A 60,948-nucleotide genomic window follows, 5' to 3' on the forward strand; every position below is an offset into this window, starting at 1 on the left:
GCTCTCAACACAGCCGAACGTCAACAACAACTGGGTGGGACAAGGCAGAAATGGAGCAGGACGCCGTAAATACACACACACACACACACACACACACAGTGACTTGAGATCAGTCAGATACTTTCTATGTACACAGACCATAATAAAAGTTGGGCTACATTCCTCTGTTCCACTGTCCTGTTTTACAAAATAGGCCTAAAGTCAAAGATTGATCGTTTGTTACATTTCCTAGTTAATCTTGTTCAAATCTAAAAAGCTTTTAAAAGCTTCATTCCGTCTCAAGTCGACCTAGTTCTCATTAAAATATAATTCTCAGGATGAATATGTTTAGGCAGTATGTGTGCATGAGTGTACATGCATGTGAACGCAAACACAAGCACATGAGATAAAATCAACTCGAACTGCAAGTGGGTTGATATTTAAGGTGCCCGTGGCTGAGTAGCGCTAGGGGTTATTTTTACAGAAAGCTATAGGTAACTCATCTGGCACGACAAGGCAACAGACCCTCAGGAGGGTTGTGTCTGTGTGTCTGAGGGGGAGACATGGAGGTGGGTTACAAGAGGGTGTAGACACAGGTTAAACTCACACACCTGGCCTTTTTATGGAAACCAAAATAAGGGACAGAAGACAGGGGCACTTTTGTGCTGAAGGGGGCTGTGAAAAGCCATCAACTAGTCTACACTTTAAATACCCCTAGTATAGTTGTCTGGGGGTTTGCTATGGCTGGCCAAGTCTCAAGTCATACGTTATTAAGCACCTTTTTTTCCATTTTCGACTAAGATGTCATACCCAAATCTAACTGCATGTCGCTCAGGCCCTGAAGCAGGGATACGCATATTCTTGGTACCATTTGAAAGGAACCACTTTCAAGCTTGTTGAAATGTGAAAGGAATGTAGGAGAATATAACACAATAGATCTGGTAAAAGATAATACAAAGAAAAAAACAACAATTTGTATTTTTTTGTACCATCATCTTTGAAATGCAAGAGAAAGGCCATAATGTATTATTCCAGCTCATATGCTATTTAAATTTTGGCCACTGGATGGCAGCATTGTATATGCAACGTTTTAGACTGATCCAATGAACCATTGCATTGCAATTCAAAATTTTGACTCAATACTGCCCAAATGTGCTTAATTTGTTTATAAATAACGTTCAAAATGCACTCTCCTCAAACAATAGCATGGTATTATTTCACTGTAATAACTACTGTAAATAGGACAGTGCAGTTAGATTAACAAGAATGTAAGCTTTCTGACAATATCAGATATGTCTAGGTCATGGGAAATTTTCTTGTTACTTACAACCTCTTGATAATCGCATTAGCCTACATTAGCTCAACTGTCTCGTGGAAGGGACACCGATCCCGAAGAAGTTGACTGGCCTCAGACTGCGCTACTTCAACTTCCTGGATTGAAAATCTTTGATTAGAAGAGATCTGTGTACTGTCACAATATTAAAGCAAAGAAGGATGAGGGGCTCCAGACAATAACAACTTGGCATGCATCACTCTGAATAAGGCTAGTCTAAATACCAGGGTCTTATTCACTAGGCATGAAATGGAAGCAAACAGGCCAAAACTGGGAAGACCCTGGAGTGTAGCACAGGAAAGAGTGAGCCTAGCTTCCTGATGAAGACATCATAGCAGACACAGATGGACTCCAGGTTTCATACCACTGTGTGTTGCTACCAAGTGGAGTCCACATATTGTACTATAAGCTATAGCCAGTAGTTCCAGGAAGAGAGTTCACAACTAATAACAGCCCGTCTGGAACCCCCCTCCCTGAAAATAGGCTTCAAACCTTTTGTAACTCTTGGGACCAACCAAAACATACACTGGAAAATGGAATTGAAAAGATCAGGAAAACTAATCTGATTGTTTGTAGAGCTAAGGACCGCTTGAGAATATGTCAGTAAGTGACACCATTTCATGGGGTCTGTGTTTCCATGAAATATGTTTTTGGCTGAGTTTCTGCTCCTAGAACTTAATAGAATGGGCTGAGTCCAGCAATCCAAATAAACCGATCACTGTCAATGTCTCCTCCAAGGCACGTACTTCACTCAACCTCCCCATATGGACACCAAGGCCAGACCACCCGACACATGACACACCAGTAGAAATGTTGGCACAACGCTTAGGAAATGTTACTGTTTGGGGCCCAAATGCACAACCGCCACTAGGGAGATCGATCTGGAGCGTAATCCAACCTGTGTTGCACATGGGGACCAAGAAAGCTATGTGATGACAAGGCACGATGTGAAGGAAAACCGTTCAGCGTTTCTGTTTTCTCCATGGGTATTTATGGGTATTGTGTTTGTTACACGTGGTTTGGGAGGCGAGGGCCGGCGCAGTTCTATTTATGGGAAAAGACCGAACTGCTTCCCAGAAACTGCTTCCCAGTTCTGCTCTCACAACTTATTCAGGACAGTAACGCCATTATGGTCTCAAAAGCAAATAAATGGGACAAATGATTGTCTTGCCGCTGTCATGCCACATAGATCAGAGGTAATGAAACCCATCCACTCTGTCCTCCAAAATACATCAGTCATCAGTAACTCTTATGAATCCCTCTCGATCACTAGAGTCTATATTTAAAGATGCAGTCCAGGATCTTAAGCACAACAAATTCATAACATATAGCATCAAATGGATTCGTAACATATCATACAAATTGCACCACAAAATGTTAATGTTTTTTGCAGGATGTAACATATATACAAAATGGATGATGTAGTACAGAATTTGATCGTGAGCACCACTTTCAAAACTACTGGCTGAAATTATACAAAAGTTTGAGAGTGCATCTTTAACTCACTTGCAAATGGGCAGATATTCACTATGCCCAAATCGGGTTGTCATTTGATCTCCACTCACTGTCACTGCTCTGAAAACATTGGATAGGTGACATTTATCTGGTGAGAATCCATCAAGCCTTTCATCTGTTAGCTGTCATGAAGGAAACGAGAGCGGGAGGAAAAGAAAGCCATCCAAGAGTATTGGAAAGTGGCTGCTAAAGAGTTACATAATGAATGTAAAAATACCTTGAAGCCAAAGGGGAGGTCAATGGGGGACTAAATGTAACACCCTTGTCTGAGGCACCATTCTGTTCTCCACGCACGCAGGCAGGCAGGCAGGCAGGCAGGCAGGCACACACACACACACACACACACACACACACACACACACACACTAGAGCTGGGAAGATATACCAGAAATGATTGACACCGACCATACCAATCACTTATCGCAGGCATTTGGCTGATATCGTTCATTATGATAGGTAGCCTATACTATAGAAATGTGAAGTTTGAAATTAAATAAGTTTGCTAATATGGGTTAATGGGACAAATGATGGCTACAACCATCAAACTAGTAGTAGTACTTTGAAGGATAATACAATAAAATAAAACTGCACATTGTTATAAATGTATAGTTTTATTCATCGTTATCGCATTAATTCAGGCAATTTATCACAATATGGATTTTTTTTTAACATATCGCCCTGCTCTAAACGCACACAGATGTCATTTCCAGGAATTATTAAGTACAGGACAGTGGACACTAGCCTCTAAAACAGGGTTCACCAACTGGCAGCCTGTGAGTGTTTTGTTTTGGGCCCCTCAAGTTTTCTGAGCAATTTTTTCAATGTTTTAATCTTCATTGTCGGACATAAAAGACTGTAAAAACCCCTAGGAAAGTGATTTTGGAGATCTGTTCCCAATATTCCCATGCATAGAGACACATTATGGTATACAAATGTAAGCAAGTTTTTAAATTATTATATTTTAGTCAAATATATCTGTGTGTGTTTCTTGTGGTCAATTTGCAGTCTACAAATGATATGTATTTATGTTCTGGCCCCCCAACCATTGGCGGTTAAATCTAATTGACGGTCCCTGTTCTAATACAAATACATGATGTACTGCTGCACTCTCTCCAGTCTAACCACTGACCATGCAGTTCCTCTTCTTGGTGAGGCAGGGGGGAGCACCGAAAGAGGAAGTGTGGCAGTTTCTACGAGTAGAACTGCAGATGCTGAGATGGGGGATGGATGGGACTATTTTCAGCAGGCCCTGAGCCACTTCAACTTCCTGACCCTGTTGTTTACATCTAAGGTAAAGTCGACTGGGAAACCAAAATGTCAGACGTCAATGAGATCTTTGTTCTGTGCATAGGAGTAGAGGCCTCTGTTTGTGTGTGTTTACGTGTGTGTGTTGTGTGGGGAGAGAGAGAGAGGTCTGCCATTTTCATGTGCCAAGAGGGCAGCACTCTGAAATGATTAGCGGGAAATTAGTGTAACTCTGTTAAAACCCTGGGTTTCTCAGAAAAAAAACTAAAGGAACTTACAGGAATGATATAGGGCCTAACCGGGATCAAAACACAACACATGGTTTCCCATTGAGTGGGCGAAACAGCAAAACAAAGAGAAAATGCAGTTATCTGCCAGCCTACTTCAAACACATAGACCTGTGTGTAGCCTATAGGATACGGAGTGTGCATGTGCTTGCCTGACAGTGACATGGTCACTCATTGATCTGATGTGGGGCTGAGAGAGAATAAGCTGTGGCTGTGCAGGAGACAGCAGAATCTCCCAGAGAAACACAGGGAGCGTAAACACAGCTGGCTGAATCAGGGGCTTTGGAGGGCGTCACGTCTGAGGGAGAGGGGGAGAGGGGAAATGGCAGAAGGGTCATGGGTAGATAGAGGTGGAAGGGGTGTTATAAAAGAAACAGGAGTGGTATTTAGAGTTTGGGGAGATAATGGAGTTGGAAAAAACTGTCTTATGTTGTGATCAGGAGTGACATGTTTATTTTGCAAGCTACAGGACACAGTGTTTTACAAAAGTAGGTTATAAAGAACCATAGAATTGAATTTTCTTCCTATTTTCTTTTTTGCCTAGGAAAATCTGGTATCGTAGTGTCCCAATACTGGTACCATGCTAAGTGAATCCACTGCTGTTTAAGACATGCAAATACAGTTGAAGTCAGAAGTTTACATACACCTTAGCCAAATACATTTAAACTCAGTTTTTCACAATCCAGACATTTAATCCTAGTAAAAATGGTATTGGGTCAGTTAGGATCACCACTTTATTTTAAGAACGTGAAATGTCAGAATAATAGTAGAGAGAATGATTTATTTCAGCTTTTATTTATTTCATCACATTCCCAGTGGGTCAGAAGTTTACATACACTCAATTAGTATTTGGTATCATTGCCTTTAAATTGTTTAACTTGGGTCAAACGTTTCAGGTAGCCTTCCATAAGCTTCCCACAGTATTTATTTTATTTTTTGGCCCATTCCTCCTGACAGAGCTGGTGTAACTGAGTCAGGTTTGTAAGCCTCCTTGCCTGCACATGCTTTTGCAAACCGTAGTCTGGCTTTATTATGTCGGTTTTGGAGCAGTGGCTTCTTCCTTGCTGAGCGGCATTTTAGGTTATGTCGATATAGGACTCATTTCATAGATACTGGTTTCCTCCAGCATCTTCACAAGGTCCCTTGCTGTTGTCCTGGGATTGATTTGCACTTTTCGCACCAAAGTACGTTCATCTCTAGGAGACTGAATGCATCTCCTTCCTGAGCGGTATGACGGCTGCGTGGTCCCATGGTGTTTATACTTGCATACTATTGTTTGTACAGATGAAAGTGGTACCCTCAGACATTTGGAAATTGCTCCCAAGGATGAACCAGACTTGTGGAGATCTCCAATTTTTTTTTCTGAAGTCTTGGCTGATTTCTTTTGATTTTCCGTTGATGTCAAGCAAACAGGCACTGAGTTTGAAGGTAGGCCTTGAAATACATCCACAGGTACACCTCCAATTGACTCAAATGATGTCAATTAACCTATCAGAAGCTTCTAAAGCCATGACTTCATTTTCTGGAATTTTCCAAGCTGTTTAAAGGCACAGTCAACTTAGTGTATGTAAACTTCTGACTCACTGGAATTGTGATACAGTGAATTATAAGTGAAATAATCTGTCTTTAAACAATTGTTGGAAAAATTACTTGTGTCATGCACAAAGTAGATGCCCTAACCAACTTGCCAAAACTATAGTTTGTTAACAAGAAATTTGTGGAGTGGTTGAAAAACGAGTTTTAATGACTCCAACTTAACGGTATGTAAACTTCCAACTGTACATTTCTTACGTGTTTACAATAGGCAGTGTACAACATACTGGTGGCAAATGGCATCATACACTTAAATAGGACGAACTCAGCGGCACTCATAGGCCTAGTCATATACAGAAATGAACATATCCCGTGACCATAAAACTAGACATGTGCCTCCAACAGATGATGCCTGCTAGCAACCTCAACAGCAGAGCCTCAAGGAAAGTAGTTAATAGGTCAATGGCGCCCCCTGTCGTACAATACTGCCTGAACGAGTTGTAAGGTCTGAGACACATGTTTTTTAAACAACTAATAAGAGACAAATCAGATCCAGTCTGAACTGTGCGATGTAGTAGGGAGTTGTAGTTTCCAACAGGTCAATATTCTAAATAGTTTAGCGCATAAAACGTGGTAATTAACTACAATGACGATATTCCATTGTCTGGTCTGGGTTTATTTTATGCCTGCTACGGAAAAAGCAGAAGAATGCGCGATTGGGGATATATAGAGCAAAGCTGTTGCTTTGCGAGGTATCTCTACCTGAAAATACACTATGTAAGTGGTTTATAGTTGGTATTCAGCAGTCATAAAAGTCTGCCTCATTTACTTTGAATAACTACAAAATAGTGATTGTTAGACAGCATATGCAGCAGTTCCATAGAGATGAGATGACTTGGAATGAAATAAGTCATCAAATAAAACAAATGTAATATGAAATACTGAAATGTAATGTGTGAATAATTATGGTTAAAAGTGATAAGCTGTAAGGGGCAGTCAAAACTCACTACCACCATGGGACTTTTATCAATTGTTTGATTCTGTCACAGCATTCAACCCAAATAATCAAAATGTCCAAGAGAAGCCAAGTATTTGCTCCTTGCTTTTCAAGTGGGAGCAACAAACTGGAAAAATGTCGACCTTGAACAATCATAGCTTGAACAATATCATTAGCTAAGTTTTGTTACACAGTGGTTGCTGTTTGTTACTTGTGCATGTAAAAATAAACATGCCTATTTGCAACAACACTTTATTATGATTGACCAGCGACAAACATTGGGAGAAAAACATAATATGGAGCCAGATAGCTGCCAAAAGGTTGAACATACATATCGTTAGAATCATAAGAAAACCATACGTATTGTTAGGATAGTAAGAAAAGCCATGCAGTAACCTTTAAATGAGATCTGTAAACGTTACAACTATGAAAATCAATTCTGACTTTACATCTCCCTTTACTCACTTACATATCTTTTTTATATGTACAAACTCTTGTCAGGGATGTGGCATCCACACTCATCAATCAAGCAACTCGAGCCCAGACTTTAGAGTTGCTTTGCAATTTCCGGTTTAATTTCCCTAATAAAAGTGTAGAGCATGTTGTAGAACGACATTCGATAACGACGTTATACCAGTAGATGGCGTAGTATAGGCTTGCGCCTTCAGCAAATGACTTTAAAGACACAGAAGAGCCTTGTCTAGAAAAACAGCCAGAGCTGCAAAATAGAAAGTTAATATGATTTAGGCCTATTCCACAATCTAAGTATACCATGCTATGATGTGTTATTTAATGGCCATATAATCGCATCATTTATTTATAGCCACTTGGGGCTACTGTAGTGATCATGTAACGCAGGTATTCCCAAACTGAAATGGCATCGGGGGTACGCCAAATATATATATATATTTTTTTCCCCACATTTTCAAACAGTCCATTTATATTTTCCAACGGGGCTATACATTTGAGTGAGGTTTTCTTCTCGCCTGAGTAGCCTCTTTTCACTACCAAAAATAAAATTCAACCATCTAGTGTTCAGCAAAATAACATCACAACATCAAATACAGGTAGCCCAATCACATTAACCATTACTCTCTCGCGGGAATTCCACTAACAGTCCGTATGTAGCCAAACGTATCTGCTGCTCATTCAATTTGCTAGAAAATTGATGAATTGATTGATGAAGTAAGGCCAGCGTCCATAGTCACATACCAGCTCTACTGGTAGTACTGCTACTACCAGCAGTACTACACCTGCACTGGTTGACGACACAAGTTGTTCTGCTTCCACGAGCCCATCCAATGCTAGCATCAGTAATTCTACATTTGTTGTTAGCCCAGCTAGCATGAACACTGACAGTTGTGAATCTGATGCAGCCGAAGAGCCATCTCACAACTCGATGAAACCTTCATTCTGGCGCAGACATTTAGAAACAAAACATGCCAATTTGAAAAATAAAGTGTTTTTTTTTTGAGCGAGAATTAAAATTACTTTTGAGGAGTAAGACATGTATTAAAGCAACATATACCATTAATAAGAAGGTGCTTAAAGCGTCTTATAGGTTGAGCTACCGAGTGGCTCGGATAGGCAAGCCCCATACTATTGTGGAGGAATTCATTCTGCCTGCTGCCGCAGATATTGTATTTACTTTGCCACCATGGCCTTTTTTTGCCTTTACCTCCCTTATCTCACCTCATTTGCTCACATCGTATATAGACTTGTTTATACTGTATTATTGACTGTATGTTTGTTTTGCTCCATGTGTAACTCGTGTCGTTGTATGTGTCGAACTGCTTTGCTTTATCTTGGCCAGGTCGCAATTGTAAATGAGAACTTGTTCTCAACTTGCCTACCTGGTTAAATAAAGGTGAAATAAAAAATACAAATAAATATGGCTGGGACAATGCTGGGGGGAAAACTATACAGACAACGTCTTCCTCAAAATACACTGTTTCACCACACATCAGTGACATGGCAGGAGATGTTTGAAACAATTACTGCTTCGCATACAAGCCAGTGAATTCTATATGTTACATCTGGATGAGTCAACAGACGTGGAGGGCCTGGCACAGCTCCTGGTATATGTATGTTACAGCTGGATGAATCAACAGACATGGAGGGCCTGGCACAGCTCCTGGTATATGTCCGTTATGTTTATGGGGGGTCAATTAAGAAAGACATCCTCTTCTGCAAAACACTGGAAACCAGGACAACAGGGGAGGATATTGGACAGCTTTGTACAGGACAGCTTTGTGACATCAAATGGACTGGTCAAGATGTGTTGGTATCTGTATTGATGGAGCCATGACAGGGAGACATAGTGGAGTGGTAACACGCGTGCTAGTAGTTGCTCCCGACGCCACTTGGGTACACTGCAGCATTCACCTCGAGGCTCTTGCTGCCAAGCGAATGCCTGACAGCTTGAAAGACGTTTTGGACACTACAGTGAAAATGGTTTACTTGGTTAAAGCAAGGCCCCTGAACTCTCATATATTTTCTGCACTATGTAATGATATGGGCAGCGACCATGTAACACTTTTACAACATACAGAAGTGCGCTGGTTATCAAGGGGAAAGGTATTGACACTTTTTTTTTTTAAATTGAGAGACAATCTTAACGTTTTCCTTACTGACCATAATTTTCACTTGTCTGACCACTTGCATGATGACGAGTTTCTCACACGACTGGCCTTTCTGGGTGATGTTTTTTCTTACCTGAATGATCTGATTCTAGGATTACAGGGACTCTCTGCAACTATATTCAATGTGTGGGACAAAATTGAGGCTATGATTAAGAAGTTGGAGTTCTTCTCAGTCTGGCAAACACAATATCTGAGAATGCGCTGACCCTGGAGCTAGAGGGGGTACGCAGCTGGAGGTTGGATGTTTGAAGTGGTACGGGACTATAAAAGGTTTGGGAACCACTGATGTAACCGAATGAATCACACTTTTGCCAGTATTTGGGAGCACGGACTGTAGGCCTTACATTAGGCATTTTGACTGTTGTATTTGCTTAATTCCACCCTGTATGTAGGCTTGTTATAGCCATCTGCATCGCACAACCCTATCACGCAGAGGCTATATCCATAACAATAAATGAGACAGAGCAAAATATTAAGTATTGACTATAACAGGTCCTGAGCTAAATAGTCTTGAGCATTTGGGACCCCTTGGCTATCTATAGCCTATTCTTATTGCCAGATCTGTTTCCCTTATCTGCCATTGCATGTGCTTCAACTATTTTGTTTAACATTTATTTAGAGGCTGTATGCTTACAAGTTGAAGGCTTATTTTGTATTTGGGTAGGCCTAAATTAAGATTCAATTATTAAAGCGATAGGCTAAATAACTTGAGAATTTCTCATTTTGATACACACATGGATTTCAAAGACCAAATGGGTAAGACTGTTCTATTCTCTTTGATTCAGTTCCTATTGCAACTCAGACAAATGACTGAATGGATGACATACTGACTGAACTGAATGAAGGATGACTTCAATGTTCAAATATGTTGGAATGATGAGTTGCACGCATCATGCATGCTCTGCCTTTTATTTGGCTAATAGGCCTATATTAGGGTAGAATGACTATGGCTGCATGGCTCCAGAAGGGCATCTTCGGAGTCTGAGCAGTGCTTTCCCGAAGGCGCATGGTGCTGTGGTGCAGCATGGAAATCACAACCTCTTGAATTGGGTAGCAGTGTCACAATGGAGGGGATAGCCTATACAGACACTACCTAAGACCACTGGAACAGAGTTATTGTAAAGTGTGGGAATAAGCGGATGCCAGATTTAGCCAGGTTTAACCTCTCTCTTGCTAATTTCAAAATCCATATGTATATCATTCATATATAAATCATGTCAAATTATTTTAAATTCCTATGAACCACTCCTACAGAATATGATGTGACAAGATTAGGATTGCTGAAATCCATTTGAAAATATTCTATAAAATAATATTTTGAGTGCCCATGCTATAGATACCTGGCAGACTGAAACTTCACCGTTGTAGACATAATACAGATAGCACCATCTAGACTTGCCCTGGCAAACACATCCATTACATTAGCTTCCTACATGTGAAGTCAACTCAACTGAGGAGTAATAGAGAATGGAGACTTAACTTGCACATTTTCAAGTTCTCTCTTTCTGGTTTCCCAGTTTTTTTTGTACTGCGTTATGCTTGTTCACATATCACTCCTCACAGGCCATTTGGTCTACTTTTTTTGTTGGCGAGATGAAACAGGCCAAAACTCTGAAAGGTATTACTGTACATCAGAATTGCAACACAAGATTTGTTCATGCCTAAAATGTTAGTCCGTAGTCGTAACATGCTGTTTGTTTGTTCACAGATGAAATTTTACGTTTACGTTTCATGCATGGCTTTTCTTACGATCCTAATATACGCATGGCTTTTCTTACGATCCTAATATACGCATGGCTTTTCTTACGATCCTAATATACGCATGGCTTTTCTTACGATCCTATGGCTTTTATACGATCCATATGGCTTTTCTTACGATCCTAATATACGTATGGCTTTTTTTCTTACGATCCTAATATACGTATGGCTTTTCTTTCTAAAATACGATCCTAATATACGTATGGCTTTTCTTACGATCCTAATATACGTATGGCTTTTCTTACGATCCTAATATACGTATGGCTTTTCTTACGATCCTAATATACGTATGGCTTTTCTTACGATCCTAATATACGTATGGCTTTTCTTACGATCCTAATATACGTATGTCTTTTCTTACGATCCTAATATAAATACGATCCTAATATACGTATGGCTTTTCTTACGATCTAATACGATCCTAATATACGTATGGCTTTTCTTACGATCCTAATATACGTATGGCTTTTCTTACGATCCTAATATACGTATGGCGTATGGCTTTTCTTACGATCCTAATATACGTATGGCTTTTCTTACGATCCTTACGATCCTTAATATACGATCCTAATACGTATGGCTTTTCTTACGATCCTAAAATACGTATGGCTTTTCTTACGATCCTAATATACGTATGGCTTTTTTCGATTACGATCCTAATATACGTATGGCTTTTCTTACGATCCTAATATACGTATGGCTTTTCTTACGATCCTAATATACGTATGGCTTTTCTTACGATCCTAATATACGTATGGCTTTTCTTACGATCCTAATATACGTATGGCTTTTCTTACGATCCTAATATACGTATGGCTTTTCTTACGATCCTAATATACGTATGGCTTTTCTTTCTTACGATGGCTTTTCTTACGATCCTAATATACGTATGGCTTTTCTTACGATCCTAATATACGTATGGCTTTTCTTACGATCCTAATATACGTATGGCTTTTCTTACGATCCTAATATACGTATGGCTTTTCTTACGATCCTAAAATACGTATGGCTTTTCTTACGATGCTCAACCTTTTGGCAGCTATCTGGCTCCAGACAAAGCACTCTGCAAATTGTCAAGAAAATGGCATTTGCCTACAGTTGAAATTTATTTTGCATTTGACCAGTGATTCTTCTGCTTTGTACATTGTTTTCACTGTCAAATGTATTGTTTTAATTATTTACTAGTTACAATGTTTTTGCTTAACAACACGACACTTGAAAAACAAACTTTTTTACGGAGGTTGGGCGCAAAGGTCAGTAACATCACGTGCATGACCTGCAAGTGATCTGATTCGAGCGCTGTTACCACACAGGTGTGTAGTTGTGATGTGCATTATGTACAAGTATGAATTCAAAATACATACCAACAATAGCCACAGTCAGTCATATATTTAAGCAATAAGCCGGAGCCTGGTCTGATATACCACAGCTGTCATCCAATCAGCATTCAGGGCTCAAACCACCCAGTTTATAACTCTTATTAAAACCAGGTGGTAAATTATTGCTGACCTTTTGCAAAGAGAATAAGGCATTTGGTTATTATATAATAAAATCCCAGCACAACCTTGTGGAATGTTCTTAGTTTAGAAACATTAGGCTATGTAGAACGGACAGTGTCACAGTAACAAAACAAAGAGCTATATCTATTCATGCCATTTCCATCTGCAACATTGAGTATGGTGCAACCTCCTGAAGACAAGCCAGATTGATGCAGACGACTATACTGAACAAAAATATAAAAACGCAACACGTATCAATTTCAAAGACTTGACAGATTTAAAGTTCCTAAGGAATTCAGTCAATTGAAATAAATTCATTAGGCCCTAATCTATGGATATCACTTGACTGGGCAGGGTTCGGGTGGGCCCAGGCACAGCCAATCAAAATGTGTTTCTCCTCCCTACAAGGGCTTTACTACAGACAGAAATATGCCTCGGCACCCCCTCACACCTCCCGAAAATCAAGTCAACTTCATCTGCCAACATGATTTAAGATGTGAAAGGCATTGTGAGAGAAATACTTTCCAAATTCAGGACTTCTGTCTAAATAAATGTCACACGTACAATGAAGACAGGTGGAGCTTTATTAAATCATACTCATGAATGGTAAGTTGTTTGAAATGTTTCACGACACAGATGTAAGACATTGCAACAAAATGAGTCACAATTATCAGAATTGTTCCTCATTTAACTCTCTTGCAACAACATGTATGACTAACAAATCAGTAGTTTAGTAGAGGTGCAGAAATAGGAAATATTACATAGACTGTCTATGGATTTGTAAGTCAGACAAGGCACATTGGTGGGATGAACTCTATTAAGAGCAGGAAGGGCACACTTGTTTTTGGAATGGCATCGATGGGGTATCGATTTGGGCTTTTCACTTCACTCAAGGTCCTCAAATGAAATAAAAAAACAGAACACAGATCTTTTTTAAAAGGCAATGTGGAGGATGTCATTCATTGTGCTAAAATATCTTGCCAATGTCAAGACAAAAGGAGAAATCCTTCATTACAATGACTCCATAGACAAGTGGATGGGGGAACAGGTTTCAGAATAGCCTCCAATCACATTGTGTTAGGTTACATGTGCTGCCCTAAAAGCAAACAGAAACAGGATTGTATACCTGCCATTTGACCAAAAACAGAGTTATCCTTTGAACCAACTAGGGGACCGAGGTGAGATGTTTTAGGCAACAAGAGTTTTACATTACACTCTGAAATGTGTGCTACTTTCAACACCAGGTGTTACTGTAGTTAAAGCACATGACATAACTGCATATGCAATAATCTCCCAATGGATTCAACTTCACACACAGAACAGGAATTTATCCACTGAATCAATCTCAGTGCTTGAGTCACTAGACACCCTGGTTCCATTCCAGACGGTATCACAACTGGTCCTGATTGGTAGTCCCATGGGGCAGCACACGATTGGCCCAGCGTCATCTGGGTTTGGCCGGTGTAGGCCTTCATTGTAAATAAGAATTTGGTCTTAATTGACTTGCTTCTTTAAATAAAACGTCAAATTATATATATGTAGCTTACTCCATTCCAAGTGTAGCTAATATGACCACAGCTAATGAACAGTGGTAGTGGTACTGAGACCGCTCACTGAAGAAGATCCAGGGGGGACATGATGCAATGTTGCAAAAGCCAGCAGTAACTCAGCTAAAAGCTGAGAGCTTCAGCCTAGGCAGTTCTTGCATTATATGATAAGAACAAAAAAGTCAGTCGCAATGAGGTAATCAAAGCTTTAGTGTAAGAGATGTGTTAGTCTTGCAGAGTTAGTTAAGGTAAACCAGAGATACTGGGGAAAGGAAGATCTAGCCACAAAATCAAAACCTAGTCATCTTTGTAACGTATCAATCTATTTCTTGAATGGTTTTTCCAAGGCTGTCAAGGTGCCAATAAATTCCCAAGTGATTTGTTTATCAAAACCAGCTAAATATTTCCCTAAAATATCTATGGATTGTTACTGAAACACTTAGGTACATGACCCCCATCCAAAACCAACGATTCTCATTCTATCCAAGGAAGATGCACACAAGTCAATATCCCCACTAACAAGCTTTAGCTACACGCTTCCTCATTCATTCCACCCCCAAACCACACAAAAACTAACAATTTAAAAGACCAATCACTAAAGATAAAAAGCTATAACATAAATTCACTCTTAAGTAACAAGGATCTTAAGCCATATAGCTTTCCAATATGTTATATTACAATATCGATGTTCAAAAGTTTGATACTTTTTTTTTTGTAGTTCTATTTACAAATTTCACAGTGATCTTGGTACATTCTGCTGAATAACCAATAACAGGAATTTCTGCCATACCATTCCTCTTTCTATATATAGACAATACCTTGACACAAACAAAACAGGATGCTTCCTGACGTCAAACACCGATTGCTGCAAACATTGACAGCTGCAATGCAGAGGGACAGTCTCTAAAATACAAAGGCTGCGTTGGTGTTAGCATTAGGTGGAGGGAGGTTCAACCATTGTTAGAGCCATCATAGGAAAGTGTGCAAGTACACTATTTTAAGAGAAGAATGGGAGACGCAACCAAAGGCGTGAAGGGGCGGCTATGAAGGGAACGGTCGAGGGTTCAAGTGAAAAGATCACTCCTGTCTTTGGGGTATGCAGCCTTCCATCTCCAGCACCTCGGGCCAGCCCTCGTACTTGTTGGTGTCGGCATGGTTCTTTATGTGCTGTAGAGGCAGAGACAGAGGTTTTGGATTAGACCCAATGGTAGCATCACAAATGGCAGCCTATTCCCTATATAGTGCAAGTGTTTTGTGCACTACAAAGGGAATAGGACACCATTTGGGAAGCACATTGCATGGCCCCTCTTGTCTGATAAGGCTGTGTGTGTACCGGCACAGCGATCACAAACAATGTCCCAAGAACACATAAGGGAGGATGGAAAGTCAATATTGAAGGAGTGCCTGTTCACTCTGGGACAACATGTTAAAGGGTCAGATGGAAATGTAAAAAGACAGTATTCTCAAAATTGTCTTGTCTGGTGAAACTCAGATAATGAAATCAATAGTTCAGGACTGTAAAGAACGAAAACTAAATCATGGAGCGGCTGTGTTTACATATCTTATAGAGCATTTTTTTTGTTTATAAACAAATGTCACGTTCGAGTGTATTCTCATGTCAAAGTGCCCTGTTGCAGGACAGTTATACGCTGATGTTGGGACCTTAACAAACTGAACAGCGAGTGATGATCATGAACACCAGACTGATGGCTATGCTCAACAAGTAGATTATTGTTCTGGCTTCATCTAGCTCCATTTGGGATATTTCACCTTGCCTCTCTAGGTAATCAATCCTCCAACAATGACATCTGAGACGTTGTAGACCAGAGGTGTTCAACTCTCAACCTACAAGGTCCGGAGTCTGCTGGTTCTGTTCTACCTGATAATTCAATTGCACACACACACACAGTGTCGAGTCCAAATCAGTCCCTGATTAGAGGGGAACAATGAAAAAAATGCAGTGGGATTGGCGGTCCTGAGTTGAGTCTGAGGGTTGTAGACGATGGCATGTATGAAATGCATCTGGATGTCGCGCAACTCTTTATGACAAGGCTAGAAAATTAGTCTGTATCATGATAAATGGTATTTCTATAGACAAAGTTCCATCAGCTGTGCTCCACTGAAGCCATGATATTTCAACTGGGAGAGGTGAAAAAGTCCCATGTGACCAGAACAGAAAGAAAAAATGTGAACAAACCAGGTTTAGGAGGATAAAGATTTTTTTTTTTTTAAAGGGGGGGGTTGAAGTTACCTGCTCAAAGGGACTCTTGGTCTTGATCCCTTTGCCTCCCACAAAGATCCAGTTGTCCCTGAAACCTAATGTGCTGATACTGGAACTGCCAAGTTCACCAATCATCTTCCTGGACTCGTCATTCAGCCTGTAGACCGCAAAGCAGGGTCGTATTCATTTGTGCACACCATAGCGAAATGTTTCACAACAAAAATAAAGTTTCTTATTGGACAAGTTCAGGTAGTCCCTCACCGTTTCGGTCCATTTGCTAGTGAATACACAGCTAGAATGTCATTAAGAGTCTGTAGACTAGACACTTAAATATCTCTACCTACCACTCTTTCCTTTACTTGAACCTTTGCTCTTAGTCACCATTGTTATACATCAGTAATTGGTGACTCCTTTAATATCAGCAGTTAGGGCGAAATTCATTTACATTTCCCCGCAGTCAGTTAACTGGTTTATTTATGTGATAGTCATTTGTCAATTCTACAAGGGTTCAATTCAGTCCCTGGAGGAACGAAACAGATTGATCAAGACACTTCACTGAAGTATTTGCCAAAGCTTAAAATTATAATCTAAGAGTTCACGGAGAAGCTAAATGCTGAATGTGCATCTTTTCTTCAGATCGGAACACCTACTTGGAGGCCGAATCGTCAAACGTGGCCATCATCACTACTGTTCCTTCTTCAATAGTCTTCAGGAATGTGATGAGCGTGTTGACATCTGCACACACAACAAATACAAGACTGGTTTGCCTGGTCCGCCTGCCTAGTCAAGAGGCACTCCATGACACGGAAACACAGGAAATCTAACTGAAATTAAGGCCTCACCTCCCGCCCACATGTCAAAGTAGTCTGTCTTGATGAGGTCCCCTGTCTTTCCTGTGGAGAACAAACAACTTGTTCACGACAAGCTAATGTACGATCACAGGCTAACTCCTATCATGAATAGTGCATTCAGAGTAGTACATTAGTACATGCCCCGACAAATTGAGGCTGTTCTGAGGGCAAAAGGGGGTGCAACTCAATATTAGGAAGGTGTTCTTAATGTTTTGTACACTCAGTGTATATGAACGAGCTAGTTTTGAAGTAGTTAACCAAGGCAGGGATGGGCAACTACAGTCCAGGGCCATGTTGTATGCAGGCTTTTGTTCCAGCCCAGCACTAACAGCCATCTAGGCACTCAAACACATCCTTGAAGGACTCGAGCTGCCGATCCCTGAACAAAGTAAATGTTTCACACACCAGATGTCATTTTCAATTGTCATATTACTCACAGATGTAATCATGTAAAACAACTGATTTGACTACAAGGAGAAGTACTGTTTGTCTATGGCATGTAGCAGTGACAAGGCTAGTTTACCGTTAACCAGGGCGATGTTAATTCCTCTGCCCACGTTGTTCTTGACTCCACTCATCAATCTGAAAGGACATTAAGCATTATGTGACTGAGCCTGCATGCATTTTATTGGGTACTTTGTGGTTAGGTTTGTCCCATCCTTGTCTTTGTTCCCGGTCGTGTACCACTGCATTGAGACTTGTCACACCCTGGTCGTATAGCGTCGACACAAAAATAAAAGACTTATTCTGAACCAGACTTGATTCCCTTGAAGCAATGCCTGAGGAATTGGATTTCAATAACACGGATGCAGAATGCCACAAGTGTCAACAGTTAACCCTCTATTTAATTAACAGTCAACAGGTTGCTTCAGGCATGTTTAAATTGAATCTCCACCTCAGTTCATACCGGTCTACACAAGTCTGTCTAGGAATCTATAAAATAAGAACAGAAATGCATCCTGTAGAACAGACATGGCTAATTGTGTTGTAGAATATCCTATTGTGTCAGCCTTGCACTCTAGATTTCTACCCGGCAATAGATGTTGACCTTTTAGTCATTTAGCAGAGTGAGACAACTACATAACAGTAACATAAGTCATTGTAAGTGCTGTAAATTCTTTCAAAATAGAAAGTAGTTATCAGCAAAGTCAGTGCAAGTAGGAAAAGTCAAGTGCAAGGTTATTTTGTGTGTGTGTGTGTGGGGGGTGGGGGGATAAAACGTGTCTTATTTAAAATACTTGTTTCTAATTAGGCCCCTGCGTATCGGCTGAGAGGGATGTGGGTCTTTGGTTGAACTGTTATTATAGGTTGAGAGGGATGTGTGTCTCTGGTTGTACTTTTAATATAAGTTTAGGGATGTGGGTCTTTGGTTGTACTGTTATTATAGGTTGAGAGGGATGTGGGTCTTTGGTTGAACTGTTATTATAGGTTGAGAGGGATGTGGGTCTTTGGTTGTACTGTTAATATAAGTTGAGGGATGTGGGTCTTTGGTTGAACTGTTATTATTGGTCCATCATGTCTCTTACATGTTGTCCTCCAGGCAGATTTTGGGACCGACAACACTGGCTGCTCCGCTGGCCATCTTAAAGGAGAAGTGTCCCTCAGGACATGGCTTGGAGATGCCACACTTGTAGCGTTCCTGTCTGGTAGCTGTGAATGGAATTCCAAACAGAGTATTCAATACCAACACACTTTAGCACCCCCCCAATCAAACACACACAATATCAGTGAACATGTACATTTCTAGGCCCTGCAAACACAGTCTATTATTACACACGCAGCTTGAATCCCTCTCACGCACAATATACCTCACACACCTACAGAACAAACCAGACTATTTACATAGAACAGCTAAAGAACCAAAACATTCACAATAAAGGCCAGGTGGTAAGTACACAATACACACAGATGAACTACTTGGCTCCTAACACTTAAGCATACAAGGCAAGGTGTTTCCATGGTTTGTTAAGAGAAGATCAGCCCTGATTTTCATATACCACAGAAAGAAAAAAATAAATGTAACTTGATTGATTGAGGGAATCAGGTTAAAGTGATGCAACAGGAGAAGTTATTGAAGTATACTTACGGCCTTCCTCTACAGGCATATACCCTGTTGTGGAGGGACAGAAACAGACAAGTTTGACTCGAGTTCCAGATGTCTTTGTGACATTAGCCCATGAGCTCATGAGTTCCTTATTTAAGAAAGTTAAAACATTGAGCTTTGCACTAAATCTGGCTTTAGCCTGGCTAAAAACATAGCAAGGCCTTTTAGCATCACATCTCTATGTGAAATCAGATTTTGCTTCTTTTTTCTCTTTTTTTTACATGCCCGAGCAAATACTCTCCTACTTGCCGGTGCAACCTAAAACATTATCCCAGTTTGATATCCTGCTTGTGTGCTCAGTCAGATATCAGATCAAAGCACATGGCTAGCTAGTTGGCTAAAGCAGGTTCTACCACTTCACAATAGCCTGGAATCACTGCTTATTACTAATAAACTAAATATTTTCAGGGGGTGGATTCTTGTTGTTTGGTTTAGCGTTTGAACAGTATAGGCTACTTTGATGAATAAACCTGTAGATCAGAACAAGGAACCGAGCGACAACACTGGCCCTACGGCTGCGGAAGGAATGATACTGAGCGTCTCAATTTCCAGGTAGCACAAAAGTACGTCCGAATGCCAGAAAATATCACAAGGAGCCACCCCTTTTGTGACGAAAAACAACATTGCGCTACACACCTTCCGTCTCTGTTGTGTGTGAATTTAGCTTCAGCCAGAGACTAAGGGGTGTCGCATGCAGACACGACAAAGGTTTTTCTGAAGGCCTAAATTTAGAATCCTTGGTGAAGATTATTAATACCATCTATTGAGAAATGTATTCAAAATAATAGCCTTTGAAACTAAGTGATTCCTCTTTGAAATTCCATGCAAGAACAGGCAATAGATTGATATACACAGTTACAACACTAGAAAACACCTGTAACCAAACTCACCAAACACATTCCCCAGATTGAAGTCCATGTTAATTTCCAGCAGCTGGAAGGCAAGGAAAACTGCCAGGAAAAAGACCGAAACCAATGCAGCAAACTTCAAGATGCCTGAAGGAAATAAGATACATAGATCAAAGAGAGTGAATGAAGAGAGATGAATAGACAGCGGGAGAGAGGAGAGAGGAAATGGAACACTATTTCAACACCATGTCTAATGTGTGTGTCAGATAAGGTCTCTGATGCTAACAGAGAAATTCATTTGCTTGGTGACCTGAACATTGACTGGTTATCTAGTTGTCTTCTCGAGAGGAAGTTTCTTACTGTGACTAAAGCCTGTAACATGACCCAGGTTATCACTCAACCAACTAGAGTGTAAACCAATAGTGTTGGATCTGTGACATCCACTGGTATTGATCAGATCTTCACCACTGCTGCAGAGCTTTGCTCCAAAGCAATATCAGTTCCCATTGCCTAGTGACCATAACATTGTGGCAATAACAAGAAAAGCCAGAAGTACCAAAAGGCAGGGTCTAAAGCTATTTATAACAGATCTTACAAAATGTTCTCAGGACTCTTGTTTAAGATTAAAAACATTTGTTGGCCTGATGTGTATGAGGAGAAACCAGATGAAGCACTTGGAAGTATTTGTAAAATTATTCTTGCCAATTGTTGACAAGCATGTACCTGTTAAGAAACTGAGAACTGTTAGAGCCCCCTGGGTCGATGAACTGAAAAATGGTATGGTTCAAAGAAATGAAGAAAAAAAAAGTGACAAACAATTCAGGCTGCTCAGCTGATTGGTTGACATACTGTCAACTGAGACATTGTGACTCAATTATTTATTTATTTATTTTTTAAGAAAAAAAGAATAAGAATATTACTAAAACAAGATAAATTACATTTAAAAACTATGGGGAAATACTTTGGATCACCTTAAGTTATATTATGGACAGAAACCCCAATTAAATCTACATCGTTCATTGAAGTTGATGGGCCATTTTAGCAAAAAACCTTTTGATATAAGCAAAATAATTTAAATCACTATTTCACCAGTAAAGAATACAAACAGTCTGTTAAAACATTGAACCACCATATGTGCATTGAAGATCTAATAATGAAAGAGCAGGAATGCTGTTTTGAATTTGGTCAAGTTAGTGTGGAATAGGTGGAAAAACAGTTAGCATCCATCAATGATAAGCCACCAAGTATAGACAACCTAGATGGGAAACTACTGAGAATGGTAAGACTGTAATGCCACCCCAAGTTACCATGTCTTTAACCAGGATTGTGTCCACAGGTGTGGAAGAAAGCTAAAGGAATTCCACTACCAACGAATAGTAAAGCACCCTTTGCTGCCTCTAACATCCACCCAGTCAGTGTGCTGCCTGTTTTCAGTAAACTGATGGAGAACTGCATTTGAACAAATGCAATGCTATTTTATAAAAGAACAAGTTAACTAATGACTTTCAGCATGCATATAGGGAAAGGCACTCAACTTGTACTGCACTGACTCATGACTGGCTAAAATAAATTGAGATGATAGTTGGAGTGGCATTGTTAGGTTTCAGTGAAGCCTTGTGTTATTGATCACCATTTCTTATTGAAAAAAAAACTCCCTTGGAATGGCTTTACGTCCCTTGCCATCACACGGTTGGAGAGTTACTTATCCAACAGAACCCAGAGTGTTCTTCAATGGAAGCTTCTCTAACATCAGATACGTACAGTAGTTCCCCTCAGGACAGTTTCCTTAGGCCGTGGACATAGAATTACTATGCATGCTGATTGGCTGTAGATGGTGATGTGTGCAATGAGCTCACAGAGACTCTTAGCAAGGACTTACAGTCAGTGTCAGAATGGGAAATTACAATAATCTGGTGTTAAATTAATCTGAAACCAAAAAGCATTATATTTGGTCCAAAGCATTCTTAAGACCTAAACTGGAGATGTCCATAAAGGTTGTGAACATTCGTAGAGAAATCCTGCACAGAGCCTTCACCGTGGGCTGCCCCTTTAAGAGCACAGCAGCAGTCAGGAGGGAGATAATAATGATGGCTCTTCCGGCTCTGTATGGAGGCTCTCGGTCGGCGTGGCAGTTTTGACAGTGTGTTTAACTCCTGGCAGAAGTCCTGTTTATTTTCAGCGTGATTAGTTTGTAAAGTGTTGAAGTTGATCGCCAGTGTTAACGCTCTAGGTCGTGTTTGGAATCTTTGGGGCCCGCTCCTGTCATTGATCAAATGGATTAATAGCAACAGTGTTGCGAAGCTTTGACAAACAAACCATCAGGTGTATCAGACTGACAGACAGTGCAACAGCAAGCCTGAAGTCAACACTAATTCTCCCTCTATCGCTCCAGCAAACATATGTTTCCCACTGCGCTTCCCTTTGATGCTCAGTGTCGCTAGACTATTATTGCCCTGCCGGATGGATTTGGGTTGACATTTTAGTTCATTTATTATTTCACCTTTATTTAACCAGTTAAGCTAGTTGAGAACAAGTTCCCATTTACAACTGCGACCTGGCCAAGATAAAACAAAGCAGTGGGACACAAACAACAGAGTTACACATGGAATAAACAAGCGTACAGTCAATAACACAATACAAAAAAAATAAAGTCTATATACAGTGTGTGCAAATGGCGTGAGGTAGGCAATAAATAGGCCATAGTAGCAAAGTAATTACAATTTAGAAAATTAACACTGGAGTGATAAATAAGCAGATGATCATGTGCAAGTAGAAATACTGGTGTGCAAAATAGCAGAAAAGTAAATAAAAATAATATGGGGATGAGGTAGGTAGATTGGGCTATTTATAGATGGACTATGCACAGCTGCAGCGATCGATTTTTAATGAATTAATTTGCAAATTATGGTGGAAAATAAGTATTTGGTCAATAACAAAAGTTTCTCAATACTTAGTTTTATATACCCTTTGTTGGCAATGACAGAGGTCAAATGTTTTCTGTAAGTCTTCACAAGGTTTTCACACACTGTTGCTGGTATTTTGGCCCATTCCTCCATGCAGATCTCCTCTAGAGCAGTGATGTTTTGGGGCTGTTGCTGAGCAACACGGACTTTCAACTCCCTTCAAAGATTTTCTATGGGGTTGAGATCTGGAGACTGGCTAGGCCACTCCAGGACCTTTAAATTCTTCTTACAAAGCCACTCCTTTGTTGCCCGGGCGTGTGTTTGGGATCATTGTCATGCTGAAAGACCCAGCCACGTTTCATCTTCAATGCCCTTGCTGATGGAAGGAGGTTTTCACTCAAGATCTCACAATACATGGCCCCATTCATTCTTTCCTTTACACGGATCAGTTGTCCTGGTCCCTTTGCAGAAAAACAGCCCCAAAGCATGATGTTTCCACCCCCATGCTTCACAGTAGGTATGGTGTTCTTTGGATGCAACTCAGCATTCTTTGTCCTCCAAACACGACGAGTTGAGTTTTTACCAAAAAAGTTATATTTTGGTTTCATCTGACATTCTCCCAATCTTCTTCTGGATCATCCAAATACTCTCTAGCCTCTTACATCTATGGGGGCGCTATTTCATTTTTGGATGAAAAACGTTCCCGTTTTAAACAAGATATTTTGTCACAAAAAGATGCTCGACTATGCATATAATTGATACCATTCGAAAGAAAACACTCTGACGTGTCCAGAAATACCAAGATATTCTCTGTGCGTGCCCTAGAACGTGAGCTTCAGGCAAAACCAAGATGAGATGGCATCCAGGAAATGACAAGGATTTTTGAGGCTCTGTTTTTCATTGTCTCCTTATATGGCTGTGAATGCGAGAGGAATGAGCCTGCCCTTTCTGTCGTTTCCCCAAGGTGTCTGCAGCATTGTGACGTATTTGTAGGCAGATCATTGGAAGATTGACCATAAGAGACCACATTTACCAGGTGTCCGCCCGGTGTCCTGCGCCGAAATTGGTGCGCAAAAGTCACCTGCCAGTATTTTTCCATGCGATACAGAGAGGAACGCAAGCTTCCACGAACTGCATATCAATGAAGAGATATGTGAAAAAACACCTTGAGGATTGATTCCAAACAACGTTTGCCATGTTTCGGTCGATATTATGTAGTTAATCCGGAAAAAGTTTTACGTTGTAGGTGACTGAATTTTCGGTTCGTTTCGGTAGCCAGACGCAATGTAGAAAACGGAACGATTTCTCCTACACACAGACGCTTTCAGGGAAAACTGCGCATTTGGTATGTAACTGAGTCTCCTCACTGAAAACATCAGAAGCTCTTCAAAGGTAAATTATTTTATTTATTTGGTTATCTGGTTTTTGTGAAAATGTTGCGTGCTAAATGCTACTCAAAATGCTATGCTAGCTTTGCATACACTTACACAAATTAGTCAATTTCTATGGTTCAAAAGCATATTTTGAAAATCTGAGATGACAGTGTTGTTAAGAAAAGGCTAAGCTTGAGAGCAGACGCATTCTTTTCATTTTATTTGCGATTTTCAGAAATCGTTAACGTTGCGTTATGCTAATGAGCCTGAGGCTTTAGTCACAAACCCGGATCCGGGATGGGGAGTTTCAAGAAGCTAGCAAACTTCAGACGGGCCTGGACATGTACTGGCTTAAGCAGGGAGACACGTCTGGCACTGCAGGATTTGAGTCCCTGGTGGCGTAGTGTGTTACTGATGGTAGGCTTTGTTACTTTGGTCCCAGCTCTCTGCAGGTCATTCACTAGGTCCCCCCATGTGGTTCTGGGATTTTTGCTCACGGTTCTTGTGATCATTTTGACCCCATGGGGTGAGATCTTGCGTGGAGCCCCAGATCGAGGGAGATTGTCAGTGGTCTTGTATGTCTTCCATTTCCTAATAATTGCTCCCACGGTTGATTTCTTCAAAACAAGCTGCTTACCTATTGCAGATTCAGTCTTCCCAGCCTGGTGCAGGTCTTCAATTTTGTTTCTGGTGTCCTTTGACAGCTCTTTGGTCTTGGCCATAGTGGAGTTTGGAGTGTGACTGTTTGAGGTTGTGGACAGGTGTCTTTTATACTGATAACAAGTTCAAACAGGTGCCATTAATACAGGTAACGAGTGGAGGACAGAGGAGCCTCTTAAAGAAGAAGTTACAGGTCTGTGAGAGCCTGAAGTCTTGCTTGTTTGTAGGTGACCAAATACTTATTTTCCACCATAATTTGCAAATAAATTCATTAAAAATCCTACAATGTGATTTTCTGGATTTTTTTTCCTTCTCATTTTGTCTGTCATAGTTGAAGTGTACCTATGATGGAAATTACAGGCCTCTCATCTTTTTAAGTGGGGGAACTTGCACAATTGGTGGCTGACTAAATACTTTTTTGCCCCACTGTAGCTGATATTAAAAGTTAGTGCGGGAAATAAAAAAAGTCTCCAGCTTCAGCGATTTTTGCAATTTGTTCCGATCACTGGCAGCAGAGACCTGGAAGGAAAGGCAGCCAAAATAGGTGTTGGCTTTGGGGATGACCAGTGAGATATACCTGCTGGAGCGCGTGCTACGGATAAGTGTTGTTATTGTGACCAGTGAGCTGAGATAAGGCGTAGCTTTATCTAGCATAGACTTATAGATGACCTGGAGCCAGTGGGTCTGGCGACGAATATGTATCGAGGGCCAGCCGACTAGAGCATACAGGGCGCAGTGGTGGGTAGTATATGGGGCTTTGGTAACAAAACGGATGGCACTGATAAACTACATCCAGTTTGCTGAGTAGAGTATTGGAAGCTATTTTTTAAATGACATCGTTTTACAAGGGTAAGTTTAGCAGCATGAGTGAAGGATGCTTTGTTGCGAAATAGAAAGCCGATTCTAGAAAGAAGGGCCAGATGTATACAGAATGGTGAGGTTAAAGTGAGATTAAAGACAATGGTTTATTGTTTATTATTGCTAGAACTGTACTGATTTTGTGGGGGACTATTGACATATAGCAGAGAATATTTTGGGACATTTCAAAGCCTTTGTCTAGGAACACACCCCACAAACCCATTTATACAGGTACCTATTATAGCAAAACCTACCTCCAGCTCTCATGTTGGTACCAAGAATCTGCAGTGAGTACAACACAATGTATGCCCCTGTTGAAAGACAAAGCAACATGTCAATATTCTCCAGTGTGGTGACATACAGAGGGAGAGACAGTGGTTTGACAGTAAGGTTGACTAGCTAGTTAACTTTGGCTGGTTGAGTATGATCATGTCACACTACTACTTGGACATTAGCCTTTCCTCCTGGGTTTAAAACATGACTCACTTTGGCATCTAACTGAGAACAAGGAAGAGCGGTAGTTCATAATGGGATGGTTAAAGAAATATTGCCAGAAATACATCCACAGCTAGAGGGGTATCCTATGAAGAGGCAATGTTGGTCAACCAGTCATACGAAAGTGTCTCACCTTTCAGCCAGGTAAAAGTCTTCAGAACGAAACATGCTCCAGGGAAGGCTAAACTCCCTGCTAACTCATGAATGAAATGACTGAGCCACAAGTTGAGGACCAATGAAATTAGATTTCCATCCTCTTGCTGAGATAGCATCATCGCAGCATCATCGCATCATCTTCCCGTTAATTTGAAGAAGACGACAAAAAATATTTGATTAAATAAAATGTTTTTTGGTGTTAATAGTAATGTAGTAATGATAATGTATTTTAAACTTCACGCAATGTAACACTTGTATGACTTAATCAAAATAAATATTGATAGTAGTGGGAAAAAATGCTTACTTGTGCATTAATCAGCACACCAAAGACGGCATTAACGATAAGTAATAAAATAAAAACAATTCTAAAAGCCTATTTAACACCACAGCCTACTGAATGTGCAAGATAACTTTTTCTTTCATTTTGATTTCGGCAGAAATGAAAATGTTACACTGTGAAGCTAACTGAAACTAAGGATCCTGGGACTGAACACCTCCTTCTGCAACTGCAACAACACATCCCCCATGCTGATCCTCAACACTGGGGCCCCTTAGGGGCGAGTGGTTAGTGCCCTCCTGTACTCCCTGTTCAACCACGACTGCATAGCCGCACACGACTCCAACGCCATCATTAAGTTTGCTGATGACACGATGGTGTTATGCCTGATCACCCACGACGATGAGAAAGCATTTCGGGAGGTCAGAGACCAGTTGAGAGAAAAGTGGGAAACTGAAGTGTTTAATATACAGCGTGATTCATTTATGTCCGTGCCTGTGAAATATAAAGCAGGGCTTTCAAGAAAGAGCTAAATGGAGGAGTTTGTTTTTGAGCAATTTTAAGAGGCTTGTTCTGACAATGTCAATGGGTAGAGCATTAGGACATTCATTAGCTTCTTTGAGAGGACTTGATACCTGGCATTGGTGAAAATGTAACCATTGTCTAAAGTGTTGGGTCCAACACATCAAAAGTAATAAGCAATGTTGAGTAACTGGTGGAAGCTGATTAACACACTATGCAGGTGTGTTTAAGGTCAGGAGAGCCGACAATGTGAGAAATCCCAGGCTCTGAGGTACCGTGTGAATTCCATCTTCTTTTTGACTCTGTGCTAATAGCAGCATGCCTGGTCGGGTTATATACAACCTGTCATGTATTCATCTATACTGAGGCTTTTGCATTGGGAGGGGAATGAGAGGTAATGACAGTGAGATGAAGCAGAGATAAGACCTACCTAAGTGATTTCTGTCACGATCACCCTCTCTGCTCCCACCTGTCCTGACATCGCCTCTGAAAGCCTTAGTGTCTGTGTGCTGTGCATTGGGAATCTGATGCTTGGATCAAGGTTGTATTCCGTGGATTAGCATCCTTCAGCCTGTTTCATTTCCAGTCACACATCACACGCCACAGGGCTTTGGGCTGGAGATTACTGCAAGGGAATGTTGTCGCCCACTTGTCTGGCATGTGGAACATTTTGTTCCTCCCTTATCTGACACAGTTGAAGTTGTCGGTTTTACAAATGTTAGACAGATTCTACTGCAGGTCAATGACCACAGAAAACCTTCATACATTAATGATTCTTCAACCACAATTCCCCAACCCACTGAGGAAGCTAGACAGGTTGCAAGTATGTGACCTGGATTGTACCTGGCGGTAACAAAATGAGTCAAGCTGCAGAACAAAAGGTGCGGTTCAGAGACAGCTTGACACTGTTGAAAAACTGCCAAGTAATGTGAACAGGGTAGTAATGGTTATAGGTATTCCCTTTAACTATTTATCTATCCGGTTGTCATTTTATAACTAGTCATATACACATCTACATCACTTATTGTTACTAATTTTGTATTTATTATTACTTTTCTGTTATTTCTCATTTCTTTCTCTCTGCATTGTTGGGAAGGACCGTAAGCATTTCACTGTTAGTCTCTCAGGGTACATGTCAAACTTATTCCATTAAGATCGCTAATTAGTAAAGAACTCCCCTCGCCTGGTTGTCTATGCCTTAATTGAAAGGAAAACCCCACAGACATATTCAGGGCAGCTGAATAAAAACGGCCGAGTTTGTACAATTAGTTAGCCAGCAGATCCGACTAGATTGCTCAACTGCACTAGGGTTGGAGCCGGCGCGAGATATGGTTCAGAAAACATACCTCAAAACAGGGATGGGAAATGCCTTGTAGTCTAAATAGTCATACCAAGAATATTGAATGACTGCTATGTTGTCCTCATGTGAGTTAACAGGACAGCCGCCATTTTGGAACAATTCAGATTGAGGTTGCTAGCTACGCTTTCCAAACCTTCTCACACTGGCTCCAGTCTTAATCTACACCGGAAGTTATACATTTCAACTGTAATCTACATAGGAAGCCTGTCCGACCCTGGTACAGTTTAAACAATCGGGTCAGATCTGTTGGCTACACAATTAGTTATATGTTAGTGTTTGGCTAACAGTAGTCAGCTAACTGTACAAACTAAACATCAACTTTTCTGAATAAAGTATCGTCCCCAAATAAGTAACGTTAAGGAATGGTTAGATTTAGCCATAACTAGCTAGTTACAGCGATTCACAATTTAGTTCGATTCCGTTAACATTAGCTAGCTAGCCAACCCTAGTCAAAATAGTTAAATAAACCTGATTGCCCCAGCAGCAAGTCAATTTAATTGGCAAGAGCTAAAATAAAAAGAAGCGAACGTTAGCAAGATAGCTGGCAACTTTACCTGAGAAACGCCACGGTTACAAGCCTTGCCTATACGATGACAGACTCTTCTTCCCTGTTTCAGAAAATCGCTATTTACTCTTGTGGTACTTCAATAATCTACTAAACATAAAGAACGGCCAAACATGAATCTTCACCGCCACCTACTGTACTGGAGTGTGTGGCCATTATCTTCATTTTGAAATCATAGCGGTCAAACAAACGTTCAAGGTGCATACTGCTACGTACTGTCCTGAAGTTTGCGATAAATCACGGTCTACCTAGAAAATAAAAAACAAATCAATACCTGCTAAAAACCCATCCCAAGCCCCCGAATCAATTCAACTTTATCTATAACCTGCTGAAACAATCCACCATTAGAATTATTCAGCATGTCAACATTGAAATAAGAAAATGCTATCTGTACTGTTCCAGGCATAACCTTCTCAAACCTCAGCAGCACTAATAAACTTTCACTTATTTGACCCTATTTCCTACTGAGCAAACTTTTGGCCTCAATCACTCTGCCTCCCTTCACATTTTCTTTAATATCAACTATGGACATAGATATTGGGGCCCCAGTGATGACTCCCCTCAACCGAGCATAAGCCCCAGGGATATGGCTTTTGAGCTTCATCCCAATAAGCTTTTCCATTTGTAGAATCTTCCCTTTCTGAGCCTGGCTACCACAAAATATTAGCAATTTACCTTTCCAATGAACCGGGATAGCTTGACTTCACCTATCTCTTTCTCCAAGGCATTGGTTAGTCAGATAGGGTGTAAATGAGGCCCGTTGGTCTCATCAAACACCATCACCACTTTCCACTCTGACACATTATGACTCTTGCTTCCAACCTTGGCCATCTTTATGCTTTCTATCCTAGACGCTCCACTGCTTTCTGTATCATGATCTCTCTTCTTCCTGTGTGTCTCCACTACAGACTATTTAAGTCCTTGACGCTCATTCTCCCGCTATATATAATCAGAACTGACACCCATATTGTTCTCATTCCAGCACAGCTGTTGCCATTCCAACCTTTTCTCAATTTCCTCCTTTTCATCCACGCTACTCGCTGCCATTTACAACCTGAACACGGCCATCTGTTCCTCTTATCTTGCTCTGTGTTTCCACCTACTGTTCTACAGTGTGAGTTCTATATTCTCGGGAAGCCTCTGATAAATCAAAATAAAAAGTAATAATAGTATATTTTTATTTTACAAAATGAGTTAACTAGGCCTATATTACTCCTGCATGAGCAGAGAAAAATACTCCTCAGTTAAAGGCCCGCAATTCGAGCAACAAAGCTAATATTTGTGTAAATTGTCATCTGTTGGTGTCACTGAATAGGCTGATACCCAATTTCATGGACCCAAGATCCATAGGTAAGGCTGTACATTGCAATATAAATGTCCAATACATACAATTGGCTGAATAGTGAGGGGATCTCCGAAATGTAAAGTTCTGTAATAAGAGCTAAGACGCTAGTATTTGTGTAAACTCTTTAAGCAATGTAATCTGTAGGTGTCACTGAGTAGGCTGATACCCCATTTCATGGACCCAAGATCCATGGGTAAGGCTGTACATTGCAATGTAAGTATGCCTCGAATGCAATTCTGAAGTCTATATACATCCACAGTGCGATTTCAACTGAATTTTATGTTTTGTGTTAAATTGTCTTTTGTTAAATGTTTATACCAACATTATAAAACAAACTTGTTTACCATTATCGAGTCCAATTGTGGCATTATTCCACTATTTTCATCCTTTGGCATCAGTTTCAATGGGGGACTTTTATTTTGAAGGCAAACAGGCATTTTCACTTTTTTTGCTCGTGCTGTTGTTCATGACACAAACTCGAAGTCACATCAGCTCTAAAGAAGGGGCAAAGCATAGACACAAGACTTGGCAAAAGACCCTTCGGGAGAGGATATGCTACACAGCGCCCTCTTGTGTGGGGAGAGTAGTTGAATGAAAAGTGCCTCCTTCCTCCTGCACCCGGCAATCATTGATCATTATTACAAGATTGGACAAGTAAATGCAAGGGCACCATCACGTGGCTTTTACCTTTCCAATGATTTCTAATCAACGAGGAAGGAATGATGCACTTTTAAAGGATTCAAACAGCGATGTCATTTGTGGGTGATCCTGTCCAGAAAGAACAAGTAGAACCCATTGGGTGGAGCCCTAGCCCATGTAGCACATTGTACAGGTAAGCAATAAGGCAACAAGAAAATCCACCTAGGAAGTAAAACAATTAAAGATCATAGACACTTTAGGTGAGGTGCTATTCAAATACAAAACAAGTTGATAGTAATCTCTACTTGCTGTGGGATCCATTCTACATGTCAAATCAATCGTATGTTATTTGTCACATGCTTCATAAACAACGGGTGTTGTTTAACAGTGAAATGCTTACTCACGGGGCCTTTTCCAACAATGCAGAGTTAAAGATAAAGGAGTAGAGACATGAGGAATACATTTACAGTGAATAACAGATAACAGTTGATTGTTCTTGCAGAGTAAATACAGAATAATTGAGGTAATCAGGCACTTTATTTCCATTACTTTGCTATTCTAACATTACCGTATTGATTTATTAGGAATGCACATTATTCAGGGCCTCATCAAAATACAGACTAGTGAACAGTGGTAATAATAATAATAATAAATATAGGCCATTTAGCAGACGCTTTTATCCAAATCGAGAATCCAACCCACTGTCAATTGCGTTGCAAGCGCCATACAAAATTGTGCAAGTTGAAGAAAGTGTTCCACACATAAATAATATCATCAGACAGAGACAAACTGTTAATTCATGAAATACTTAAAAACAGAGCAGTGAAACTTGAAATAAACTAAATTCAACTTCTATTCTACGTTGGTTCAACCAGTGTCCAGTGGGAAGTGTTCTTCACTCAATAAATACCTTGGGACATCTGCATACCATCTACATGACATCTGCAATTTGTTCCTTACAAACCCTAGACATCTTTCCATTGAGATGCAACAGGTACGTAATACAACAAGTGGAATGTCATACATCCAAATGGCCAAGCTCTGGAGATCCTCGTCAAGATATTTAATCTCATGTTGTTCATTCAATAAGATCCTACAAAACGGAGGGGACAACAGAGGGAAGGTATCAATATTTTCCACATTACGTCTTGTAAATGGATCATCGTTCATTTAAAACAATTGACGGGCCAACATGACCATAACGCTGCCCTTAAATGCACAAGTTCACACACATTTAGCCTTTTGCTATGCACACAAAATGTCCTAAAAATCCTGAGTGCCTTTAGCCACCATGCTAAAGCTAATAACACTCACATCATCTGAATCCACTGGGAAGACTGATGTTCCGTTGCTACTGGCGACACTCTCTGGGTCGGCGGCAATGGAGCAGTCGTCGTCCTGAACCTGCAGGACAGAGAAGCGATACGTTGGCGCCCTGTAGGGGGCGGAGCAGAGCCACAAGGCATGTCAATATTTAGGACCAGAACGGAAGCAGGCATTTCAATGTGCACTTGTACCTGAGCAGTGTGTGTCTGTGTGTGTGTGTGTTCTTGCATGCTCGTGTGCATAAATGTGTATGTGGCTCACCTATTTCCATAGCCCATTCTCCTTACAGTATAGACAGCAGCGGCAACAGCCACCAGAATGACAATCCCTGATCCAACACAAACTACGATCAACAGCATCTTCTCTCTCTGAAATACAGACATAGCATTATCATATTTCTGGTCATATTATTCTAAACGCTATAAACCTTTATCATGCGACGCAATGCATCATCTAATATGTGGGGCTGTATTTTCTGATGCGGAAGTAGCCAGAGTGTGTGTAGGCTTTTGTTCCAGCACACCGCTGACACAACTGATTCAACTCATCAACCAGTTATCAAGCCATTGATTGATTGAATCAGGTGTGTTAGTACTGGGCTGGAACAAAACCCAGCTCACAATGTGTGTCTCCCGAGAATGAAGAACACTGTTACATTATGCCCAGATAAGTCACACCTTCCACACCGTGAGCAATAACCCAAGCACACACACACAAAGGAGACCCACACAAGAACTCGCAGATGCACACACACAGGTCACACTCACCGGGGTTTCAGAATATGGGCTGGCAGTGGGGGGCTGACTGGAGTTCCCACAATGCCTGTTGACTGTCTCCTTTATGCGCAGGGGAGTGAAACCTCCCTCACACTTATCACTGGAAACCTTACGGTACCTACACATGGAGACCACATGGTGAACTGTGTGTGTGTGTGTTTGGTTTGACTATCTTTGTGGGGACCACATTTCGCCGGTCCCAACAAGGAAAAGGTTATTTTAGGCTTAGGGGTTAAGTTTAGGGTTAGGGATACTATTAGGGTTAGGGGTTAGGAGTTAGGGTTAGGAGTTAAGGTTAAGGGTTATGGTTAGGGTTAGAGTAAGGGTTAGGGTCAGGAAAAATAGGATTTTCAATGGGAATCAATTGTTTGGTGCCCACAAGGATAATAAAACAAATGTGTGTGTGTCATAATTACCCCGTTGTCCTAAGCTCCCCCTCCTCTCCATTTAGACACACCTCCAGGGCGTGGTCTGCAGTGTCCAGTTGTCTCATACACTCTGAGCTGTTCTCATGACGATAGTAACCATAGTCACTGTTGGAAAGGAGAGACACATTAGGCCATTTCAACCAGACACAGCATATGCCTTGTGGTAATGTTATGTTTGGGTCTGCGTTGACTCTGCCTTTGCCTCAAAGGCACAATTAGAGAAAAAAATGATTTTTTGCTAGAAATTAAGTAACAGATTGTGCCTTTAAATGGACAACTTTCAACTTCTGGTTTCCTGTATCTGAATGTATCCCTGACTAGAGGGAGAGAATGAAAACCAGTGTTGAATTTATTAGGGCACAACAAAGCATTTTTTTTCAACAGACAATAAAAACTAGTGTTTCCTAAGTTCAGGTAGTTCCTTTCTGTTTCAGTTCGTTTTCTTCTGGTTACTACTGAATACGACTCAGTAGTGTTACGGTCCTCCAGGACCATAACTGAATAGCCTTTTCAGTTTAGACTGGACCCCTGACAGTGTTTCTTACCATAGGTAGTCCTCTCTGGTGCAGGGGCAGGGACTTTTCTGCCTGCTCACCACGTAGTCCCGTCCATTCCTGCAGACGGACAGCTTCCTCAGCCTCCTGAAGGTCTCCTTGTAGCCCAAGACACACCCCTCTGTGGCCAAGTCCCCGCCCTCTGTGGCATGGGCCAACCACTGAACATAGTCCTGGTTACCACCTATAGGAAACCAACGTTAACCAATAGAGGGAGACTATTGAGATTTGCCAATTTTAGTATATATTTATCGATATTAGTATGTTCAATTCCGTTCCTAGTGACCCACAGGGGTCACCAAAGGTGGCTTGTGGAAGGATATATAGGAGGGCAAACTCATTGTAATAGCTGGAATAGAATCAATGGAATGGTATCAAACACATCCAACATATGTAAACCACATATTTGACGACATTCTTTGGGTATTCTCACAATAGAAAGCTAGTTACTGTTTCATTCCCTGTGAAATGTCTGTTGTTGGTTTAATGATTATGATCATTGGAGAAATTATATTTGACAACAAACAAATGACACAGGGGGAATCTCAATCATCTTTCCTTGATTCCTCGCGACCACTCTCCTCATCTCCTTCACAAAAAGCATTGGAGGAGAAGATCCAAGGTTCCTCCTCTCAGACATTCTCCTCCACTCAGTTTTGACATGGAGACGAGTAGTCACAGGACACAAGAATCAAGAAAATACAATTGAGATTCACCCACACTCTCTGGTGAGGAGACTCTGGAAGTCAATGGTGACCACCACCCACATGGGCTGGTGGTCTTCCTCGGGCCGGTAGCCCCACACGCTGATGTTCATGGTCTTGGTGCCCGGCTCGGATGTCAGGCCAGCGAAGAAGATGGGCTGCTCTGTAAAGTTGTACACCTTCCAACACTGGCCTTCATCTGTGGAGAACCTGGGGTGATGCACAATGACATACGGGGTCGTTTTCAGTAGTGCACAGAGTCACAAAACGCTTTGCAATGGAAAACTAAAACGAGCCTTTCTTATTGGACAAAGTTAAGGTTGATTTCTTTTGTTTGGTGCCTAATGAATACGACCCTGTATAAACATCTGAATGTGAACGTGCAAGCACACACACACACACACACACACACACACACACACACACACACACACACACACACACACACACACACACACACACACACACACACACACACACACACACACACACACACACACACACACGCATGAAGTACACAGGATTAAAACACACACATACAGAGTTACCGGATAGTGGACTGCTTATAGACACATTCACAACTTCATAGGGGGAGAAGAGTGGATAGACACACACACACTCCATAGTCAAACACAGACACAGACAGACAGACAGACACACAGACACACACACACACACACACACACACACACACACACACAAAACACTCACTTGGGTGGGGGTGCGAATAAAAAGCCTCTTTCTTACACCCAATCTTTCTACATGCCACCGACTGTGTGTGTGTGCGTGCGTGTGGTGTTCAGTACTTGATGGTGTTGATTTGGCCGTCCATGGGGTGGGCCTCCACAGCCACGACGAGCCCCCCAGCGTCCAGGATGCTGTAGTGATGAGGGCCCCTCAGGGATCCCCTCCACTTGTACCCCCCGTCCTCCGACACGTACACGTCAGGCCGTGTTGACGAGATGGAGTCCCCCACACTGCCTGACCGGTCAAAGGGCAGAGGTCATAGAAAGGTCACACACAGCTAGAGGGTGGGGGATGTGTCCGAAAGCATGTTCTATCTGTCAGTCATCCGGTCCCAAATTTCTTCCTACCCCTCCGTTTATCCCTAACCCTCCAATGTTTTCTAACCTGAAGGGCCTGGATAGAGATAACCAGTAGTAGTAGTGTAGTGGAGAAGCTTTCACCATACTGATCCCACATTACTGATCTGCAAACATTAAATGGTAAGGGAACGAGTGGGGACCGGGCATATAAAGTGCACTATATATGGGATCAGCTATTTGTAGTGATGACCGAATTATTAGGGGGGGAGAATTTCCTGTGTAGTCTATTCAAGATTCCCTACAACGCTAAATGTAGTGCACAACATCCTGTAAACTACGGTAATACAGAAGTTTCACAATGCAACATGTCTTTGATATGTATGATTGACAGTTTGGTTACCGTGGGCGATGACAAGGCCAACGGCAGTGGGGTCAGAGAGAGGCAGCATGGGAGTGATGCCGTTGTAGCGACTGTATTCACCGTGGATGTGCAAGTTACACTGTCACAAACACACCACACACACACACCACACACACACACCACACACACACACACACACACACACAAGAATCCAGTGTTCACAATCATATAATAAGCGTCAACATACTCTACTCGAGACACTTAATTGTCAGAGGAGGGAATGAAGTTAGTTCTCACATCATTTCTTGAATCCTCACCACACTCAACATTCTGGGGCTTGTTGAGGAGTGTCCACTGTCCCCCTCGGTTAAACGAAATGACTGTCCGAATGCGGCCGTCTGTCAAAAACAATACCCAGGAAAAAACGTTTTAGTTTGGATTAGTAATTGTCATTCATACACATCATTATGCCACTAAAAAATACTTACATTCACACTTTAATCAGCAAGTTGAAACCCCCCTATAAACTACATGCATTTTATATTGGACAAGTTCAGTTATCAATCAGTCAATCAATCAGTCAATCAATCAAATGTATTTACAAAGCCCTTTTAACATTGACAGTTGTCACTAAGTTCTTATACAGAAACCAGGCCTAAAATCCCAAACAGCAAGCCATGCAGATGTAGAAGCACGGTGGCTTGGAAAAACTCCCTAGAAAGGCCAGAACCATTTGAATAAACCTAGAGAGAAACCAGGCTCTGAGGGGTGGCCAGTCCTCTTCTGGCTGTGACGGGTGTAGATTATAAGAGTCCCTCCCCGTTTCGGACTGTTAATGTTCCTAAAGAATACGACCCAGATTGTGTTGATGCGTAGTTGCGTACCCTCCTCCAGTATGTTGGTGAGGTACACTCCTCTCATGGAGGTGACGTTGGTGAAGTCGCTCTTCCCTTCCCCACCAAACAGGTGGCGCTCCAGAGACTTAGAGTACAGGATGCCCCGGTCATCTGATGTGTACACCGTCCCAAAGTAGCTCTCCTCTGGAGGATAGAAGACAGTAGAGTATGGTACAATAGAATAGAAAGTCAATAGAATCAAACAGTTTAATAAAGAAGGAATAGTCATGTATCGTCTACTCTATCCCGACCCATGAGACAACACACACACGGATGGAAGAAATACAGTGTCTTCTGTAGGCTTGGGAACAAACCCAACTGTGCTGACACAGCCCACTATGAGTCGGCATAGTGATGAGGGGCTGTAAACATCAATAAATGGTGTCAAGAACCCTCCTGACATCAAAGATGTAGAAACAACTTACGTCAGCACTTAGTGGTAAATAGTATGCATATGACCTTCTGGCCTTAAAATCCCTTTATACCATGTGTGTGTGTGTGTGTGTGTGTGTGTGTGTGTGTACCCTGATGCCCAGAGCTGTGTCTGCTGTTATTCTAGTCTATCAATGTGTCTATCTACCTCTAACCTTCCCCCACTCAGATAAAACCCCTCCTTCTTATCTCCTCCATTCAGCTGAATGGCACAAATGCCTCGGCCCTCCACCCATAGACACCTACTGTATGTACTGACACAGAAGACACACACAGACACACACAGACACACACAGCCTGTATGATCGGATGATTTGTCAGCAATACTGAGAACTTGTGAAACCAGTCGTTCCTCTTTCTTTCTAACAAACTCAAGCTTTTCCATTGCAGCAAGCAGGGTAGTAGAACTGAGACAGACATATCAGGGTTAGTAGGACTGAGACAGACATATCAGGGTTAGTAGAACTGAGACAGACATATCAGGGTTAGAGTAGAACTGAGACAGACATATCAGGGTTAGTAGGACTGAGACAGACATATCAGGGTTAGTAGGACTGAGACAGACATATCAGGGTTAGAGTTAGTAGGACTGAGACAGACATATCAGGGTTAGTAGGACTGAGACAGACATATCAGGGTTAGTAGGACTGAGACAGACATATCAGGGTTAGTAGGACTGAGACAGACATATCAGGGTTAGTAGGACTGAGACAGACATATCAGGGTTAGTAGAACTGAGACAGACATATCAGGGTTAGTAGGACTGAGACAGACATATCAGGGTTAGTAGGACTGAGACAGACATATCAGGGTTAGAGTTAGTAGAACTGAGACAGACATATCAGGGTTAGAGTTAGTAGAACTGAGACAGACATATCAGGGTTAGTAGGACTGAGACAGACATATCAGGGTTAGTAGGACTGAGACAGACATATCAGGGTTAGAGTTAGTAGGACTGAGACAGACATATCAGGGTTAGTAGGACTGAGACAGACATATCAGGGTTAGTAGAACTGAGACAGACATATCAGGGTTAGTAGAACTGAGACAGACATATCAGGGTTAGTAGGACTGAGACAGACATATCAGGGTTAGAGTTAGTAGGACTGAGACAGACATATCAGGGTTGAGACAGACATATAGGGTTAGTAGGACTGAGACAGACATATCAGGGTTAGTAGAACTGAGACAGACATATCAGGGTTAGTAGGACTGAGACAGACATATCAGGGTTAGTAGGACTGAGACAGACATATCAGGGTTAGAGTTAGTAGAACTGAGACAGACATATCAGGGTTAGTAGGACTGAGACAGACATATCAGGGGGTTAGTAGAACTGAGACAGACATATCAGGGTTAGTAGGACTGAGACAGACATATCAGGGTTATAGTTAGTAGGACTGAGACAGACATATCAGGGTTAGTAGAACTGAGACAGACATATCAGGGTTATAGTTAGTAGGACTGAGACAGACATATCAGGGTTAGTAGAACTGAGACAGACATATCAGGGTTATAGTTAGTAGGACTGAGACAGACATATCAGGGTTAGTAGAACTGAGACAGACATATCAGGGTTAGTAGGACTGAGACAGACATATCAGGCTTAGTAGAACTGAGACAGACATATCAGGGTTAGAGTTAGTAGGACTGAGACAGACATATCAGGGTTAGTAGGACTGAGACAGACATATCAGGGTTAGAGTTAGTAGGACTGAGACAGATATATCAGGGTTAGTAGGACTGAGACAGACATATCAGGGTTAGTAGGACTGATACAGACATATCAGGGTTAGTAGAACTGAGACAGACATATCAGGGTTAGAGTTAGTAGAACTGAGACAGACATATCAGGGTTAGTAGAGGACTGAGACAGACATATCAGGGTTAGTAGAACTGAGACAGACATATCAGGGTTATAGTTAGTAGGACTGAGACAGACATATCAGGGTTAGTAGAACTGAGACAGACATATCAGGGTTAGAGTTAGTAGAACTGAGACAGACATATCAGGGTTAGTAGGACTGAGACAGACATATCAGGGTTAGAGTTAGTAGAACTGAGACAGACATATCAGGGTTAGTAGAACTGAGACAGACATATCAGGGTTAGAGTTAGTAGAACTGAGACAGACATATCAGGGTTAGAGTTAGTAGGACTGAGACAGACATATCAGGGTTAGTAGAACTGAGACAGACATATCAGGGTTAGAGTTAGTAGAACTGAGACAGACATATCAGGGTTAGTAGAACTGAGACAGACATATCAGGGTTATAGTTAGTAGGACTGAGACAGACATATCAGGGTTAGTAGAACTGAGACAGACATATCAGGGTTAGAGTTAGTAGAACTGAGACAGACATATCAGGGTTAGAGTTAGTAGAACTGAGACAGACATATCAGGGTTAGTAGAACTGAGACAGACATATCAGGGGGTTAGTAGAACTGAGACAGACATATCAGGGTTAGTAGACTGAGACAGACATATCAGGGTTAGTAGGACTGAGACAGACATATCAGGGTTAGTAGAACTGAGACAGACATATCAGGGTTATAGTTAGAACTGAGACAGACATATCAGGGTTAGTTAGGACTGAGACAGACATATCAGGGTTAGTAGAACTGAGACAGACATATCAGGGTTAGTAGGACTGAGACAGACATATCAGGGTTAGTAGAACTGAGACAGACATATCAGGGTTAGTAGAACTGAGACAGACATATCAGGGTTAGAGTTAGTAGAACTGAGACAGACATATCAGGGTTAGTAGAACTGAGACAGACATATCAGGGTTAGTAGGACTGAGACAGACATATCAGGGTTAGTAGGACTGAGACAGACATATCAGGGTTAGTAGAACTGAGACAGACATATCAGGGTTAGAGTTAGTAGGACTGAGACAGACATATCAGGGTTAGTAGAACTGAGACAGACATATCAGGGTTAGTAGAACTGAGACAGACATATCAGGGTTAGTAGGACTGAGACAGACATATCAGGGTTAGTAGGACTGATACAGACATATCAGGGTTAGTAGGACTGAGACAGACATATCAGGGGGTTAGTAGGACTGAGACAGACATATCAGGGTTAGTAGGACTGAGACAGACATATCAGGGTTAGTAGGACTGAGACAGACATATCAGGGTTAGGTTAGTAGAACTGAGACAGACATATCAGGGTTAGTAGGACTGAGACAGACATATCAGGGTTAGAGTTAGTAGAACTGAGACAGACATATCAGGGTTAGTAGGACTGAGACAGACATATCAGGGTTAGTAGAACTGAGACAGACATATCAGGGTTAGTAGAACTGAGACAGACATATCAGGGTTATAGTTAGTAGGACTGAGACAGACATATCAGGGTTAGTAGAACTGAGACAGACATATCAGGGTTATAGTTAGTAGGACTGAGACAGACATATCAGGGTTAGGTTAGTAGAACTGAGACAGACATATCAGGGTTAGTAGAACTGAGACAGACATATCAGGGTTAGAGTTAGTAGGACTGAGACAGACATATCAGGGTTAGTAGGACTGAGACAGACATATCAGGGTTAGAGTTAGTAGAACTGAGACAGACATATCAGGGTTAGTAGGACTGAGACAGACATATCAGGGTTAGTAGGACTGAGACAGACATATCAGGGTTAGTAGAACTGAGACAGACATATCAGGGTTAGAGTTAGTAGAACTGAGACAGACATATCAGGGTTATAGTTAGTAGGACTGAGACAGACATATCAGGGTTAGTAGAACTGAGACAGACATATCAGGGTTATAGTTAGTAGGACTGAGACAGACATATCAGGGTTAGTAGAACTGAGACAGACATATCAGGGTTAGAGTTAGTAGAACTGAGACAGACATATCAGGGTTATAGTTAGTAGGACTGAGACAGACATATCAGGGTTAGAGTTAGTAGAACTGAGACAGACATATCAGGGTTAGTAGAACTGAGACAGACATATCAGGGTTAGAGTTAGTAGAACTGAGACAGACATATCAGGGTTAGTAGGACTGAGACAGACATATCAGGGTTAGTAGAACTGAGACAGACATATCAGGGTTAGAGTTAGTAGAACTGAGACAGACATATCAGGGTTAGTAGGACTGAGACAGACATATCAGGGTTAGAGTTAGTAGAACTGAGACAGACATATCAGGGTTAGTAGGACTGAGACAGACATATCAGGGTTAGAGTTAGTAGAACTGAGACAGACATATCAGGGTTATAGTTAGTTGGACTGAGACAGACATATCAGGGTTAGTAGAACTGAGACAGACATATCAGGGTTAGTTAGAACTGAGACAGACATATCAGGGTTGAGACAGACATATCAGTTAGTAGGACTGAGACAGACATATCAGGGTTAGTAGAACTGAGACAGACATATCAGGGTTAGTAGAACTGAGACAGACATATCAGGGTTAGTAGAACTGAGACAGACATATCAGGGTTAGTAGAACTGAGACAGACATATCAGGGTTACTGAGACAGACATTAGGGTTAGGACTGAGACAGACATATCAGGGGGTTAGTAGAACTGAGACAGACATATCAGGGGTTAGTAGGACTGAGACAGACATATCAGGGTTAGTAGAACTGAGACAGACATATCAGGGTTAGTAGAACTGAGACAGACATATCAGGGTTAGTAGGACTGAGACAGACATATCAGGGTTAGTAGAACTGAGACAGACATATCAGGGTTAGAGTTAGTAGGACTGAGACAGACATATCAGGGTTAGTAGAACTGAGACAGACATATCAGGGTTAGTAGAACTGAGACAGACATATCAGGGTTAGTAGTAGGACTGAGACAGACATATCAGGGTTAGTAGAACTGAGACAGACATATCAGGGTTTAGAACTGAGACAGAACTGAGACAGACATATCAGGGGAGTTAGTAGAACTGAGACAGACATATCAGGGTTAGTAGGACTGAGACAGACATATCAGGGTTAGTAGAACTGAGACAGACATATCAGGGTTAGTAGAACTGAGACAGACATATCAGGGTTAGTAGAACTGAGACAGACATATCAGGGTTAGTAGACTGAGACAGACATATCAGGGTTAGTAGAACTGAGACAGACATATCAGGGTTAGAGTTAGTAGAACTGAGACAGATATATCAGGGTTTAGTTAGTAGGACTGAGACAGACATATCAGGGTTAGTAGAACTGAGACAGACATATCAGGGGTTAGTAGTAGGACTGAGACAGACATATCAGGGTTAGTAGAACTGAGACAGACATATCAGGGTTAGTAGGACTGAGACAGACATATCAGGGTTAGTAGGACTGAGACAGACATATCAGGGTTAGTAGAACTGAGACAGACATATCAGGGTTAGAGTTAGTAGAACTGAGACAGACATATCAGGGTTATAGTTAGTAGGACTGAGACAGACATATCAGGGTTAGTAGAACTGAGACAGACATATCAGGGTTAGTAGAACTGAGACAGACATATCAGGGTTAGAGTTAGTAGGACTGAGACAGACATATCAGGGTTAGAGTTAGTAGGACTGAGACAGACATATCAGGGTTAGTAGAACTGAGACAGATATATCAGGGAGTAGAACTGAGACAGACATATAGGGTTTGGACTGAGACAGACATATCAGGGTTAGTAGAACTGAGACAGACATATCAGGGGTTAGACATATCAGGGTTAGTAGGACTGAGACAGACATATCAGGGTTAGTAGGACTGAGACAGACATATCAGGGGGTTAGTAGAACTGAGACAGACATATCAGGGTTAGTAGGACTGAGACAGACATATCAGGGGGTTAGTAGAACTGAGACAGACATATCAGGGTTTAGTTAGGACTGAGACAGACATATCAGGGTTAGTAGAACTGAGACAGACATATCAGGGTTAGTAGGACTGAGACAGACATATCAGGGTTAGTAGAACTGAGACAGACATATCAGGGTTAGAGTTAGTAGAACTGAGACAGATATATCAGGGTTATAGTTAGTAGGACTGAGACAGACATATCAGGGTTAGTAGAACTGAGACAGACATATCAGGGTTATAGTTAGTAGAACTGAGACAGACATATCAGGGTTATAGTTAGTTGGACTGAGACAGACATATCAGGGTTAGTAGAACTGAGACAGACATATCAGGGTTAGTAGAACTGAGACAGACATATCAGGGTTAGAGTTACTAGGACTGAGACAGACAAATCAGGGTTAGAGTTAGTAGGACTGAGACAGACATATCAGGGTTAGTAGAACTGAGACAGACATATCAGGGTTAGTAGGACTGAGACAGACATATCAGGGTTAGTAGAACTGAGACAGACATATCAGGGTTAGTAGAACTGAGACAGACATATCAGGGTTAGTAGGACTGAGACAGACATATCAGGGTTAGTAGGACTGAGACAGACATATCAGGGTTAGAGTTAGTAGAACTGAGACAGACATATCAGGGTTAGAGTTAGTAGAACTGAGACAGACATATCAGGGTTAGTTAGAACTGAGACAGACATATCAGGGTTAGTAGGACTGAGACAGACATATCAGGGTTAGGTTAGTAGAACTGAGACAGACATATCAGGGTTAGTAGGACTGAGACAGACATATCAGGGTTTAGAACTGAGACAGACATATCAGGGTTAGTAGAACTGAGACAGACATATCAGGGTTAGAGTTAGTAGAACTGAGACAGACATATCAGGATTGGTAGGACTGAGACAGACATATCAGGGTTAGTAGAACTGAGACAGACATATCAGGGTTAGTAGGACTGAGACAGACATATCAGGGTTAGTAGAACTGAGACAGACATATCAGGGTTAGTAGAACTGAGACAGACATATCAGGGTTAGTAGAACTGAGACAGACATATCAGGGTTAGTAGGACTGAGACAGACATATCAGGGTTAGTAGAACTGAGACAGACATATCAGGGTTAGTAGAACTGAGACAGACATATCAGGGTTAGAGTTAGTAGGACTGAGACAGACATATCAGGGTTATAGTTAGTAGGACTGAGACAGACATATCAGGGTTAGTAGAACTGAGACAGACATATCAGGGTTATAGTTAGTTGGACTGAGACAGACATATCAGGGTTATAGTTAGTAGAACTGAGACAGACATATCAGGGTTAGTAGGACTGAGACAGACATATCAGGGTTAGAGTTAGTAGGACTGAGACAGACATATCAGGGTTAGTAGAACTGAGACAGACATATCAGGGTTAGTAGAACTGAGACAGACATATCAGGGTTAGTAGAACTGAGACAGACATATCAGGGTTAGTAGAACTGAGACAGACATATCAGGGTTAGTAGGACTGAGACAGACATATCAGGGTTAGTAGGACTGAGACAGACATATCAGGGTTAGAGTTAGTAGAACTGAGACAGACATATCAGGGTTAGTAGGACTGAGACAGACATATCAGGGGGTTAGTAGAACTGAGACAGACATATCAGGGTTATAGTTAGACTGAGACAGACATATCAGGGTTAGAGTTAGTAGAACTGAGACAGACATATCAGGGTTATAGTTAGTAGGACTGAGACAGACATATCAGGGTTAGTAGAACTGAGACAGACATATCAGGGTTAGAGTTAGTAGGACTGAGACAGACATATCAGGGTTAGTAGAACTGAGACAGACATATCAGGGTTAGTAGAACTGAGACAGACATATCAGGGTTAGAGTTAGTAGGACTGAGACAGACATATCAGGGTTAGTAGGACTGAGACAGACATATCAGGGTTAGTAGAACTGAGACAGACATATCAGGGTTAGTAGTACTGAGACAGACATATCAGGGTTAGTAGAACTGAGACAGACATATCAGGGTTAGTAGAACTGAGACAGACATATCAGGGTTAGTAGGACTGAGACAGACATATCAGGGTTAGTAGGACTGAGACAGACATATCAGGGTTAGAGTTAGTAGAACTGAGACAGACATATCAGGGTTAGTAGGACTGAGACAGACATATCAGGGTTAGAGTTAGTAGAACTGAGACAGACATATCAGGGTTATAGTTAGTTGGACTGAGACAGACATATCAGGGTTAGTAGAACTGAGACAGACATATCAGAGTTAGTAGGACTGAGACAGATATATCAGAGTTTGAGTTATTTGGACTGAGACAGACATATCAGGGTTAGTAGAACTGAGACAGACATATCAGGGTTAGTAGGACTGAGACAGACATATCAGGGTTATAGTTAGTAGGACTGAGACAGACATATCAGGGTTAGTAGGACTGAGACAGACATATCAGGGTTAGTAGAACTGAGACAGACATATCAGGGTTAGTAGGACTGAGACAGACATATCAGGGTTATAGTTAGTAGGACTGAGACAGACATATCAGGGTTAGTAGGACTGAGACAGACATATCAGGGTTAGTAGGACTGAGACAGACATATCAGGGTTAGTAGGACTGAGACAGACATATCAGGGTTAGAGTTAGTAGGACTGAGACAGACATATCAGGGTTAGTAGGACTGAGACAGACATATCAGGGTTAGTAGGACTGAGACAGACATATCAGGGTTAGAGTTAGTAGGACTGAGACAGACATATCACTGAGACAGACATATCAGGGTTAGTAGAACTGAGACAGACATATCAGGGTTAGAGTTAGTAGAACTGAGACAGACAGATCAGGGACATATAGGACTGAGACAGGTTAGAGTTAGTAGAACTGAGACAGACATATCAGGGTTAGAGTTAGTAGGACTGAGACAGACATATCAGGGTTAGTAGAACTGAGACAGACATATCAGGGTTAGTAGAACTGAGACAGACATATCAGGGTTAGAGTTAGTAGGACTGAGACAGACATATCAGGGTTAGTAGAACTGAGACAGACATATCAGGGTTAGTAGAACTGAGACAGACATATCAGGGTTAGAGTTAGTAGGACTGAGACAGACATATCAGGGTTAGTAGGACTGAGACAGACATATCAGGGTTAGTAGAACTGAGACAGACATATCAGGGTTAGTAGGACTGAGACAGACATATCAGGGTTAGTAGAACTGAGACAGACATATCAGGGTTAGAGTTAGTAGGACTGAGACAGACATATCAGGGTTAGTAGGACTGAGACAGACATATCAGGGTTTGTAGAACTGAGACAGACATATCAGGGTTAGTAGAACTGAGACAGACATATCAGGGTTAGTAGAACTGAGACAGACATATCAGGGTTAGTAGAACTGAGACAGACATATCAGGGTTAGTAGAACTGAGACAGCCATAGATCTAGATGAAATAGATGTACAGTTTCAGACACGATCGCTGCTGAGCAAAATACATGAGTCAACTTTAATGTTTGATCTAAAGACGGATCCATGTGGCTCATATGTCCTTTGTCTGTACTTGAAAAGCATGTGTGAGTGTGTGAGTTAGAATGTGTGAAAGAGAGAGAGGGACAGAATGTGAGATAGAAACAGACTAGAGTGTGTGCGTGTGACAGAGTGTGTGTAAGATGTGTGTGTTTGAGTGAGTTGCGATGAAGTTCACTCCTTTCCCCTACAGTACCTCCTGGATTGTCCACATGCATGAAGATCATGTCCTCATCCCCATCCAGAACCGAGTAGAACTGGAAACACACACACACATGTATACAGGTGAGAAAATGAATCATTAAGACATGTGTGGAACCGTTTGCGTTATTGTAATGCCTCCCCCAATTAGTGTGTGTGTGTGTGTGTGTGTGTGTGTGTGTGTGTGTGTGTGTGTGTTCTCCCATTTCTAAGCCTTTAAATCATCGTGAGAGAATATCTTTGTTTCTGTCTCGTCAGCAAGATACAGTTTGGGAGGGAGTTGAGGGAGAGACAGGAGAGCAGGGGATGGTATGTGTGTGTGTCTTTGTCTGTGGCAAGACCAGGTGTGTGCATCTGTCGTTACGTTATGTGTTGTAATGGAAAGTTGCCAAACGGTCCCCTCCTGATATGAGTAAACGTCTTCCAAACCCCTACTTCCCCTTTCAAGAGCTTCTAGACCAGACCCTTGGTGACAGTTACTATATCTTGTAGTTACTTTGTCACAATGGGGTTTTTAATCTGTACTATGTCTTGTCAATTGTTGTGACAGATTCTTTACCGTGTACTTGACGAAATGCTGTCACCCTGATCTGGAATGTTGAGATATTTTAAAATGAATTTATGGCAGGGGGACAGATAGAGGGACAGAGACAGAGGGACAGGGGGAACAGAGAGACAGGAGTAGACAGGGACAGGAAGACAACAGTACAGAGGAACAGGAGAGATGGACAAGGGTAGGATTGTGGAGGTCATGACATTTTTTCAGACGGAGATTGTCAAGCAAATAACTGCCAGTCTCACGGTTAATGAACGTTATTAATTGTATTATTTTATTGTAGGAAGAATACAATCAAACATAGTGTCACGACTTCCGCCGAGGTTGGCTCTCCTGCCCGTTCAGGCGGTGCTCGGCGGTCGTCGTCACCGTCCTACTAGCCACTACCGATCCCTTTTCGTGTATCTGTTGGTGTTGTCTGATTGGTTTCACCTGTGTGTTGTTTAGTTAATTAGTGTCTGTATATAATGTAGGTTGTCCCGCCCTTGTTTTGTGCGGGATTGTTTATTTGTCATCTATGTCTGTCGGTGTATCTTTTGTTCTTATTCTCCGGTTTGTCTTTTATCCTGTGTTGGATATTTCACCCTGTGTGTATTGGGCTGACCATGTTTTCTTGTTCACCGGAGAATCAAACTTTCATATCGCTATCTGCTCTCTGCGCCTGATTCCACCCACCTTGATTAGACGTGACACATAGATTCATAAAATAGAAAAGATCTTTTCTCCAAACGATTTCAAAGGAAGCGCGCACATGCGGCTATTCTGTGTTGAGTGGTTAACAAAGAAACTGGTCCTCCTATATGCTTCATTTAGAGTTATTTATGCAACTTTAGTTGTGACACAAACGTTGGGCTATATGTTCAGATTTTTATACATTCTAAGGCTGTATGATGCGACTCTAATATTGATTTGAAAAATAGTTGCATGAAAGGCATGAGCTCTTATTTGTTTATTGTTCAAGCTACACACACTTCATCAGTCTCTCATTCACAATTTGACAGGCACTTGATAGTTTTCTAACCAGGCCTCAAATTTCCCGGCGGCAACCCCCTTTGTGTGTCCGTAATGCCCCCTAAAAAATCCATGCCTTTGTGGCCAAAGTGGCCGCTGTGCCCTGAATATAATAATTCGAATTCCCTTCTCCCAGCTGCCATGCTCCGAAGCACCTCTCACTCACATGGCTCTCTCAGATATCTACATTTTTAATATCCAATGCCCGTCACGTGATCGGGTCCTTCTCACAGGCATTTCAGCTAAGAAGTAGGATACAAATTAATGAAGACAGACACATAGGGGGACGCAACTCCGAATTCAGGTGTGGTGGTAATACCATAATAGCCATAGACAGGGGACAATAGAATGAAGTGAGGACTGAGGGGACATAGTGGGGTACAGAGGGACATAATGGACAGACAGACAAACAGACAGACAGACAGACAGACAGACAAGAGCCTGTCCTACCTGCTCAGTGGAGGCGGAGGGGAGCTGGGCCTTGTTGAATTGGTCCCCTTGGTCTGAGGACACATAGATGACACGTGGGGCTCCCTAGGAGAGAATCACTTAGTCACAACACAAATCCAACCAAGGCTCCCTGGGAGAGAATCACTTAGTCACAACACAGATCTAGCCAAGGCTCCCTGGGAGAGAATCACAACACAGATCTAATCAAGGCTCCCTGGGAGAGAATCACTTAGTCACAACACAGATCTAACCAAGCAAGAACCACAATGTGGTGTAGGACTGTTGACTGACTGGACCAATGAAAGGCAGAGTGAGTGGAAATAACACAGAATAACACAGAGTGTAAATGATTGTACAGTATATGTCAGCTTATATGTTGATACCCGTGTGTGTGTGTGTGTGTGTGTGTGTGTACACTTGCTTGCATGAGTGTGCAAGCTTGTGTGTGTGTGTGTGTGTGCATGTGTGTGCGTGCGTGTGTGTGTGTGTGTGTGTGTGTGTGTGTGTGTGTGTGTGTGTGTGTGTGTGTGTGTGTGTGTGTGTGTGTGTGTGTGTGTGTGTGTGTGTGTGTGTGTGTGTGTGTGTGTGCATGTATGTGTACGCTTGCTTGCTTGCGTGTGTGTGTGTGTGTTTTGGTTGCATTAGTGTGTGTGTCTCACCAGTGTCTCTATGACTGAGGTGAAGAGGAAGCCTCCTACATAGCCGAAGGAGAAGATGCTGTGTGCCACGGTGGTGAACGTCTTCCCCAGGTCTTCTGTCCTCTTTAGGAACAGCTCTCCTCTTCTGTCTGCCTCCACTAATGACACAACACATTACTAGACCAGCGCCCAAACAGAAGAAACTGAACTTGTTGCTACGGTGTGTACTAATGAATACGACCCCGCTCTCACCTGTTCCTTTGGGACTGAAGCTGAAGAAGAGAGTGATGCCGGAGCCCCTGGCAAAATAAGAGAGAGAGAGAGAGAGACCCAGTTAATAATCATATTTATTACATGGTGTTACTTTTTATTACATAGGGGCAAATTCTATAACTTACAATCAAGTCATTTTCACTTAGGCTCCCATTGATTGATATCAATGCATGACTAAGTGAAAATGTGCCTTTAGGGACTTAACAAATAGGAGCTTCTCACTCCTACCAGACACACTATAGTTGCCACCAGACCTGGGCTAAACATTCCAATTCAGTCAAACAACAGCCAACAGACTGTAGACATGTGTGCTTTATGAGCTCTGTGTGTTTACTACATTGATGTATTGAAGTCAGTATTTAGATTGAACACGACACACCTCTCTTTGTCTGGGCACGGCTGATCAAACTGAGCTCTGTGGTGTGTGTGTGTGTGTGTGTGTGTGTGTGTGTGTGTGTGTGTGTGTGTGTGTGTGTGTGTGTGTGTGTGTGTGTGTGTGTGTGTGTGTGTGTGTGTGTGTGTGTGTGTGTGTGTGTGTGTGTGTGTGTGTGTGTGTATTGTGTGTATGCCCCGTTTGTTCTCACCACGTGAAGGATTGTGTTCCTTCGTGAACCTTTTTCCACACAGTCCCAAAGTCCAGAGAAAGCCACAGGCCACCCTGCAAGTCAGAAAAGCATAGGAGAATGTGTATTTAATGCTAGAATATGTAACTTTTTGGGCGACCCGACCAAATTCCCATAGAAATGTGAGTTATAGATCTGTAATTCTCACTGAAAGCAAGTCTAAGAAGTGGAAGATCTGTTTTATCTGTGCTATTACTATGCCTTCTGTTATTAAGTTTTGTTCTTGCATCTTTTACTTTTGGTTTTGTACACCAGCTTCAAATAGCTGAAAATACGATATTTTTGGTTATGGAAAATGTATTTCACAGCGGTTTAGATGATTCTCTACACTATACTTGCTTGTTTTGTCACATAAACTGAAATTAGGTTAACTATTATAATTTTTTCTACCAGTGATTTTTACAAATGGCACCTTTATGTACTGTATGTATGTATGTATGTATGTATGTATGTATGTATGTATGTATGTATGTATGTATGTATGTATGTATGTATGTATGTATGTATGTATGTATGTATGTATGTGTGTATTTGTGTGTGTATGTGCCGTGTGTGATCATGTGTGCGTGCGTATGTGTGAGGTGAGTGTGATCACAAAGAGATAAAGAGCATGTTTGTTTATTTACTCACATCTATGCTGATGACCACTAAGTACTCGGGATTCAAGAAGTGGAAGGTGATTGGCTGGGCCGGGTGAAAAGGCAGATGGACAGACTTAAACGACACTCCGGCGTCAGTTGAAGTAAAGATGACGCCACCGGGGTTGTCCAAAACCGGTGTGTCTGCAGTCAGAATCACCTGTCAATCAGAACAAGCACCATACGTGATGGAAGGTTGCCTTAACGTGCATCTCAATAGTCTAAACTGGCTTCCTCCACTTGTCTTCTCTATTGTCTTCATGTAAATCACCTCCCCCAACATAACTATGAGGCCTCATCCTGGGGTGTATTCATTAGATGCCAAACAGACAAAAACAAACTGCAACAGACCTGAATTTGTCCAATAAGAAACGCTTGCTTTTGTTTCTGAACATTTTCCGTTGCAAATTGTTTTGCTACGTTGTGCCCTAATGGATACCACCCTGATGTGGTTATTTAGGTGCAATGGGTTTGGTGGTTTTGTTGTTCTCACTGTCTAGTCTTCACACCAGTGTTCTGAGCAGCGTGACCACAGTGGCATGTGGAGGAGAGTGTTGAAACTGAGCTGTGGTGGCTCAAGCTGATTGGACAGCAAGAACCAAGACGGCTGACGTGTCTGCACATGCACGCCAGACAGTCACAAAACACACACACACATACACACAGACGTGCAGACACACACACAGACTGTCATCAGCCAGAATGCTTTCCTGCACGTACACTTGTGATCAGGCAGCTTACCTGCTGAGAGTTCCCTGGTCCAGCCAGAAGTCCAAATTCCTTCCTTATGAAGGTGTTGTTGATGAGATGAGAAATATCATGGAAAGACTTGCCATAGTCTGCACTGAGAGGGGAGTATAACGTGCCAAAATGTCAGAACACTGGCTCGGTTCATCGAGAGACACAAACAGACCGACAGACATATTGCCACCATCCACTAACCTGCGGTACAATCGTGAAGAACCGCCCTCGAAGAAGGAATCTAGAGGAGCACTGATTGTAGACAACACCAAGATTACCTGGTGGGACACAAATGAACACTTGGTTAAACTTCACCATGACTGTACTATTACCAGTTTATGCAGTTAGCAATTCCCATTTATCCACCCGTCACTACAAGCAACCACTCAATCACTCACTCAGTCACTCACTCACTCAATCAACCAAATTAAAAAACTGTTGTCAAAGGTTTAAAAGGTTTCCTTTCTCCTCGTCCCCTTTCCCTTCCTTCATCTGCATCGATGAGAGAGAACTGGACAGGTGAAAGCAAATGATCACGTTGCCTCACTGTCTGGTTACCGCAGGTGAAAGAGAGGAAACGAGGGGAGGAAGCTACTCCAGCGTACTGAGCTGCACCCCTTTCAGATGCACCCAATGAGTGATGATGACAATGATGCTACATCCATCATCCATTAAGTGACGACCATACGTACCCCTGTCCCGTCTCCAACCCATGTGACAGTAAAACTGGAGCCATCGTCACCATGAAACCCTGTCTGAAGGGAGAGAGAGAGCGAGGAGAGAGAGAGAGAGAGAGAGAGAGAGAGAGAGAGAGAGAGAGAGACATACGATGAGGGACAGTGTCTGACGGACCAACCAACCTGCACATGTCCTCTATGCTTATTGTTATTATTCAATGCATGGTTATTTTTACCCTTGGGTATTTTTGTTACTGTTGTCCAGTTGACAATATCGATCATTATTAATTATGTAAATATTGTAAATCTCCAAAGAAAGCTATGGCAAATTGTCACGTCATGCCAGTAAAGCAAATTGAATTGAGAAAGAGAGCGAGTGAGACTCAACTTAATATTTTTCCTCACATACACCCATAACATCACACCTTCAGAGCTGATGAACCTTGTGACAATCCAAGTAGCCCTACCCTCAAAAACCCCAAGTAGCCCTACACAAAATCATTAATAATGCAAGCATTAATCATCATGATGACATATTATGATACATTTGCATTCATTTATGCAATGGCAAAAGTAAAACTGCGGTGTTGATGCTATAGTCATTGATAAAGTACGTCAAAAACAGCACTGATATATGCTCTCACCTCGTGTGTATTTTGATCCAACACCCGGTGTTCTAATGGTGTGAGAGGGAGTTTACAAGCGGTGAAAGTGGGTCTTGGAGAAGCTGTGGTATCCCTTTCTGGCCGTGAGAGGACTTGGCGTTGGTCCCCATCTTGCTGAGTCTGATGGAAAGACACCGTTCTCCTGTTTCGTTGCTCTTTGCACTGACCCCTCACACCCAGAAGAAGCAAGCATGCCCCCCCGAGGACCAAAAGTCTCCAAGTCATTTTGATGTGGTGGGCTAAATAACGGTAAAATCCTAAATCCCACAGTTCGGGTCGGGTATTACAGACTAGCACTGCCTGTCGCTTCAGGTGACAAATGACAAGTGTCGCACTTGAATGGATGGGGGCGGAGAGACATGTTTGACGAGTCATTTACCTAAATTCTGCTGCCAGTGGATATATCAACGGTTGTTCGCCCCCATGCCGCATCCAAGTGATGTCCATACATATATAGGCTACAAAACCTCCTTCACATCAGCCACTGCGACGCCTTTGCAAATACTAATAGTAAGCTAAGTCTATAACAGCCTATGACTCAATGTTAACGCTATTGTAGCTATAGGCTAAATTCCCTGTAGCATAACAAGTAATGTATGTATTACAAGTGTGAGAAATGTATCTCCCACCATAGCAACATATCTACAGTAGTCTGCAAAGTATTACTACATAGAACTAAGCAACCTACCTAATAGATGTAATGTAATCAGCAACTATTTATGCGCTTCTCCCTTGTCCGGCAGACAGTGAAACAACTGTTCCAACACCGCGAGATGACGCAGTTGGCCTATAAGAGAACACTGTAGCCACTCGTACCAATTCCTTTTGTGATTTTATTTTTACAAGTTCATGTAGACCTGTTGTTTCTGATGAGTTTACTTTGCTAGAGACAGATGAGACTTAGTAACATTTACATTCAATAAGTCCCTCAGCGCTTAATGACATTTTTGAGGAGACCAGTCCCTCAGCGCTTAATAACATTTTTGAGGAGACCATCATTAGACAGGCAAGAAAGATCATATCGGACTCCACACGTGTACTGAACATTGAGTCCCAGTTGATGCAACCAGGAAGGTGTTATAGGGCAAGATTTCTCGATTTGGGGTCCGGGGACCACTGGCCAAATCTCAAAATACTATAAATACTTATTTTCCACCATAATTTGCAAATAAATTAATTAAAAATCCTACAATATGATTTTCTGGATTTTTTTTCTCATTTTGTCTGTCATAGTTGAAGTGTACCTATGGTAAAAAAATTACAGGCCTCTCTCATCTTTTTAAGTGGGAGAACTTGCACAATTGGTGGCTGACTAAATACTTTTTTGCCCCACTGTATATACACTACCGTTCAAAAGTCACTTAGAAATGTCCTTGTTTTCCATGAAAACATACATGAAATTAGTTAGGAATAGGAAATATAGTCAAGACGTTGACAAGGTTAATAAATAATGATTTTAAATTGAAATAATAATTGTGTCCTTCAAACTTTGCTTTCGTCAAAGAATCCTCCATTTGCAGAAATTACAACCTTGCAGACCTTTGGCATTCGAGTTGGCTTGATGGGCACTTCTTACGTACCATACAGTCAAGCTGCTCCCACAACAGCTCAATAGGGTTGATATCCGGTGACCGTGTTGGCCACTCCATTATAGACAGAATACCAGCTGACTGCTTCTTCCCTAAATAGTTCTTGCATAGTTTGGAGCTGTGCTTTGGGTCATGGTCCTGTTGTAGGATGAAATTGGCTCCAATTACGCACCGTCCACAGGGTATGGCATGGCGTTGCAAAATGGAGTGATAACCTTCCTTCTTCGAGATCCCTTTAATCTTGTACAAATCTCCCACTTTACCACCACCAAAGCACCCCCAGACCATCACATTGCCTCCACCTTGCTTGACAGATGGAGTCAAGCACTCCTCCAGCATCTTTTCATTTTTTCTGCATCTCACAAATGTTCTTCTTTGTGATCCGAACACCTCAAACTTAGATTCGTCTGTCCATAACACTTTTTTCCAATCTTCTTCTGTCCAGTGTCTACGTTCTTTTGCCCATCTTAATCTTTTATTTTTATTGGCCAGTCTGAGATATGGCTTTTTCTTTGCAACTCCTTTCTTTGCAAAGGCCAGCATCCCGGAGTCGCCTCTTCACTGTTGACGTTGAGGCTGGTTTTGTGGGTACTATTTAATGAAGCTGCCAGTTGAGGACTTGTGAGGCATCTGTTTCTCAAACTAGACACACTAATGTACTTGTCCTCTTGCTCAGTTGGGCAACGGGGCCTCCCACTCCTCTTTCTATTCTGGTTAGTGCCAGTTTGCTCTGTTCTGTGAAGGAGTAGTGCACAGCGTTGTACGAGATCTTCAGTTTCTTGGCAATTTCTCTCATGGAATAGCCTTCATTTCTCAGAATAACAGACTGACGAGTTTCAGAAGAAAGTCTATAGAAGGCCAGTTGTATTGCTTCTTTAATCAGAACAACAGTTTTCAGCTGTGCTAACATAATTTAAAAAGGCTTTTCTAATTATCAATTAGGCTTTTAAAATTATAAACTTGGATTAGCTAACACAATGTGCCATTGGAACACAGGAGTGATGGTTGCTGATAATGGGCATCTATCTGTACACCTATGCAGATATTCAATAAAAAAATCTGCCGTTTCCAGCTACAATAGTCATTTACAACATTAACAATGTCTACACTGTATTTCAGATCAATTTTATGTTATTTTAGTGGACAAAACATGTGTTTTTCTTTCAAAAACAAGGACATTTATAAGTGACCCCTAACTTTTGAACGGTAATGTATATATATAAATATATATATATTTACATGTAATTATTTTATGAATGTTACTAATAACAACAGATTAAAAACATTTTGGCCAAGGGATCTGTGGATTAAGTTCAGAGGGGACAATACATGTAGGCCTAATATTATTGACCTACAATTCAGGTTGGTAGCACTGTCCTGCAGTCAAATGACTACTGGCCTCATGGGTGCAATGATATTCATATTTTTCATAAATGAACCTCGTTTTCAATAGATTGAATTCAATAAATTCAATAGATTTCAACTCTATATCTGACATGGTACAGGTGTCTCATTTTTTAAAGCCCATAACCATGTGTGTGAAGTATATACTTTGGTTTCAAAGTAGATTTGTTTAAGACTGCCAAGAAACACTCTGTGACCCTGATTTAGCCCACTGCAGTAAAAGGTTAACCCTGGGCAACATGGGCATGGGAGGCTCACAGGGATATTGGTATCCACAGTACTCCATCAATTATATATTTGTTTACATGAATGCACTGCAATTTTTAAATATTTTTTTATTGAACCTTTTTTAAGTTGGCAAGTCAGATAAGAACAAATTCTTATTTACAATGACGGCCTATACAGGCCAAATCCGACGACGCTGGGCTAATTGTGCGCCGCCCTATGGGACTCCCAATCATAGCCGGTTGTGATACAGCCTGGATTCGATCCAGGGTGTCTGTAGTGACGCCTTAAGCACTAAGATGCAATGCCTTAGACCGCTGCGCTACTCGGGAAAAACTGTACAATGTGTGTAGAATTGCAGGATATTAGCTTTAAAGTTGGACCAACAAACAATCTCTCTGCCCCATGATAAAATGCATAGAACTGCAGGCAATTAGCTAGAAAACTGCTAAATGTTCTCTCAGATGCCAGTAGGTGGACTTTAAAATGTTCCATCACAAGGCCTGAGACCTGGTTCGTCCGACCATGTACAACACTGGAGTTGTGTTCTGATTATCAGGAGGGTCCCTTACAAATTTGCTATCACAAAAGGGTTCCACAGCCCCAAATAGTTTGAGAACCCGTTAAGCCAAGATGCAGGCTGAACAGATATAGAGTCCTGTGTGGCTCAGTCGGTAGAGCATGGCGCTTGCAACGCCAAGCGTCGTGGGTTCGTTTCCCACTGGGGCCACCCATATGTAAAAGTAGTGGCCCCAGCCGACTTGTAAGTCGCTTTGGACAAAAGCGTCTGCTAAATGGGATATATTATTATTATTATTATTATAAACATTATTTTGTCCCCATGTCAATAGATTTTGTAAACAGCAGGGGAAACACAGAGGTTGATTAGGGAGATAACAATAATGGACTGAATACTGGCCTGTAGGACTTACATCATGTGGAACCTAAGTCACAGCCTTGCTGGCATACATTCTATGTCTGTTGTGTCAATTGATTGTATGTATTTATGTGGAATCAGCAGCACTCTTTAATTGTCCAAGTCAAATTTCCCCTCTGGGACAATGAAGTATATCAAATCAAATTATATGCAAGATGAGAGAGCAACTTACATCTTAGATGCAAGGGCATAGTACAAAATGATGTGGCTAGTAGCACCAGTGGCTAATAGCCTGGCATAAAAGCATTGCATTTCAGTCAACAGTAGCATTGTCTAATAGCCCCAGTAGCTAAAAAGGCCAACCTGAAGACTATAGTGATTCTGAATGATGTAAAGGCCTACATCATTACAGAAGTTGGTCAATATGAAACTGATACATAGAACATTGAGAATAGTTAGACATCTACTGTGTCATGTTTTCTCATTGTTTAGCATTTTCAGTTAATTTACTTGATTCTGTTTCCTGTGTGATCTGTGATGGAAAACACCTGCAGCCTATACTATACCCTAGTTTATGCTGTGTGATCAATGAAGCAGGCTACTCATGTTACTGTATATTTGAAAGCAAATCTATGTAAGGATATGGCATCCGGCTTGGTTTCTCCTGCATCCTCATTCATTCATACAAAAAAAGGGAGTGGTCAAAAGACAAGCAATAGTGTTTATTCATTTTATTGACAATATCCTATAAAAGTGTTTATTCTTTACAACTTTGTTTATGACACAATATTACAGTGCATGATGAAGAGTCAATTAGTGCATAATGTTGCCCTTTTTCTTTCACACATGATGTGATCTTCAATATACAACAAATAGCCTACATGATATAGGCAATGCCGTGTATACAGATTAGTACATTTTTGTCATTTAGCAGACGCTCCCATCCAGAGCGATTTAGCGTTTGCTAAATGAAGTAACTTGCTCAAGGGCACGGACAGATTTTCCCCTTCTAGTCAGCTCGGGGATTCAAACCTGCGATCTTTCAGTTACAGCCCCAACGCTCTACATGCTGTCCTACCAAGTAAGTATTAGTATAGTATATAATGGATAGAAATACATTATAATAGCTGTCAATATGACCTAGTACTTTAATAATAGCCTACTATAAACATCAAATAGGGTGTTCTTCAAATGTGAAAAACAAGTTAAACTCATCAAACCCGTGTGACCTGTATAAATCAAACCCCACTGCGCACAGACGTCAGTTCCACGTCTAGTTCTGAATTGCACAATTCACCAAAAAATATCACCATGTCATTGGATTCAGGTTAAAAAAGAGACAGTGTCCTTACGTTGATGACTTTTTACAAATCCAATCAGTTTTCCACTCATTCAACGTCATCACATAGATTTTTCGGGGGTTGAAATAACGTGGAAACAGCGCTGATTCAACCAGTTTTTTGCCCAGTGGGAGTGGGACACCAACCAACTAGTGGAACTGAAAGGAACCATGATAAAAGACTCAATAATGTTATTGTAAAAATCAGTGTACACATTGTACAGTGCAAGCAGTAATTGACACACGAAAACATAACATAAACCAAGCCTGTTCGTGTTAATTCCACTCCACATGACGTCCTCATCATGGTCCAATGTGTTTGGTACTCACTGAACCTCTCGAATGGGTTCAAGACATCCGCCTGTCAGTACTGCTGTCCAACTGTAAATACTCTGCAGGATCCGCGTCTTGGACATACATGAGACCACCAAATGAATCCACCATTCCCATCAGCGCTGCGAGGACAGTGAACGCTGTCCCGATGAAAAACATATTCAAGACGTCTGTCATCATAGCTTCTCCAGTGAAATGGACGTGGTCTTGGGTTGGACAACCGCAGCGTCACTTTCACAAATATAAATAATATTAATTACATCTATTTTGTTTGTACTCTTTTCCATGTATTTTTCAAAACGTATACTAAATTACTATTACATAACCGGAAACGCAACCACACATTAACCGCGTGGTGGGAAAGTAGACTACCAAAGTAAACGCTGCCAGAAACTGTTGAGTACTTACAATATGCCTGCCGATTTTAAACTTCAACTTGTGCAGAGTAGTTTAACTCCCGACCCAAGGTTGGCGTGGAAGACAGACTTTCCTTGTTATGACGAAACAGGCTTTAGATATTCATCAAGTTTTCTTTAAAACAGTCGAGGTAAATACGTTACTCTCCTCTTGATATCAGGCGGCAATGTCATGATGCATCGCAGTGCTCTCTTGCTTCAAAGCTTGTGTGTAATGACATCATCAAATCGATGGGAATTTCCAATTGTTGATACATAGGCCTGCAAATTATTTAATTTTAGTCTCTTTCACAGATAACTCACGCAAGATGGCAGAAAATGCTACCGAAGTCTGATTGGACTTGGATGGACTACTTGCCTGTGTGATAAGACAAGTGCTCTACATATTTTATATTTAGCCTATTCCCATCCCGCCAAGAAATAAAATGACATAGCAGTTAAGGATATAACCACCCTCGACTCTAGTTGTTTGACAATCCACTCAATAAGTAGCTCTGGGAAGTTAGGAGTTGTTGCACAATGCATTCTTTCCCACAGTTCTGAGACACATTTTGCTTTAGGCTATTTTCTGTGTGCGTCAAAGAGAGTGATTACACATACATTAATAGGTTCAGCTTCATACTCTGTGGTTTTCTTTTACAGTGCTATTAACATACACCAACATACCCCTTGAGTAACCTTTCAGGCTTTCATATATAATCAGACAGATGTACACTGAAAAGGGAACTTCCACATTAGGCTGGTGATTTGGGTATTAGTTTCGCCCAGCAAATTTCACAATTTAAGCTTCAGCTTTCTGTAGAATCAGTGAATCAAACAACCAATGAGTCAGTATTGTTGTAGGCCTATTGTGGCCTGTCTCCTGCTATTTGCGGTCAGTCAGTCATACACTCTCATGTTTCTCCAAGG

General features: G+C 41.5%; 2 protein-coding genes and 1 long non-coding RNA gene across 5 annotated transcripts; all 3 read right to left on the minus strand.

Moving 5' to 3' along the window:
* Positions 1–14,562: 14,562 nt before the first annotated feature.
* fam3c (FAM3 metabolism regulating signaling molecule C) lies at positions 14,563–29,622 on the minus strand. 2 transcript variants are annotated; one of them, XM_064938915.1, is made up of 10 exons: positions 29,518–29,622; positions 26,408–26,464; positions 20,402–20,506; positions 19,494–19,517; positions 18,934–19,057; positions 17,931–17,989; positions 17,399–17,449; positions 17,207–17,291; positions 16,587–16,713; positions 14,563–15,502 (listed from the first exon to the last, which is right to left on the minus strand). In XM_064938915.1, exons 2-10 carry the CDS (start codon positions 26,418–26,420, stop codon positions 15,413–15,415), a joined length of 678 nt encoding a protein of 225 aa, XP_064794987.1. In that variant the 5' UTR covers positions 26,421–26,464; positions 29,518–29,622; the 3' UTR covers positions 14,563–15,412. The 2 variants fall into 2 exon arrangements, with proteins under 2 accessions (XP_064794987.1, XP_064794988.1); XM_064938916.1 differs by lacking the exon at positions 29,518–29,622 and adding an exon at positions 28,950–29,050.
* A 2,408-nt stretch (positions 29,623–32,030) lies between these two features.
* On the minus strand, positions 32,031–54,576 carry si:dkey-159a18.1 (sortilin). 2 transcript variants are annotated; one of them, XM_064938917.1, is made up of 21 exons: positions 53,836–54,576; positions 53,207–53,269; positions 52,716–52,792; positions 52,515–52,617; positions 51,766–51,933; positions 51,097–51,170; positions 50,492–50,538; positions 50,261–50,397; positions 49,602–49,685; positions 47,580–47,640; positions 37,592–37,747; positions 37,005–37,105; positions 36,747–36,846; positions 36,107–36,281; positions 35,317–35,510; positions 34,588–34,780; positions 34,031–34,147; positions 33,606–33,732; positions 33,100–33,206; positions 32,827–32,916; positions 32,031–32,605 (listed from the first exon to the last, which is right to left on the minus strand). In XM_064938917.1, exons 1-21 carry the CDS (start codon positions 54,229–54,231, stop codon positions 32,380–32,382), a joined length of 2,796 nt encoding a protein of 931 aa, XP_064794989.1. In that variant the 5' UTR covers positions 54,232–54,576; the 3' UTR covers positions 32,031–32,379. The 2 variants fall into 2 exon arrangements, with proteins under 2 accessions (XP_064794989.1, XP_064794990.1); XM_064938918.1 differs by having other exon boundaries at positions 32,496–32,605; positions 32,827–32,947.
* A 4,091-nt stretch (positions 54,577–58,667) lies between these two features.
* Positions 58,668–60,599, minus strand: LOC135514574 (uncharacterized). The gene is made up of 2 exons (XR_010451701.1): positions 60,032–60,599; positions 58,668–59,854 (listed from the first exon to the last, which is right to left on the minus strand). It is a non-coding gene; the product is annotated as an uncharacterized LOC135514574 (long non-coding RNA).
* Between the last annotated feature and the right edge of the window lie 349 nt (positions 60,600–60,948).

The sequence above is a fragment of the Oncorhynchus masou genome, chromosome 26 (genome assembly GCF_036934945.1).
Source record: "Oncorhynchus masou masou isolate Uvic2021 chromosome 26, UVic_Omas_1.1, whole genome shotgun sequence".
NCBI classification, from domain to species: Eukaryota; Metazoa; Chordata; class Actinopteri; order Salmoniformes; family Salmonidae; genus Oncorhynchus; species Oncorhynchus masou.

Bases quoted from the DNA above. Each gene is read 5' to 3' on its own strand.
- fam3c (XM_064938915.1), bottom strand. The intron at 17,450-17,930 runs GTAAACTAGCCT...TGTTCTCCACAG, and splicing joins TAACATCGCCCTGGTTAACG to GAAAGACAGGGGACCTCATC. The intron at 16,714-17,206 runs GTAGGTGTTCCG...TGCGGTCTACAG, and splicing joins TTTGACGATTCGGCCTCCAA to GCTGAATGACGAGTCCAGGA.
- si:dkey-159a18.1 (XM_064938917.1), bottom strand. From the start codon at position 54,231: ATGACTCGTCAAACATGTCTCTCCGCCCCCATCCATTCAAGTGCGACA. The intron at 49,686-50,260 runs GTGAGACACACA...ATTCTCTCCTAG, and splicing joins CCTCAGTCATAGAGACACTG to GGAGCCCCACGTGTCATCTA. The intron at 37,106-37,591 runs GTACGCAACTAC...TGTTTTTGACAG, and splicing joins CACCAACATACTGGAGGAGG to ACGGCCGCATTCGGACAGTC.